The 72,089-nt window shown below is 37.3% G+C and overlaps 1 protein-coding gene across 4 annotated transcripts; it reads right to left on the reverse strand.

Moving 5' to 3' along the window:
* Positions 1 to 5,291: 5,291 nt before the first annotated feature.
* TRAPPC8 (trafficking protein particle complex subunit 8) lies at positions 5,292 to 57,585 on the reverse strand. Of its 4 annotated transcripts, XM_079301310.1 has the most exons (31): positions 57,222 to 57,585; positions 51,747 to 51,941; positions 49,014 to 49,097; positions 46,172 to 46,261; positions 44,721 to 44,895; positions 44,172 to 44,325; positions 42,968 to 43,046; positions 41,334 to 41,581; positions 39,709 to 39,824; positions 38,222 to 38,372; positions 36,805 to 36,905; positions 35,233 to 35,338; positions 33,572 to 33,703; positions 31,359 to 31,583; positions 30,241 to 30,349; positions 29,327 to 29,521; positions 28,998 to 29,128; positions 27,868 to 27,942; positions 27,048 to 27,174; positions 25,875 to 26,032; positions 24,649 to 25,091; positions 22,318 to 22,465; positions 20,965 to 21,061; positions 20,447 to 20,515; positions 20,289 to 20,329; positions 18,582 to 18,767; positions 17,982 to 18,083; positions 11,489 to 11,536; positions 10,003 to 10,148; positions 8,343 to 8,432; positions 5,292 to 6,334 (listed from the first exon to the last, which is right to left on the reverse strand). In XM_079301310.1, the coding sequence occupies exons 1-31, from the start codon at positions 57,376 to 57,378 to the stop codon at positions 6,100 to 6,102; spliced, it is 4,413 nt and encodes a 1,470-aa protein (XP_079157436.1). In that variant the 5' UTR covers positions 57,379 to 57,585; the 3' UTR covers positions 5,292 to 6,099. The 4 variants fall into 4 exon arrangements, with proteins under 4 accessions (XP_079157436.1, XP_079157434.1, XP_079157433.1 ...); XM_079301308.1 differs by lacking the exon at positions 49,014 to 49,097 and having other exon boundaries at positions 57,222 to 57,561; XM_079301307.1 differs by lacking the exon at positions 11,489 to 11,536 and having other exon boundaries at positions 57,222 to 57,555.
* Positions 57,586 to 72,089: the final 14,504 nt, after the last annotated feature.

Genomic DNA, 72,089 nt, shown 5'->3' on the forward strand with positions numbered 1-72,089 from the left:
TTCAATCAGTTCTGTCACAGCAGGAATATTTCTTGGGACAGTCTTGTCTCATAGGCCTCCCACTGCTCCTCCCAAGCAGAGCCAGAAGTGCTTTGAGCTGCCACTGCCCTTTCTTCTCTCTGGCAGCTCCCTCCAGCTGCCCATGGTGTTACAATCAGGAGGGATTTTTACGGAGGTCTCTTTGGGGAAGTTAGTTTGTTGGTCCATTTTTTAAATTTGTCTCATGACTGCAGAACTCTTGGTACAAGAGAATCATGTTTTCAAGTATTTCCCCAACATTGTGAGAGCTACCAGTGCATATTACAAAATCTGGTATTTTCAAACATCTCCTTGGTTCAAGAGCTTAGGGTTAAAACTAAAACTAAATGCACCTAATACAACCCTGCTGTATATACAGAAAGATCTTCATCCTAGGGCTTCAAAGTACCTGGGGATCATGGGGCAGCTGTTTAAGGATCATCACTAAGTTATTTCCTTCAGTAAGTAAAAATCTATAGTAAAGAATCTTGTTTACTTGCTCCTTTTTTTTTTTTTTTAAAGCAGATTCTTCATCATCCTGGAGGAAACAGGGTAAGGAACTATGCTACAATAACCAGGAGGAGAACAAAACATCTATTCTAACTTACAAAGAGGAAAATACAGAGGAATAACACTTGCAAGCATCAGCTGAATTGATTTATTCACTGCTATATTCTATGAGCAGCAATTTTTAAACCATGTTCATTTTTCCACTTCTTCAGCTACCACTAAGCAATTAGCAGAACCCATTAACCAAGTGACATTTTACAAATTAATGATTTACTCCTGTAAACTAGAAATGTGTAGTAAATAAATCTTGAGTTAAATGAGATCAGGAAACACTCAGTGTTTAATTTTTAAACCATATTGACACTTTTAAAAACAGAAGTGTTGAATAAATTGCCTTCTCTCCCAGCCTAGCTTTTACTCTGTAAGAGTCATTTTCCCATGAAATTGTTCAAGGGTTATTTTGAAAAACAGCAAACATTAAGATTTTAAGGAACTGAAGAAAAGGCAATGTGCATATGAAGAAAGACTGAAGTTCCTTCAGTGGATTTCCATTATTGCAGACATCTTTATATTTTAGTATACTCAGAAATAATCCCTTATCTCACTGGAGCAAGAGTGCAGTAAGTGAAAAACATCCAAGAGTCTTTGCTGTATTCATTGCAATTCAGCAACTCATTTGTGATACACCTGGGCTGGGTGACATGTCTGGTGCAGACAGTTCTGTGTCACAGCAGATTCTGAATTAAAAGACAATCTTTAATACTAAAAGTTCTGCCCTCTTTAATCTGACTGTGGCTGTCATTGCACCACATGAACACATTCTCCAGGCAAGTCTCACAGGCAGGGTGATGGCTTTTCAGTAAGGCAGCTGAACTTATACTTTACAGCTGAAAATAATGAAAATGTTGATTCTGTGGTTTAGTCAGAGGAGGGAAATTTTAACTTTAGATCAGTTAAGAAAGCTTTGGTAGATTACCAAGATTCTTTACATTGTGTGCTTACTGTGACCTTGGGTTTAAACAAGGAAAACTAACCTTTTTTTTTTTTTCTAATTTTCATTATTCTATTTATACACTATCCTCCTTCCCAAAGCATAGGCATTTTCCAGTCACTCTAGCACTTTGACAGAATTTTTCTGTCAACTTCATTATATTATCTTTTTATCACAACAAACATGCCCTACATGTAGGTCTCTGTGTTACACAGGGAAAGAAATTTGGTAACAGCTCAAAATTCAACCCATGCAGTGGAACCCACACTGGCCATAGGTATCATTTCTGCTGAAATTCACTATGTCAGTGAATCCAAACACAAAATTCTTCTGTTTTTATCTTGGAACCTTGTGCATTGCTCCTGGAGCAGCACATAATTGGAGTGACTGCCAAGGAACAGTTACTTTGAAACTCTCTATTCTGCTACTGGACTTGGCAAAATCCTATCAAAAAATGAAATTAAAGTGCAGCTGAGTTTATGCTTCAAGAAACAGTAAAATTTTCTAATACTAAGAACTTTATCAAAAACATTATGAAATTGTACTTATTAGCTTAGGTACCTTCCCTGAAGAGTTGTATTTCTTCCCTCTGGACATGGAAGGTACCTAAGGTATTAAGAAGGAGTCCAAAGTTATTTAGTAAACAAAACTAAAGTTTTTTTAGGGATGGAAAGCTGATGTTTCAAGGCATATGCCACTAGAACATTTGTATCTGAACAAAAACTAGTTACTGTCAAAACTGGAAATTAATTAATGCTCATTTCCTTTGTTAGCTTCAAGTCATGAATCTTGAGAGTCAGTCATAATTACCAATCACCTATGACATGAAGGATAGTAAGGAATACTATTTGGCTTTCTGTGTAAGGACTCAATGGGAGAGAAACAAATCTCCAAATCTTCTATTGACAAGTTTCTAAATGCACAACTGACCTCTCCTTACATTATTTTTCCCCCCTGCTATTTTTACATGAATCTTTGAATGATACCAAAAGGATGTTAGGAGCTGCTGAATCTGTCCTCAGACAGAGATAATAAGTTTATTTTCCCTCCTTATAATCTTTATTAAGTTATAAAATATTTTTTAAGCCTTTGTAGTGGGTACATCTTAAAGTTATTGCAATTTATCTATAACCTTCCCTGTGCATGTCTACAGTGCTTTTCCCAAAAACTATCAACATTTTTGGGCATCACAGTCAGTGTTTGATTTTGCTTTTGATTTTTTTTTACATACTCCTTATCCCATTTATCACTGTAAAAAACATAATGAGAAAGAGTAAAATTTTCAGAAGTTTTAGGGAAATCTAATATGAGAAATTCTCTTTCATTTTGGAAAAAATTTGTTATAAAAATGCAACAGAGAAACTGGTTCAGGGCCCTTTTTCTACTTAGAAAGTTAATGCTTTGTTTTGAAAACCAAAAAAGATAATTTTACTTCTTTTCCCCCTCATCTTTCATTCTACTCCTGCAAAGAGCACAGTTTTTCACACATGCTGCGTATCAGGACAATATTACTTATCTTAAACCATGAATGGACATTTGATGCAATTTGCCAGGCACTTTTCTAGTAAGAGCAATAATAAAATTACACCAACCACAAGAGTAAGTAAAAGGCCATTTTGTTTACAAGTTAAGCAATTAATACTGCTTTTGCTATGAACTTTTACATATTTATTGCTAGTTAAGTCATTATTCCATTACTCAATATTTTGACAGGATTTTAATAAATTAGTTTCAGAGACAAAGTGAGTTTCTGTCATAAGTAATTTAAGTATTAATTTAAAGTTATGATCATTTTTTCTGCTTTGAAGTATAGAAAAGTTTAGGTTACAAGATGAGGCAACAAATTCAGAAAACTCCACAGCTTTATCAGCATAACCATTCCTTAAAAAAATTTTAGAATAAAATATTGTCCTAGTTTTAGCCAAGACAATTATACAAGATTAAAAATATAAGAGGAATACTCAATTTAGAATGATTTCTACTATTTTTGAGAAAGCAGATGGGGATTGCTGTTTGAGACAAGTACAAGCAGAAGACCTTGCTATGTTATCAGCCATCTCCTACAGAATTCACAGACTCTGATTGACTCCTATCAAAACTCCTCTGAAACCCTATCACTCCAGATTTCCATTGCATAGAACAGTAATCTGTCAATGCAGCATTTCAGCAATTTTTGGCAAAGCAGCCCACAACCATCTGAATTCCCCTGGCAAAGGATGGAGCAATGCCTATCATGAAGTATGGAAGCAATGGCAGAATTCACCTCATCTCAGGAGCAGGTTTATTGGTTATTCAGCCCAAATGAAAAGCCTGCTTTTATGTCTATTAGTACTTGGAATTATTTCCCTATTTTAAGTAATATAGAACAAAGTTGTTCCCAGCTTCCCCACATTGAAACAGGGCATTTTATTTTTTCACCAAAACCTCCAGCTTAGCAAGTTTCATGGTTTTATGTTACAAAAGCAGCAAGAAAGGAAAGTTCCATAGATTCCTAGTATAAAAAAGATTGCTTGGATGTCATAGTCTTTGAGAGCTTTTTCTAACTATCTCAAAGTAAGATGTGATACTATCATCTACTGTGAGCCACAACATTGCTGTGACAGAAGCACAAGCATGACTTTGCAGAGATACTTATTCAATAGCAAGACAACATTAACTTTCTTTTCAATAGAATTGTTTTCCATCATTGCTGAGAGCCCAAAATGTGGATTTCCCATATGAGAATCCACTAAGGAGGCATGCTTAGCTCTACTTCCATGCTAGTTCCTCTCCTAAGCAATCATACTGGTTTTTAGAGCTCCCAAAGACACACTTAGAATTTCTAATGACACACCAGAAGACACCAAGAGCATGTCTCCAGCTAACCACTGCTACTGCAATTCCAAGAAAGGAAAAGCTCCACTGAAATCCAGAAAAGCAGGTTGCCAAGGACTCTCCTTCCCCAACCACCCACAGCTCTTGCTGAGTCTCAGAGACTGATGAATCACAGACTGCTCAGACGTGCAGGGGAGCGTCAGAGCTTATACATTTGGGTCTGGAGTGCTGAGAAGCTCCAGGAGCTGCTTTGCCCTGCATCATCTCATCTCACTACTCTGTCACTAAGATTCTCATTCTCACCCACTTTTTACCTGTCAGCCACTGCTCAACAGCCAGATACCACTGCAAATTGTCATTTGTACCATCTCCAGCCTCCATCAGACAAGTCCAGTTACCCTTACAGGGTCTCCTTTTCATCCAGTTTCTAAACATGATGCTCTTGATAACCCACTTTGGGCAGGCTGTCTTAAAATATACACTAACTGTGACTTAGAACATTGTGGCCTAAAGTGCACAGCTGAATAGCATCAATAATGACCTTTCCCTAAATGGGTGTGAGACAGAAAAAGCAATGATGACACAGCTTAAGGCTACAATGACAAGAATATTTCAGATTATTCTTCCAACCTGTACACCAGCAGAAAAGGACTTGAGCCCTGAGGCAACATATTCAGAGAATACTTCAGTATTCTATTGATTTAGCAACATGCTCCACAGTCCTGTTAAGTTTCTCTATGAAAGGTTACGTGCTGTGTATGGGTTCCCAGACTTTCAGGAAGTCTAAAGAGGCCTGAAGACAGTCATACAGTAGTATCAAACATGAGTAGAATTGGAAACCTAAAAAGAATAAAATGCATCAGAAGGTAGATGCACTGCCTCATATGCCTGTGATAGCAGCAGCACCTGTGGATTGCTACAGCTGTATGCAAAAGGAAACAAATAAGCCACCAGTCCATACAGTGAATATGGTGTATGCTTTATTCTATTTACAGTACATTTGTTATAAATATAATACATTTCTTGAAAATCTTGAGTAGATTTTTTAAACAGATCAGTTGTTATAGTTACATAATAAAGTAAGTGACAATTTAAATGACAATCTCATGGTTGTGAAATAGTGCATTCTGTTTTGAGATGAATGAGAAAATACTCAAACTGGTTCAAATTATTTTTCTGAACACCCTAGGTGGACTTTTATGTAAACCTTGAAAACCACCAGTTTCCATAAATAAGAAACCAAAATCTTAAAACTAAAGAACCAAGAATCAGAAATGGATTTGAGAGACCTTATTGAACTTCACAGTAAGGTTGGGATTTACCATGACTAATGGCTTCAGACAGGAAAAAGCCAATGAGACTTTCTTCCTGAACCATATCCTAATACAGCCACAAATATTAAACACACCATGCTGGAAGTTGTAACAGCAGTCAAGCTGCATTTTTGACAGGGCATTGGACATACAAGTATGTTCAGATCTGCAGTTAGAGTATTTTATGTTATGAGTATCTTAATTACCAGAGAAGAAATACATTATAAAAGGATAAATGTATTTTCAGTCCAACGTGCATTGCATCGAGAAACAAACTAACAAGTCATCTGAATATTTTGCTATTTTCTTTTCTACACGATCTTTAGTAACAAGTTAGATGTTTGAGGTGCTATTTCAAAAAAACTGCAGCAAAAATGTCAACCAGCAATGTAAGAAAAGAATCCCATTTATTTTGTCTTTTAGTGCTTTTTTTTTTTTTTTTCCAAGAAGTGGTCAGATATTATTGATAATAATCAGTGCAGGCATAGAGTTCTGCTGACTTGTTTCAAACAGAGTAACTTGGTCCACGAGCTTGGCAAATACTCTGGGGGTTCCAAGGTTATAGACACCTGTATGGACAAAGCAAGCCTTGAGCTGCAAGCTATAGACCTCCTGGCCTTTCAGCTGAAGCTTGTACTGTGTTTGCCCAAGCCATGTGAAAGATCCATGTATTTCTAGTGCTTCAGAGCTGAAAAAAAAAAAAAAGATAAAAATGTTAATTATCTGCACTTGAAGCATGTATTACCAATTTACAAGACTCCCTTCAAGTTTTCCCAAGATTTCAGAATGCACTGTGTCCCTCTCACCAGGTCCTTAAGAAGATTTATACTTTTTAAAAACTTCTTTCCAGAAGTCTGAAAGTTGCTATTCTGGCTCTCTTCGGATGAGTGCCCACTGCCATTTGTCTTTGATGCCTTAGAAGCTCCTGAGTCTTTTTGACTGCTTGCCTACAATCACTACCCTTAAATCACTGTCATCCTCAAATGCACACTGCTGTCTTTTTTCTGTGAACCCTCCATATCTTTAAGAGATTTAAAATGGCTTCCTAGCAAGATAAAGCGAGACTTTCCAAGGATTAAAAGTTCCCATCATAGCTACAGACAGGACTGCACTTAACATTTTATCAAGGTCCTAAATGCAAATTGTAAAAAAAAAAAACCAAACAAAAAACAAAGATCATGTGTCTGTCTTCTTTCCTACTGCATCCATATGCACATACACCTGTTCCCACAAATACATCCAGACTCAGAGTACCCAGGATATCCCTGGGTAAATTTAGGGATGCTTATGTCCATCCATCAGCTCACTTTAACTCCGGGTCTTACCGAATACTTTTTAATGTTCTCTGACTCACTTAGAACTCCTTACAGTGGCTCTCCCCTTAGCTCAGATGAATTATAACAAACCTTGAAAGCATTTCTTTGATTCCTAATGTACACTATACACAGGACATAAATTATACATATATGTAGAGTGAAGAAGTCAGTGCATTCTCAGCTTTATACATAACTGGCATGTAACAATAACACTAAACATAGTAACAAGATCCAAACTGTTACAGTTGAAGGAATTCCTATTTAAGGCATTCCTAAGCCTGTCCCATGAGCTGGAGTTCACCCAGACTGCATGTCACACAGGAATAGTCAACATGGACATAGAGTACTTTAGAGACATTGCACTAATACATTAGGATAAAGTGTGGGGGGGTTTTCTTTATTTTTAAGTAGTTTCAAGGCACATGAGCACATTATCCTTCCAAAGACATGTCTCACAATGTAACACAACATGAACACCTTGTGAAAAAACAGACCAGTAAATGGCTTCCTAACTAGACCTAAAAAGTAAATTACACTTAAATTTTCTGTCTTCCCATTCTGAACCTGTGTATTAGGCTCTGGGCTTTTACTATCTTATTTGGCTCCATGGACAATTGGCAAGAAGCCAGCGCTCTCCCATGACTAAGCCCCTCCCCCAATATCCTCACAATCTTTCTCCCCTCCCTGGAGGCAAACAGACCAGGCAGTATTATATCTAAGAGGGCAGAAGGGGGGCACAGGAGCTGTTACCTGCATTACTCATGAGTTGAAGTTGCCTTGTTTTTTAAAAAAGAGTGGCAGAATTACAGTGGTATAGATATCATGGCACTGAATTCTCTATCCCACAAAAAAATCTTCAGTGAAACTTTTAGAAGCAATTCATAAACACTTCCTCAAAGCTAATATTTTCCCACATACTACTACAGTTATAAGCAAAAAGGCAGCCACAAGAATCAAATTGCTAAACCTAGAGGAAATCTTAAAAATATCCAAGGTTCTACAAAATTTAACACTAAGCCAAATTGTGGGAGGAAGTAGTTGGCTTCGAATTACTCAGTATTTTAAATATGAAAACCTAACAAGTTATGTTTAATAAAGGTTGGTGAAGCTCCTATTTCACTAGTTGAAAAGTATTTATCTTTTTCTGGAAAAGACCTGCAGAGTTTTGACTATTCAAGAGTCACAATTTAAGGCGCTTCTTAGCAGAGACTGAAGACTCACAGTTAACTGTATGAGCTCTTTATCAACTTCCATTCTTTCAAGAAAGCCACTGTTGAAGATTCCCTTGTAGATATTCAATATAGTTAAAATATTACAAGACTCCCCAGCCAAGGAAGGACTCTTTTAAAAAGTATTGTTTTATTAATATTTGCACACTACCTTGTTGGTTTATGCCTCAAATCAATCATCACATCTACAACAGCCTGGGAACAATTGGAAAGTAGGAGAGTGACAGGTACCAGACAGAGGCTGCAAAGAGAAACAGTACCACATTAAAGAAAGAAGAAAATCTTATTTTACATAGTCTTAATTATACTCTTAAATAGTTAAAATTGATTATATTAACACGGAATTTATATGTAGTTGTCAATCATGCCAGAGTCAAGACAGTGTAGAGGTCAAAATATAATCACTTACACAGACTAGAACTACTTATAATAAAAGTTGCCAATTGAGGCAAACAGCATTGATTCATTTGGGCCAAATGAAGCTACCATCTCCCTTCATCCAGCTGAGAAGGGACAGAAAAAGCATAACCACCTAAGTTCACAGAAAATCTGCTTGTGTGACAAGAGACATTTCAGAATGTGATAAATGGTACAGTAAACTATTTTCTGAATTTCTGGTTGGCACACTATGACTGGATACTTTTCTTCTGCACTGCCTCCTGTAGAGGAACTGCTGGCACTGGTCCTTAAGTTATAGCCAGTGCCCAACCAGAACAGATAGCACATGTATATCTGGATTTAATGTAGGCCTTTATCCTCAATAAAACTAATACAGTTAATTGATATTCTGCTTGTTCACAATTACTATTATTGCTTCTATAAATAATGCTGCAGCAAGAAAGACTCCAAGATATCTACAGGCAAGAACACAAACTACAGCAGCTAAAGCAGCTCTATGTATTCAGCAAGTGATTTGTGCCACTGGAATTCCTTGCCATTGCCTAAAAGTTTAAATATCCTAAACTTAAATTGGAAGAAAAGAACAATTAGAGACTATAATCAATAAGAGGTTAATGTCTAACAGGGCAAATGCATGCTTTATCACTGTCATTAAAATACAGCACCTTATAGAACATTTAAATGTTACATTTTAGAAACCAATCCCTTTCTTTTGACAACTTACAGTTTGTTATAACAGTTAAATGTAACACAGTAGAGCTTTCAGATAAAACAACTCAAGCCTAAACAGGTACTTTCACATTTCAAGTACAACCCATTTAATGTTCAGAACGTAACCTAAGGGGTTTGTTCACATCATTACAACTTTGAAAGACTCATGGATTTTACAGGCTCCAACCAATTCACTCTAGCAGCATGCTTTTTGACAGAGGTTAATTCTGGTATTCTTCCAGGAGATCAGCCCCAGAGATCTGAACTGTTACCACCTTTCCTTCTGACGTAAGTCAGAACCATGTGCAGCTAATCTGGGCAAGTGAGGTGTTGTAGACATAACAGTTCCTTTGAGCTACAAGTACATCTTTCTGTCTGGCTTCTCAAAGAAATAACACTGTTTATTTGACAACAAAAATAAACACAAAGGGAGCAGATTATTTTTCTCTCAGTAAATTTGATAAATTACTTGTTAACATTAGAAGTGTGAGCTATGGTATTACAGTCTTTTTTTTTTTTTTTTGTTTTAGATGAAACTTTCATTTTATTTATAAACTTTTGAAGAAGTGAGTTTAAAAATTGAACAAGATTTCATACTTGTATACTAGACTTTAATATCATAACCCACATAGCATCTCTCAGAAGGATTTATGTCCAATGAACAATATTTATATAGTTTCTAAATGTAATGTTTCACTTACCTTTTTTGATGAAAAGAATGATTGAAAGACTCTGGATAATGAAGACTTGTCTTAATAAGATTAGAAAGCTGCTCTGGCGTTGGTCTTGCAGGCACCGGTGTGTTTTCTGGCCGAAAAAACTTTAAGAGAACTGTTTCTGGTAGTTCCTGAAACAAATTCAGAATAACATTGGAAATAGTAACATAAGGTACAAGAAATCCAGTCACAGAAGTTACAATTTTTCATTAAGAACTATAGCTCACAAGGGAAACAAGTTTGCAGCATAATGAGCTCACAAGTTTTTCCCAAGGTGGTTTGTATTTAAGCATGCTGGGTGAGGAACTGGTATGATTTATCTAACACCTCCTTTTGAGACAGATTTCACAGCTGCTTATGAAAACACTATCTACACAAGTTTCACAAAAACACGCTATTGTTGCAGTGGTTTGCTAGTGCTTGGGTTTGGCTTCTAGGGAAAAGGGACAGCATTTACACTGTTCCCTGTCCAGCACCTGTATCTAACAACAAAAAAATTCATCACCTGCCCTAGGAAGTTCAAAACACAATGTACAAGTTTCCCAGAATAGATCCGAAGTAAAGCAAACAGAAATTTACAGGAATATGTGAACACTGAGAGAAAGATTTAATAACAAGAGTATTTTTGAAATTGCCTAACAAGCACTTGCAGATATGAAAGTTACTTTTTGTCCCCAGCTGAAATCCCAAGACAAGATATAACACACTACTTGGGATTCTCCCCTAACCCTTTGGACAAAATGAGTCTCTGAAGCAGAAGAAATTAAGTGATACAGAAAGCTGCAACCAGCCTGCATTTGGTGAAGCATTTCTGTCCAACATCATTTAGTCTGGTATTTGAGCAGTATTTATTCAGGAATGGGCTGCCCTTTAGTATTTCCTTATGAACCTATTCTGCAGAAAATCCATCTTTAAAAGAAAAAAAGAATTTGCAGCAGCAAATGTGATTGCCTACTAAAAACACATGAAGTAAGATTTTTTTAAAAGCCACCAGTAAGTTAGTACAGTACAATAAAGTTAATACTTTTCATTAAAAGCTGATAGATTGTACCTTTTAAGTTGAAAAGAAACACTACAGGCAATGAAACCTGATTTAAACATCAAACTCATGGTGTTCAGAAACGTGTATGAACACCTTAGTCACTGTGCTGATAATACCATGAAGACAGCAAATGGTTTAACACGCTTGCAAGTCTTTCCTTCAAAAGGAAGAGTAGTCCTCTCACAATGTAATTTGAGAAGAAAAAAGATATTCCACAGTAACAATAAAATACATTTTAAGTGTTGAATGGTGGTGTTCCCATCCTATCCTATCTAACAATGCTAACTGACAGCATGAAACACAGCAGAGATTATAGGTTTTCATTTAAATTATTCTCTCCACTCAAATAATAGTCCAACCAATCTTCAAGGCTGCCTTCACCCACACAGCAATATCCTACAAACTGTAGATTGCCCTAGAGTCAATTACCTGTTCCAAGTCCTCCCAATCAGAATTCCCGAGTATTTTTTTAAAACCCTAAAAAAGACAAATACGAATATTTACCTCTGCAAGTAGACAAGAACATCATGAAATGCAGCAAAACATTTACAGATGAATGTGCAGAGTGCTGTTAATACTTCAAACCTTTAGTTCTAATAATACACCTCAAGTTTAGGTGCTCAAACTCTAGGCTTTTTGTGATTGTGTACCTGGACCAAAGGCTAAGATACGACATTCAGCCCATGATTCTCTTACCTAATGAATGGTTCAGGAAAGAATTAAGCACTTCCAAATGATAACCAAGATGTGCATACAGATCAGAAAGCTACCTAGAGACAGCTAATAAATGCTAAGTTTAAGGATGCATTAAACTCCCGCCCTACTCTGGAGCTTGTGAAATTGGATCAAGGCTTTAAAAAATCAAACCAAAAAGCCCATACCTACTTGGCACCTGTATCCTCCCTTCAAGAACATACACCAAGCAGTAACAGCCTTATACTTACAAACAAAGCAAAACAAAAATCAAGAATTTTGTTGCTGAACTCCTAGATTATCAGCCCAAGTGTAGTACTGCCTTTCAAAGAGGGGGAAAAATAAAACGAAATTCTGAAACCTATAATCTGCTTGCTGACCCAGTGTGGTTCTTTGCAAAGCCTACAGAAGTGTCATAAGATCCAGTAACCAGCATAAACTGCATATAAGAAAGCCACATCAATGGTTAGGATTCTCCCTCTAAAAAAAATACAAACTGATTGAGGCAGAGTTTTGACTGGAAGAGACTTCCTAAGAGACTGGAAGAAGGGTGTGTGGTTTTTGTTACTGTTCTGCATTTTCTAGCTGCATTTTAAAGCTTTTTTGGTTTTGTCTAAAAATGCACAACAGGCATTAGCATCAGAACAACAGTGGTCCCTCAGTTATGTTCCAAGAGCTACAAACTGCACATCTAGTGCTTGTAAAGTTGTTTCCAAGTTTTAGAAAGCTTCTTGTTCCCCAAAGCCATTTACAAAGGCCAGCTTCAAACAACAGCACTCAAATCTAGATACAAGACTTCTAATTCAAGTAGAATAATTTCAAAATTTTCACTTATTTGTGTTACAAGAAAGTCCCAATCATTAGAGTCTCATATTTTGCTACTTTGAAATAGCTACAAATCATCTTTAGATACACTTTTGAAATGGTGCTTTAGTCATTCACACCAGTTCCAGATCTCTCTTGGAATTATACTTAGCTAAAAGTTGAAAAAGCAAGATTCTAACAATTCAAAGCATCTTTTAATAGCTGTATCAGACAGATCTACCCATAATACATTCTTACTATCTTATCGTTTTCAAATTGAAAAGTTCTTCCTTTCTATCAGATAGACAAGTTACGGTATCATCACATACAGTCACTTTAAAAGATTTTTATACCTAATATTACATGCAACTTCAAGTTTTTAGTTTCATAAACAATATTCTTAGAGACTGGGTCAATGTGCTCTTAAGCACACCAGAAAAAGGTAAGCACTGCAATTTGATTTCCAAGTTGTATGGAAAATCAGCATATTTGCCCCATAAGCCACAAGTCACACACAGCCAAAGGGATTATTGACATGCTCAGTCAAATATGAGGGCCAGTATGCACAACACAGAAGAAAACCTAAACAGGAAGCTCTTGAAGGGAGCTAAGCATAAGTAAAAGCAGAATTATGAAAGCAGTAGAATAAGAGTGAGATCTAAGTTATTTGCTTTTCTCCCTTTTCCATTTTAGATCTGAGATTTTCCATTTTAAAACCTCAGTTTTAAGTTGCTTCCTTCAACATGTGACTCATCTATATTCATTCTAGCTCTCAACTACAATAATGACAACTACAGGAACAGTGTTTTACTGACACCAAGAATAAAACATTTGAAAACAGGTATCATCAGCTCTACCATCCATAATGGGTAAATTAAATGTTGCAGCTATTTGGAGTATTTAATTCATGACAATAATTTAAGCCAGTCCTCCCAAACTGGTAGTGTATCTGCTCCATTAATTGATACAACAGAGTGAAGTGTGTATTTCAGCTCTTGATGTTGATTTACCCTTAAAAACTTTGCTTTTTCTCTACTGAGGTGGTTTAAGAAAAGTCTTAAATCCATTCCAACAAACCCCTGTTTTATTCATGCATCTCCTCCCACATATTCTATAAAAAAAGTCCTGAACTAGCAAAATATGTCACTTCCAGTAATAGGACAAAATAGTTATTTAAACCCTACCCTCTCCTACATTTCAAGAATTCCTGCTTTCAACCAAACTGTTGCTGACTCATAAATCTGCATGCATTTTAAGGAGCTTTCTTACCAAAAATTACCCTCTCTGAAGTGAAATACTGCCAAAAAAGCCTGCATCCATCCTATACACATTTTATGGATTTTACTTTGGGCTAGTGCTGGTCTAATTCATAGGACTAAATGTGCAGCCCAGGAGAACACCATGTGAAGACCTGAAGTACACCTGGGAAGGATGGATGCTATTCCCAACATGACAATATTCAATTGACAAACCTCTAGGCTGCTTCTCACCTTCCATTGGTGTGAAGTCTTTGCAAACCAGAAGTAATTCAAATACCCTGTTACTTCCACCTCATCATATTACACTGCTCTTTTCTTTTGGAATCTTTTGGATTGAATTCATCAGATTAGAAAAACAGGAAAGAGAGCAGTAAGAAATAATATTAATCAACAGCCTTGACTGTGACTGGATGTTTAATGCATTTGTAGTTTTTTTTCCTTTCACTAATTTAAGGTAGAGAGGTCAAGAAGAGACAGAATAGCTGTATTTCAGGTGCAATCTCAGTCTGACCTTCAGTTGAAAGTACCTGATTACAAAAAGCATGTTTCAGCAGAGAAACCTATAGCACTATCACTGTTGAAAAAAACAGTTTTGATTTACAAATATTCAGCTGAACTCAGAAGCTAAGCTTTTATTATTTGGCCTGAAATGGATCTATTCAAAGCAATCAACTTTACTTACATCTTATGTGGTTTTTTTTCTTCATATATTGTTACCTGTGACTATTAACATATTTGAGGCACCTTCTGATTCAAGGCAACAAACTGCATTTAGCATTTTTCCCCTACCTTTAGCAAAATGACATTTTTTCAAAAATACCAGCAAAAGGAAGGATAAGAAGATATGTTTTATGTTTTCCATAAAATCCAGAGAGATTTTTTTGTTGTTGTTTGTTTCTATACGAAACGAATTAATGCTTTAACAAAGTCAATATTCTATAAGACTTCTTTCAGCACACTACATGTTATGACTCCAAAATTCTAGAACATAAAAGTGCAACTAGTTCATCACATCTCCTGGTAGGCCACCTGTGTCCAGTAGCCCAAGTTCACAAGTAGTGCTATTTTGTTATACAAAAAAAAAAAAAAAAAAAAAAAAAAAAAAATCTCTAGTATAAACAATAATAAAAACGCCTGTATTCAGTGACAGAAAACAGCTTTGAAGTCAGTTATTGCAGTGATTGGAATGAAAAGGGATTAATATTTTTAGTTCTATTTTGAACAAACATGGGACGAAAAGGGAGCACGTGAATGAGCATCAAAGAACTTGCATAGAATTTTACTGTTATTTACATTTTTAATATGTTGGTACATATAGAAATTTTACCCAGGAAAGCACTTTAGCCTTTCCCAAAGCCCCTCTGTAACCAAAGGTTTTATCTTGATTTCATCAAACACAGCAAGTTATGCAATACAGGAATAATTGCACCCTGTTGTCTGTCCCACATCCCTGCTGTGCATTAAATGTCCCACAAGGAACCAAGCAGAAGTAACCACCCATCAATGTGGTTCAGTCAGCAGTCTAACATCTTAGAAACATGAGGATGAATTTATGTCAGTCCACCCAACTAGCAACTGCTGGAACAACCTAAACAAAATGGTGCTGAAGAATATCAATCTCCTGTTCTTTATAGTGCTTTCCTGAAGCTTTGTTTCCCTGAACAGTAGTAGAAGCTTCTATGAATCCAAATATTTAGAAGCTGGCAAAGAGTTAATCTGAGATACATCACAATTGAAAATGTAGCAGAAGCCAACCAGCACAGAGAATTTAACCAAAATATAAAGTAAGCAATCTCATTTTGTTCATCAGAGTTATCTGATTAATTTGGCTAAGATTTGAGCCATTTCTCAGAGGACTAAAACAAATGGGGGGGTGTGCATGCAGAGAGAAATTTTATTCATGTTTCCTTAGTGTCCATTATGAGACTATTCTTGGATTGGGGATAGCTGACTGTGTCTGGCAAACACACAAAACCCACTTTGCTGGATACAACAGCATTGAGCAAAAGAAATCAAGGAAAAAGTAATTGTAAAGGAGCAACAAATAAAACTCAGCAATAAATGCAGAGTGAACTCTTGCACACTAGGTGAGATCCTGTTCAGAATGCAATAAAGTTTTTTATTCCCCAGATCAGAGCAGCCCTCTATCACTTATGAACTAGTAATCCACAAGTGCTGGTAAAAAGCATGCACCTCCATCTCCCTCTGCTGTTGAGTCCTCAGAAAACAACAAAGTTCAATACTGTCAGCACAAGGCAAATCAGGACACTCTAGCATAATGTTCATGACTTAGGAGAATAGATACAGACTTAAAAACAAAACTACATACTGAAAATATTAAATCAGAAGTAAAGCGTGGGTTTAGAATTTTCTATCACCGTTCCTCCTAAGCTTTCCACTGCCAGTGATACTTTAATGCAAAAGTAAAATAATTCAAAGATAATATACAGATTGCAACTAAGACAAATGCAATTCTTAAGATATTAAGTATGTCAATTTCTCTATTTAGCCTAATTTAATTCTATTTTAGGGATTCTTTTAATTCTGAAATGTGGACTGAATGAAGTAACCCACTGCAAAGTCTCAAATCAATTAATTTCTTACACCTCACCTCCTACCTCAGAGCAGTTTATCTGCTCTCCTCACAGTATTATGAGCCAATTTTTAAAAAATACTATGTCAGAATATGCAATATCTGAATTCTTAGAAGTCCTGAGATCATAGGTTCTTAAAATTCATGCTAACTCTGAGCTTTGGTTACAAGGACACAGAATTTACATGTTTATTAAAAAAAAACCGTAGCAACCAATTACTCTTACAGCAGATTTCAAGTGCATGACAATGCTTTTTTGCTTCCAACTAAGGTATAGAATGCTTCAAAGGAAGTGCATTCCTCATGCTCAAGGAAGTGAATACAATGTAGAATCTGTATAAAGATAGTTGTAATAAACACTGATGAGAAACAGATTTTAGACAGAGAATGATAATATGGAAGCATCTATTCCTCAAAACAATTTGAGAGTACATACAGATCCTCCTTGTTGCTGGTGGCAGGATTAATTTCTTTAGTTTGAAAGTGATTGTGATACAGACAAAGAGTTCCAGTCAACAAGAAATGCAAATTTCTACCCATACCCGATTGAGTCATTTGTTTATTTTAGGATGCAGATGTGATTCATTTCTATTTTCTCTTCCCATTCATTTGTGAGAACCGGAAACTAATGAGATCAGAAGTTCACAGTATTTTGTCTCCTAACTTTAGATGTCTACAGTGTGATCTACTGTTCTACATATATATTAAGACAGAGAAAGCAATACCTGAGGGGGCAGATGTCACTAGACTAATACAGCCTCTTGTACTGCTCAGCATAGCTAGAGCCCATGTGTGCAAATTCCATTTCATAGCACTAAGAACTAAATGGAAAAAATTTACCTAGCAATGTACTCACACTTAAAGGCTCATGAACCAAAGCCAAATGTACAGCTTCAGAGTAATTCACTATTTGCATTATAGCATGGGATTTAGAGGAAGACATTTGTCCTATGTTGTTTTCTTGACGAAATTAATACATAGTACTCTTTGCTGCAACTTTAAGAGCTCACTAAAAGCTATATATTATGTTTGCAATATTGGTAAAAACAAAGAATGGCAACAAAACAAGAAAGCACAGCAATGTGCTGCTCAGAAGAATACTAAACAAGCACAAGACTTATTTCCTCTTATTTTGCAGTATTTCTTTGTCCACATAAACTGAATTTAGTACAGATGTTTTTACAGAACCTTATCTGTTACTTCCATAGTTATCAATTCATGTACCAGAAAACAGCCACCAATTTCTTACAGATGCTGTTTTCTTTCATCAGGCAAAAGAACTATAAACTTCACCATTTTACCATTAACTTTGCTATGAAATAATCATTACCTTTCATATCATTAACAAGTTTCTAGTTTTACCTGAAACACCAAAGAACAGTTTACTTCAACAACAGCTCATCAACATACTTACCTGCATACTGCTTTTCTCATGTTTCAACTGGGCCTAGCTAGTTCAATACAGAAGACTAAGCAAACCTGGAGTTAGTCAGCTTAGTAACGTGTATCTGATGTTAAGATTCTACAAAAGATTCCACAAACAATTGTAAAGGAAAACTTCACAGTAGATTACCTGCTTCTGAGGAAATGAAAAGGCCTCCTTCCCAACTGTGTTAAGGGCAACATGATGCTGGCCCTCCAAGATAAGCTGCTTGCTGTCTTCCACAACATATGCCTACAGAACATAATACAAAGACATCTGCAGACCAGGAAGTACAGTAAGATTGATAACACAGAGTTACTGACTGCTCCCTAACTCAGGTGGAAGATGCTGTACTGATCAAAACTTAAGAGGCCAGCATGACATATTTATGCCAATTTCCACTGCTCCAAATGAGACTTTTTTCTTCAAAGTACACTGGGTCACTCCTAGAGTTCTCTAAGAACAACCATTAATAAATACCATAGTTTAAAATTTCATTATTTTCTCTTTTTAAAGAGAGCTTATAAGAACTGAGTGCATCCAGAGTAATGTAAAACCATTTAAGGACACTTATTACAGTGATAGATACTAAGACTATCTTTGCTTCTATAGTTGGTTTGATTGTTTTCAGAAAAAAAATTCATCCACAAATTTCATAGGTATATATCTGAAAGTTCAGGGTTACATTAATTATTTTCTAACTGTAACATTTCATGTCCAAATTACCACAAAGGCCACAACCATACATACCTTCCACAGTACCACAATGTTCAAATCAACTTCACTGCACTTTTGTATCAATCTGACTGTTTCATCAAATGATTGTTTCACTGCCCTTTGAGATGCATGAGCATGAGATTGCACATGAGTTCTTTTAAATTCAGAGGATAAGCTTTGGAAAAAAAAGTCTGCACAAGGACTGGCTGAACTTATTATCTACAAGAGAAAAAAAAAGAGAAAGTGTTCAGAACAGGATGTGAGCTGACAAGTTGCTCTAACAGAGCTCATCGTGGTAGAATTTCAGTTCCATTATCCTGGCTGGCTTCCCTTTGCAAAACTACAGGATGCCAAACACCTTGGTTTCCATGCTTCACCTGTTAGACATAAGCCCTATCTAAAGGGCTACTAAAGGTAATATAGAGAAAACAGAGCTGTAACTTGCTTGTTTAGAACTACAAATACCAAACTTGGAAATAGGAGCTTTGATTATTATCACAAAGCAGCCTACTATGATAGATCAAGTCTAATAGAGAGAGCTGAAGCATCCAACTAAGTCATACAAAAGTCATTTTTGCTTAATAATATTTTCCACAGCTTAGCTGGAATTATTTATCTAAGTTAGGAACATCACTTTGTTAGCAATAGTAGAGATAATAAATTGCACAGCCCATCCCCATAGATACATGGCACAAACAGAAGCACTGTGCTGTCATGTGTACCAAGCTCTTCCAACACCAAAAGCCTGGTAAGGAAGCTGAAGAGCAACAGCAATGATACTGTGTCCAGCTGGAGACAACAGGATAAGCAAGCAATTTTAGCTTTGCAACCCCGCCCTTTAAAAAAAAGCTAGTTTTTCCAAAATATGCTGTTGCAGAGCTGCTAATAATTGCACTAGCAGAATGCTGATACCCAGGGAGAAAATTCACTTTTGTAGCAACTGCACAGAAGGGAGGACACCCTCCCTATCTCCCCACTGTAATAAAATGTTCTCCAGGAAAGCTGAAGTGCTGTAGCTTAGATTTCTAGTCCTAACTTCAATTTATAAGGCTATGAAATGAAATGGCAGTAAATAGGTTTTCTTTGGCTTTAAAAGCTGAATACATACAGGAAAAAATGCATGCTCAGCATAAAATAAGCAATCTAATACTCAACTGAACTAAATCCACTATGCAGATTTCTGACTTAATGCAAATGGGCCTACTTTCCTCAGGTCTTGGAAAAGCATTTGTAGTACCAAGATCACTTATTAAAAGGATTATTCAATATCTGTATGTTTAAAAAAATTAGAAGAGCATGGTAGTCTAGAATCCTAAACTTCTAATAAAATCAGACTCCTTGAACCCACTGCAACCTTCTGCAGTAGTTTTGAAATTCTGTGACTGACATCCATTACTTTTCCACTTTTTCAAATAAGTTGTAATTAAAATTTTTAATCTGCCTTAGTAAAGGTATAATTAAGAATAAGAATCTGATATCTGCAGGCCTCTACTAGAAAACTGGAGGGCTGGGATATATTTAAAGTAACTACTCCAAAGCCAAAGAGCTGAAAAGGAAGGAAAAGCATTAGCAAAGAAAGCCAGCACTGCAATGTGATTCCAAAGTAGCTCAACTGTGGAGCTGGGATCCTAACATTCCTGACTATATGCTAGCCTAGGTTACCTTATCATCTCTTTGTCCCTTTACATGACAGGGACACCTTACACATGACAAAATACACAGTCATACCCATCCACCTACCTGCTCATTTCCAAAGACAATATCTGCAAAAGTGTAATTTTCTAAGGGATAAAAAGAGAAAGCACTGTTTTAGCATCATCAGAAGTCACAACTTCAGCATACAGTATCCAAAAAGAGTATTTTTTTAAAAAAGTTACCATATCCAGGAAAGAACCTACCTTCTGAGTTTTTGCATCTCACTGCTTTAAAACACAACTTGGCTCTCTCTCTGCTAGCCAGTTTAGTATCTGAAAGAAAAAAGTAGCAAGGTTTTTTTCTTCATCCTCAGCATAATCAGATTCCCTTAGACAAAAGTCACAAGTCTTGAATATTCACAAACAGGAAACACACACACTGATGACACTCAACAAGCACAGCTAATCAGGCATAGCAATGGCACACAATAAACCACACTTCTTGTGAGGAAAATTATCAGCCACCCAGATATGGATTTCTCTGCATCACAGAGCTAATTTACCTGTAAATTAAGCTTGTTTTTAAAATTAAATCTGAGTAAGTTATCTCCAAACATACATTTCTTGAAATATAACAAAAGAAGGGCTTTAGTATGTTGAAATGGACAAAGTTTTCGGAAACTAATTATTCTGAAATCCAAATTCAGCTCTTTGTAAGATTTTAACTGTTTTTATCAGCCAGAAGCTAGACTTGCTATTATTTTGGTGAAAAAGACACATACCTTTGTCTCCAGAGATGTTAACAGATTTTTGAAGCTTCCAGTGCTTGCTATTGCTTGAAACTTGCACTATATGAAATTCCTTAACACCCGTCTCACTCTAAGGAACAGACAAAAGTTATGTCAAAGAAAACCAATCACAACTGTGATGTGCTACATTGCACAGTTAAGTGCTCACTGCAAGGTGCCACTGTTAGAATATTAATTCAACTCATTATTCACACCACTCATAACACACAGTACTTAAAACTCAAGATGTAAGACCGACTGTAAAGCAACAGTCCCAGATCACAGCAACTTACAATTCCAGTAAACAAAGCCACACAAAGAGGAAATAAGGATCCCCCAGAAAAAGACACACAAGCTAGTATTTTAGATTAAGAAAAACTTTAAGAAAAACTAGGCTTTTTAACTCCAATGCAGAACACTGTCCACAAGGTTACTTAAGTTTCTATGATTACTTTAGGAGCATTGCTACACCATAAATCCTAGAAACTTAAAATCTGTTTTGGATTTATATATATACACACACAATAAAATACAGCTTTTGGAGTTGGTTTCGTTTCTGGCAAAGAGTGAGGCAGTAGTGGAAAAATAAGCCTCACGTTGTTAACCTGGTACATCCTTCATAAAAACATTCCTCCCTCCTTAAAGGAGTGGACAATATTCATTAAATGAAGAAAAAAAACCAGAGTGTACACACCTTTAAAAGAAAACGACAAATCAGCTCAGTGGTTCCATTACCAACTAAGTGTCTATGAATTCTACAAACAGACAATTCAGTTACCTTGCTTTGTGATAGAAAAAATGGGAGCAGCTTTACCAAAAAAATGAGTAAATTTAAATCAGCATGGTTTGAAAATCTTAGTATTTTCATCTTCTTTAGTAAGTCAACAGATCACAAGATATATCTGTATCTGGATTATATTAGCAAAAATGTCTTATAAGTTTGGTGATATATGTAAACACAAACTTCCCTCAAATCGGAGCTAAAATTTTGACTGACATTACCACTAATTTTACCGGTGTTTTCACTGAAAGATTTCAGGAGATGCAGACAGTTCTGAATGAGACAACAATGAAAGCTGCAATCAAGAACATTCATCAATTTGAAATAAATTTTCCTTAAAACACTGTGAACTATAGTCTTGCAATATGATTACCATAGGAGACTTCCAGAGAGTTAGGATATAACTTCACATTAATATTCTTTTCAACAGTATTTGAATGATCAAATATGCAAGGTTTGTTTTGTTTTGTTTTTTTTTTGCAAAATTACTGTAGAAAATCTTGAGTCTTGGTTCATATTTGCTGAGCTTCAGGACAGTATTATTATGAATACAAATAAGAACTTACAGTATTGATATTTTCTACATCCACAAAGAGCAACATGTTGTCCCCTCTGCCTTCTTCATCCCCAAGTGCATTACTTCTGCAGACAGTAGCCCGAACGTGCAGAGACCGGCTGGTACAAATAACTGCAGTGTGCCTTAATACTCTATGACTAGGAAAGGGAGGAGAGGGGGTGGGAAAAACAAACAAACAAACAAACAAAACAAAACAAAAAAACATTTTGAACAACCAGGACTGCCCAGAACATGACATCAAGAAATTTAGTTTTTAACTTTGTCAGCATTAAGGCTAGGTGCTCTTTAAATGTTTCAGAGTGGCAGAGTGAAAGCAAACTGACATGTCTTGGCACACGGATATCATTAAACTATTTAATGCTACCAACTGCTGTGGAAAAGAACTTCTGAGTAAATAAGCCAGAGAAAAACCACTATTCAAGTCACATCTCTTGCCATAAATATTACTAAAAAGCACTTAGAATACTACTGCATTCAATAAATTCTCCTGAAAAGAGAATTTAAAAGCCAAGAGGACCAAACCGCTGCTACCCTGCCTTTTTCCAGACATTCTCAACCTCCAGGACTGCAGACCCTTTATGAAAGTTATCCTCCTGCCTTTCTAAAGATGAGTAACAATTCCTTTCTTAGACACCATCAAAATACATGAGCTTTTCCTAGTAGAAGCTTTCAGCTACCATAACTTCCACTTGGAAACATTTTAGAAGCATGTAAACGTTGGATAAGTACTACCTATTAAATAAGTTGAAACAACATGTGACTTAGTTTTGGGAGAGAAAAATCAGTGGCTTCCTAAATTCTGCTTCACCATGTCACAATTACAGAAGAAACTTCAGAGTTTTGCAGTTAATATTCAGATACACAGGTACCTGTACAGCTTTCAAGTGGCATAAATTATATCATTTTTTGAACACTTAAAAGGTATGCTCAGCCTACTAAGAGCACTGTTAAACCAGAGCAGTTAGTTGCCTTCAGTCCCCCTCAAAACTTCAGTACATTAAGGAACAAGTACATTACTCCAACAATCCTCCTCCATCTCTCAAACACCGCTATTTCTGAATACTATGAGTTGCAAGGGGACAAATTCCCTATTCCTACAGACTAGCTTAGAGCCAAATGAAATGCTAACTTTGGTATTTCAGAAGCTACAGAAAAATCTAAACCACGGATGCATTTGCATGACTTCAGTTTTGAGAATATGCTGCTGATCCACTCTCTCAACCATCTCAAATTACTCTGCTTTAGTTTACACTGCAAACTAGTCTCACAGCACATGAACTTTGTTTCTCTCTCAGAACTAGAGAGACAAGCTTCTGCCACAAGAAGACATTCAGTTCATCCTACCAGAGCCTATCTGAAGTAACTCTAGTACAGACACCAAGTGTGAAGATTTAGGCTGGCATAGTTAATTTTCTTCACAGTATCTGGTAGTGGCTTAGTGCTAGAAAATTGCTGTGATTCAGGAATGCTGTGCTATTGCTGAGGAAGGCTTGCACAGGATCAAGGCCTTTTCTGCCTCTCACCCCACCCCACCAGCAAGCAGGCTGGGGTTGCACAAAAGGGTGGGAGGGGACATACTGGTATGGCTGACCTGCAACTGACCAACAGGATATTCCACACCATATGGTGTCATGCTCAGCAATAAAACTAGGGAGAAGGAGAAAGCAGGGTCTGACATGTCTTCCCAAGTAATCACTCCACATGATGGAGCCCTCCTTTTCTGAAAGTCTGCCTGCCCACAGGAAGTGGTGAATGAATTTCTTGGGGTTGTTTTAGCTTGTGGTGCCAAACTTGACAGTGGACTCTCTCAAGATGGTCCAGAAAGAAATTATGCAGCAGCATGCAAGTCAAACTTGATTTCTGACCCCTCCAAGGAGAACATCTTTCACACAATACAATTACTAGCCAAATTCTAACAAATAACAAAATCATTCATTTCAAGGTAGACAAGATTTTGTTTTATAAAATGCAAAAACAAATTAGGTTATGATTTTTCACCTTATGCCTAAGAAAGATGTGATTCCAGAGGGACTAAATAAGAACAAAGCTTGTTTTAAGAGAATTCCATTAACATTCCTATTAAATTATTTTAATAATTTAGTATTTATTGCTCAAATAAAAGCACTGTAGGCTATACAATTTCCTATGGAAATTATATCATCTAGTAGAAAAAATATAGCTTAGAATAGCAGATAACAGGCCATTTTTACATCATCTCAGCAACTGAGAGAAATTCAGTAATATTTGCTTTTACCATTACAATCACAGAATCTAATGCGTCTAATAAGTACGACAGAAAAGGTAGATTAGAAAAACTTACCACATTTTTGAGTGCTTTTTAATACTTTCATAGTAAAACAAGAAGTTAATTTCATGAACACCTTCTTCATCTGGTCCCCGTAACCACATTGGCAGCTGCACTGAAGCCCCAGGAAGAAGAACAGCATCAGGAAGTGGAACCTGTATTACTTCAGGTGAACCTCCTGTGCCAACCCCAAAGTCTGCAGAAGAAGCTGAAGACAGCAGTGCTGCTCGCACAGAGGTAGGATCTGTCACAACAGTCTTGTAAGCACTACAGTTCTCAGAGGCTGAAGGACTTAGTGGCGTCAGAGCAGCAGTATTTCCACCAAAAGTGAAAAATTCTGGATGCTTGGACACGACCTTCAGTGCAGTAAGAGGACACTTGCTTACGTTCACAAACTCTACATATGCTTTTCTGATTTCTCCACAGAGAAGTCCTGTAGGAAAATTTATAAAGAACACCTGTATGGGAGAGAAAAAGAAAAAATAAAAACCTAAACACTGAGCCAAGCCATGAAAACACTCACTAACACAAAATACATTGCTGCCTAGAGCTTCCTGAGGGGAAGTGAAGAGGGAGGTGCAGATCTCTTCACCCTGAAATCCAGTGACCTGACATGTGGGAATAGCTGTACCAGGGGAGGTTTAGAATGGACATTAAGATGCATTTCTGTATGGAGAGGGTGGTCAAACAGTGGAACAGGCTTCCTAGAGAGGGGGTCAATGCCCCAAGCCTGTCACTACTCAAGAGGCATTTGGACAAAGCCAGTAACACACTAACTTGGTCAGGCAGCTGGACTGCGTGATCACTGTAGCTCTAACTCATCTATCCCACTATAGGGACTTGTTCATTAACCAGTTAGCCAGACCACCTTAATAACCCTAGAAGAGAAAAGCACTGTGTTTTAATTAACCAGCTGGAATAACTGTTCTAGATGAATAGCAAGCCAACAGAAAAAAGCTTCTTTGCTTGCTCCCTACTTATCCTAGAATCTGGCTACCAAAGTTGTTGCCAACTAAAATTTTAAGTGAATATAGCAATTTCAGAAGGATACTAATTTTGAGGCCTCAAGTTTAAATTGGAAAAATCCACACAAGTTTGTCATTGATAGATCACAAATTACCATTAACATAAACAAATTAACAAAATTACCATTCGCATTAACAAATTAAAGCTGCCATTATTAGAATTACATATATAAACTGCTCTTTGCTCAAAGCTGCCAATAGGAAGTAGTCACATACCTCCAACAAAGGCATTTCTTCTGTAATAATGGGATCTAAACGTCGATCAGGTCCATATTTAATTGATGTTTTTTCCTCTTTTGTGTTATTAAGTCGAGGTCCTTGGATTTCTAAATCTTGTCGTCCTCTTACAGATAACCCATTGGAAACAAACTTGCCTGAAAAAAAATTTAAAACTTTTCTTTAGCTGGATTTTTTTAATTATTTCCTGACTTTATCTCTAAGAAATGACCCAAAGCTCCCAATTCAATCTCAAAAGTAATTTTAATTTTTGTTACTGGGCCGATGCTGTGGTCATGGATTAAGCAGCATCACCAACAAAGAACTATTCAAAGCTTACAGTCACCTAACACATAGCTAGTTCAAGTTCCAACAGCCAGTTATCCATTGTTGTGGACTTACTCCGCCCTTCAACAGTTTGACTACAACTGGAAAGGAAGTAGTGCATAAAGTTGATGCATTTATTTACTTTCCCAATTGCTGCCAGGCTGGAAAGTCACTTAGAGGATTATTTCCTTTAAAAACAGCCACCGCTCTCCAAATGTTTTTTATTCAAAAGGTTTCCAGCCTCCAAACAAGCTTCTACTTCTTTCAGACACTTTCACACATTTTAATCTCCATTTCATCTAACAACTAAATTCTCCATATGAGAGAATTCCAGATAAATTATTCAATAAAACCGAGCAAGTAGCATGCAATTAATTGTCCATTTATAGATTAATGTAAAGGAAAGAACTCAAGATACTAAAAAAATCTGTATCAGCCAAATTTAAATTTCTGAATCTATAAAAAGAACTTCAGTGCAACATTCAGACAAAAGTTGAAAGTTAACAAAGCAAAAAGATGCCAAAGAAAAAATGAATCGCAAGAAAGTCAATGAAAGTTGGTATAGATTCAACATGACATAGATGGAATATTTACATTTTGGTTTTTTACTGGTTTCAAAATTTTAACAGATTTAAAAGCAGCAATAAAGTATGGATGTGGCATCCTTTATCAGGTGATTCCTACAAGAGCCAAGTTGCTCTTTTCCCATTTCAGCTGTTTCTCATATTTCTACATCCCTACCTAATGGAAGGCCTTGTATCATGGTAGTCAAAAACAAAATCTACTGTGCAGAAGCTATGTCTCCTCCTTCCAGAAACACACGATTTTAGGTAATAATACACTTACCTGTCTGTAATCCAATAGAAGGATCTATCCCATCTAATGACACAGCACCTTGAACACTGCCAAGATTATAAACGACTCCCAGAATATGTAGCTCCCCTGTTTGATGGGGAAAGAGCTTTAGTCTTGCCTGTGGAGATACGTTAAATTTTTGTTGTTGTTGCTACTAGAAAGAAGTATTATTACAGTTAAATGTCCAATTGCTAAACACATTCACAGCTACATTTACTTTATAGCTGTGTCAGTTATAACTGCAACAGTAAATACAGATCATTTATTAGATTGAAAATTTCATATACACAGAATTTACCAAACCAGTTCACAGCTGAGAAATGCTCATTACATTAGGAAAAATTCCTTAATGTTAACTTTTACTGTGATTAAGAGGGCCAGAATCACAGAATGATTGAAGCTGGAATGGACTTCTGAAGGTCATTATGCCCAACTTGCCTGCTCAAGCAAGGCCATCTAGAGCCAGCTGCCCAGGACAACATCCAAAGGACTCTTAAGATCTCCAAACATGGATAGCCCACACTCTCTCAGGGCAGCCTGTGCCAAATGCTCAAGCACTATCACATTTACAAAATAACTAAGTGTTATAAATGAAGTTATAAATGTTTCCTGATGCTCAGGAGGAGCCTCTCATGCCCAGTGTTTCTGGCCCTGTCACATTACACAAAGTGATAAGATATTTGAGGTACTGGAATTTCTGATTCAGTCATGTGCTCTGTCAGTTTAACATTAAGTTCAGATCATAAGTCTAAAACGCACACTAAAGTTCAACACTGAGAATATTATTTTTAAAACAAAGTATAGTACTTACCACTTTTGTCTCCTCACTATTAATTAAAAATTCTGCTATTGCTTCAGTTCCTACCATATCTTCATCACACGTACCCTGAAAAGAAAAAACAGCTCTTTAGATACTATTACTCCTAGGCAGAGAAAGTGCCATAAATAATATTTCTAAAACCCTGCCTAAAGTGTTTAAGGGAAAAAAATCATACAAATTTCCAAACAGTTTGGAAAAGCAAGTGCTGCAAGCACAGCTTCTTGACATTTAGGAATTTAAAAAGCAACTTGAGAGCTCAGTAAATATTTATTTAAGAGAAATTTAAGATTTAGCACTATAAACTGGAACCATTCCCAGTCTGTTTCAATGATATTCACAGAAGTATTTATTACACTATTAAAGCAGCAGTTCAGATCAAAAGGGAAAGTGCAGGGTAAGTCTTGAGACTTCAATTATGTGGAACCAGGTTTCTCTGGTAAATACTTACAGTACCTTTAGAGATCACTGTGTTCCCAGTATTTTGGCCAGGAAAACAAATTATTTAGGAATTTACTGCACTATTCAGTATTATTATATTAAAACCTTTAAAACCTAGATGTGACAACAGTCCATCAGAGATTTTGGCAGCATTAGTTGAAGTATTAAGTCAGACAGTAGCACAACAGCTCATCTAAAATATTCAAAACATTAATTTTGAATAAATTTCCAATTCTCTTCTCATCAAGATACTAAGATGTTCCTATGTTATACTAGCAGTTTTTCAGAACACATATTTCACTATATACAGCAGCTCAAATAAGAAAAGGATATTTGATAATTTGCAGTCAAGGCTAGTGTGACTTAAAATAGATGGCAGTGCATATACAATGCAATCTTGGAAGTATGTTATTTTGCATTCAGCTTTGCAATACACTTTTTTGCTTACTTGGCTGCTTTGTGCCCTACAGATCTAGGAAAATCTATATAATATAAAAATTATTTCAGTAGCTACTATTTTTCTTGACTTTTTTCTTAGTTTACACTTAAATCTTCATGTTTATGAACACAAAAACGTTATGAACATTAATGTTATGAATGGTTTCATACTACAGAATTTTGACTACTCGATACATACTCCATACCTGCAGCTTTGAGTTGGGAAAGGATGAAGCTTTCCTCACCTGCTCTTTTGCTTCTCCATCATGCTTTGCACTGAAGTCTTTGGGCTGAAACTTCCACAGCAATGAAAGGTCAGTCAAAAGAAGTGGAACTTTCAGAGGGTTTCGGAAGGACACTTCTACAGTTATTGGTTCTATCAAAAAAGTGCAAGAAAATAATAACAATGGGCTTTCCCCACCACAATCTGAAGGCTCACCTATCTTAAGAGCATTCACATACAAACAACTTGCACAAGAACATTGGATCAAATCTCAAAATAAGACAGGAAATATTAATACAAATTTATCTAATTCAGTTTATAATTTCTGAAGTGTAAAAAGCTTAACTTTACCTTCTATCACAGCAAGTGGAAATTTGGAGTTATCTGAGTAGCGATTTAAACAGAACTGCGTTGGTTGAAAGTTTGAAGGTATTGTTCCTTTATTTATCACAGACACAATCTGCTCCTCGAGCTCCTTCCACTGTTGTGATGATTCTGAGTCATACTCCTGATCCAGGCTTACATGTGTAGCTGCCTGCTTTTCACCTGGGAGGAGAAAGGAAGTCTTAGAAGGTGAAAACAGCAACATGCAACAGCTTCATCAGAGGGCTCCACTGGCAGTTTGGTAACTATTCTTAAAATACTTTAACTTCTAGGACACTACTGTTCTTATGCTACAATTCACTTAAAAAGTGAATTGCAAGACATTTTGAAAAACACACATGGAAGACAACACTGAGAATAATTTGGGCATAGTTCAATTTGGATACCATGGCAAACCAAGATTTTAGCATGCTACATGGTATACTATGGCTACAGATCATTTTTACATTATAATAGACTACAAGCCCATAGTACAGCCCTGGTTTCTATAAGAAATTCCACTTAGTTTTCTTTACATTCAGGAACAAGAGTACTTTAAATATTTCATCCTAGAGGAAGTTAACTGTAAAGCTAACTTGTACCATTGCCACTAGTGTCCAGTATTTGCTACAATAATAATCCCTTCCATTAAGTTCATTATAGACTTGAAAAACAGTGATAATCAGCACAACCACATACACAGATTTCACATTCACACAGGGAATCTGGAAACATCCAGCAAGTAGATATTATGCTCAAGCTTTTCTTTTGAAATATTTTAAAGTTACCCAATCACTTTAGTTTTACATAATGATAGACTTCTTTTAAACAGCACCAACTCTTGCATGTGTTTTGGTTCCTTAAAAAAGGGATTTGAAACTGTTTACTTAAAATTTTCTAACCTTCTGCTGGTCGTCGATCATGGCCAAAGAAAACACGAGTTGCTGAGCTATTAATATATGGTAAAGGAAGCTGTGGTAAGGGACCATCAGGTGACAGCTGGGTTGCATTCTGGTGCAAAGGAGCAAGAAAACAGAGTGTCATGTACATTACCAATGGTTGAATGATAAAGAAGTCAAGTTAAAAACACTCAATGTTTGAACAGGGAGTATTTTTAAGATGCAATAAATAATTTCAGTTAACTGCTTGACATAGGTGTTTTTTTTTTTAAAGGAGTTTAAAGTTTGTGAAATCTTTAGGGGAGAGGGAGAATAATTATTTTAACCTTGAAATACGTGGCTATATTGCCATTACAAGCTTTATTTGATGCAAAGCTAGACTGTTTAACTCAGAATATGATAAACGACATTCACTATCACACCACCATTAAACAAAACCCTCATGAAGCTGAGCTGTGGACTCAAACACCAGCCTTTGAGTAAGGTCTGCCATAACTTAAACACCACAGAAATTCTGTTCATAAACTTTAGAACAGTATCTACATGGCTGCATAATGTATGGCAGTATCATCTCTAAACACTCTTACAATCCAGAATCACACACGAACTTAAACACAACACAGTGAGTCACTTGATCCATCAAATTTTACCCTTATTAAAGAATGAAATTCACTAGATGGATGATGACAAAGCTACCTAGCCTTTATTAAACACGCATTATCAAAAGTCCCCAAAATCATTATAAATTGATGATAAACAGAACAGATCTATTTCTTTTAAAAATTTATCACAACCACAATTCAGGCATGATCCTCAAAAAGAAGACTTTACTGTAATAAAAACACATACATTACTTAATAATAACCCATACTTATACCCATTTAAGAAAGTACTACACACAAGAGATGCAGCATATGTGGATTTTTTGAAGTCTGAAGTAAAATATTGAACACATCAACTAGATTAAAAACAAAAAACAAAACCAAAAAAAACCACCAAACCCAACCCCGGAACAAAGCAAATAGAATAGAAAATCATTTAATGACTTAATAGAAAATTGATGGTAATAAAATTACTTATTACTCAAGAACTCAAGAAACAGAGACAAGGAAGTCATTTACCTTATAGACATAAAGATATTCTCTTAAAAAAGCTCCTTGCTGAGCTGGAGGTTGTTTACTGTCATTGATCAAAATATGCCTGAAGGCAGACACAGCATTGTCCAGCTGGCGAAGCGTAAAGGACTGACGACCAATGGTGAAGTTAATGTGGTCTTCTGCAAGAGACCAGCCTTTCCCTTTGTAAACCTGCATGGCTTGACAGTAGCAACGTAAGGCATGTTTCTTCTGCAAGAAAAAAGGCAATCTCTCAAATAATCCCATTATTCACTGGCTTTAATTATAGCATTACAAAGACTGAATACTAAATCAGAAAAGTAGTTTTTCCCACATCCCCGCCACTATGTGAAGTGCAACGTTTCAGAACTGTGCCTCATAGAATCTGGTCAATACTAATTTAAGCACAGAAATGTACAGTACAAAGCCTGGCCTCCAGATTAAGTTCACTAGTGTTTAAAGACTATAGTAACAGGCAGTAAGCTAAAAAAGCAAATAACAAGAAAAGACTACTTTTAGAAAGGTGTTTGAAGTTCCTTTAGGACTGACTGCTAAAGTATACAGAGCTCTACTGCCAAGCCTCAGGACATAAACAGGATTTAACACATTTCATTCCACCCAAACTGAACTTTCAGTGCCATAGTTTCAGCCAACATGTTATTCAGTATACACACCTGGGAAAAAAAAATCCATGCCAAGAAAACCAACAAAACACAGCCCTACAGTACACACAAGAGAAGTTACCAATCATCATAACAGCCACTGGGAGACAGATGGCCTGATCCCAGTCAGATCCATAGTTCCTTTCCTGTACATATATCAGGACCCAGGCATTCAATCCCAAGTCTAGATATTGAACAGCTCTATAGACATTCACTGTACAGCTAAGTTTCAGCTTCTAAAAAATGGCAACAGTATTCCCTTCCTTACAGCAGTAATGGGGAAAAAAATCTAATATATGTTCACATAGGTAAGGTGATGACAGCAGAGTACAAGCAATAAATCCATAATGTCAACACCTACCACCAACTTTAAAATATGGTATTATGGTCTGCAGCTAAACAGCCTGGCTGATTTCTCTTCAGCAGCATTTTCTATTTTCATACCTCTAAGGATGTGAAAAAAAAACATAGCTACATTTCCTGTAACACCAAAAAACATATTTCTTGAAAAATAGAATCCCTACAAATATTAGACACAAACAACAAAGAGCTGTTACACAAAGTCAAAACTACACACAATTACATTCACTTTCCCACACAAAAGAACAAGATACAAAAGAATGAATATACAAAGAACTGATCAACAGCTTCCTGCCATTATTATTCTGTCATAACAACAGACAGGAAAACTACACCACAAAGAAAACCAAGGAGGGGGAGTTCTTCTACTATTCCTCACATCATAGAAGCCAATAATGCAAAAAAACTTTTTTAGTCCTTACCAGGACAGTGAGGCTGAGACTGAGTAGGGCAGGAGAGAACCCCCAGCCAAGACCACAGGGCTTTGTTCCAAACAGAATTTTGACACCTTGGTTCTCCTGTATTATTGTCTTGCAATAACAACCTCAGCAGGAATCAAGCACAAGTTATCTTTACAGAATGTATCCTCACTACTAATGCAGAAACAAAGCACAAAAGTTCTAACCAAAATCGTTTATCTACCACAGAGCTGCCTGCAAAGGAATATGAATAGGAGTAAAAACAATCTGATCTGTATTGGTTTAACTGCCACTGAAGTCTAACAGCCACAGAGATTCTTTGGCTTGTTGTGCAGTAACTGTCCACACAGCTGCACCTCCAATAAAGAACATGTATTTAAGGCACCAGGAAAAACAAATACCTAAATTATGCTACTATTCTAATAAACTGAGTTTAACAAATAATTATCTCCTGAAGTTCACTTATCTCAAGAGTAAAAACATTCCTTTGCTCAAAAAAGCCTTGAAAATTACTGTGTGTAAAAGGAGACGCAGAAATAAACACACACATGACTTAAGTTTCAAGTCAGTGATCTTCAGCACTACTTCAAAAACAGAAGTAAAAGGCTAGCACGATCAATCCAGAAGTCATTTTCAAAAGATTACAGAACAGAATACTGCAGACTAACACAGAAGTGCCAGAAGCCAAGCATCTTTTACCAGACTAATGATACACTTAATGTATTTTCCCAAGTATCTAATATTGGGCATATTTTCCATGTGGAAAGATAATACTTACCTGGCCTGCTTTACTAAATCTGTGGCCAGCCAGTATCATATGAAATGCAAACTTTCTAACCATGGGACTTTTCATGTTTATAAAACAATGGGCTGCCTGCTCCAACAGCAGTGCACTGCGAAGATCTGAATCCTGTTTAAAAAGAAAAAAGAAGAATTAGCCCGAGTTGAATAAAACCACAAAGGTAACAGTGGCCTTGTTTTAATGCTAAAAGGGACAGTCAGTTGTAAGAGTTCTGTGAAGTTGAACATTCTTCTAAATGCAAACATTACATACATATGTGAGCACATAAAAATAAGACTAAAATTATTTTTCAATAGTGTTCAACACCATCATGTTCTTATTTCTTCTGGGGAAGAATACATGAACCTATTTCAGCATGAGTAACAGAAATATTTTCTGCTTTTTCAGTTACTCAGGCTGCAGTTTCAAACACCATAACCTCTGAAGCACTCTCCTACCTTTTCCCCTCCCTCCCCTGCAAATATCAAGGCTGGAACCAAAAAACAAGACCTCTACCAGGATGACTGAAAAATACCGGGAGCAATGAAACTTGGTGAATTTTTAATCACACGAACCTTTTAGCCTATTGATTTCTTAATGTACAATTTCTTACTATTATACCCTTTTCCCGCCATGACACAGGTATATTACTTTAACCAATCAGAACAGAATTTACTTCATTTTACCACAGCTGAACTCCATGCTATCAGTCATGTTGAAGAATATATCTTGACTACAAATATACTCTGAGACATCAACATAGTATCCTGTGAAGATTTTCCTTGCCACTACTAAAATGCTCCACAGGCATATGTGCAATTTAAAACTGTAAAATGACCATGCAGATCTAATAGTATTTAAATTACCTGCTTAAATATCTTAGGCTGCTCTTGTGAATATTGGTAGTAGGCTTAAGTTGAAAGGACAAGAATGAAGCTGCAGAGACACTAAAACAGATCTAAACTACAGAACTAAACAGATCTACTCCATGCTTAATCTGTCCCCGGAAAATCTCAGAAGCATCACATTTGGTGCAACTGGCCATGAAGTCAGAGCTACCAGTCAGACTTCCCTCCAAACTTTAAAGATGCTACACTATTACTGGAATTACATTATTCTTCACTCCTTTTCAAGCAAAAAAGTTCTTGGGTAAGAAGCAGATTCCAAGCTTAATTTCTGGCAATTAATATCACAGAAGTGTAGGATTTCACTTACACAGTAAGGTTCTAATGATACATAACAGCTGAATTACAGTAATGCCTTAGTTGCTTAAACTATAGAGAACTTGTAATTATATATGGGATAGCATCCATTATGGCTCTGGCAAGCTGTGCTTACTCCTTTAACATGTGAGTTTGTAAGCTACACCATCCGAGAACTAAGCAGATGTCAAAGAAAATTAGTTACAAAGCCAAAGGTAACATATTTAGCATGGTTAAGGAAGTCAAGCAAGTCATTTGACTAGAAAAAGAATAACTGTACTAGTTTCTTCACTTACAGCGCAAACAGTTTTCTTCACTTCATGCTCTATACCTGTTCATTTGCTACCTTTGGCTAGAAAATACTGTAGGACAAGAATCAGAAGGTAACCTAGAAGTGTTTGAGCAAGAAAAAAAAATAGTGAGAGAGCAGAAACAGAAAAAACTACTAAGTTTTACCTCACTGGTTAAACGAATCAGAAGAGCAGCTGCCTCTGAATATTTGCTTTGACTTTTTAAGATTTCAGCACTAAGCAGTACACAGCGTTCAGCCAGAACCATGTTCCTAAAGTAAAAACATACATGTATTAATAAATGCTTATCAAAATAAACCTCATTAAACTTTATCTCAAATCTTACTGATTTTCTTACTATACACAGCATCAGACCGAGGTTCTGTTGCTTATTCTTCAAGCAAGATATGTGAAAGCTCACTCCCCATGAAACAACCACATACAGACTGACATATTAAATGTCCAATCCTACCATATCAGGAGCTTTATAAAAGTCAAAGCTGGAGAGAACTTTTGAGAACAGTATTGTATTTGCAAAAATATCAATTCAAACGATCTGATAAACAAGAAGTCCAACAGTTAGAAGGAGGTTGCACTGGGAAGCTGTACTTGAGTACCAGGTGCCCACCAAGCTGCTCTGTCACAGCCCCTGCTCAGCAATGCAGGGGAAGATCATCAGACTAAAAACCTCATGTGCAGAGAAAAGCAACAGGGAGATCATTCACCAATTGGTCACGGGCAAAACAGACTTGTTTTGGGGAAGACTGAATTAATTTATTGGCAATTAATAACTGAATAGCACAGTGATACATAAAAGCAGAAATAAAACACTTTCTGACAAATCCTCCTTCCCAGGTTCAAGTTCACTCCCAACTCCTCTACTCCTCCTCTCCACAAGCAGAGCAGAAGAGCAGGGAAAAGGAGTTGTGGTCACTTCATAACATTTCTCTTCTGCTGCTACCTCTTCCACTCCTTTTCCCCTGTTCCCCTGCATCCCACAGATGCATTTCTTCAAGAACTGCTCCAGCATGTGTCCTTCTTGCAGTGTACAGTCCTTCAGGAACTGACTGTTTCAGTGTGGCGTCCCCACAGGTCACAGCTCCTGACAGCAAACTACTGTGGCATAGAACTCTACAGGCTAGGGCCACCTTCAGGGTACATCCACCTGCTCTGGCATTGGGACAGGCTGCAGGGTAGATCCCTGCTTTTCCATGCACCTCTATGGCCTGCACAGGAAAATCTGTTTCAGCATTATCTTCACCACAGCCTGCAGGGAAGCCCTGCCTTCTCCTGACCTTGGTATCAGCACGGCTGTTTCTCTCATTTTCTCACTCCTTTCTCACAGCCACTGCACAGCTGTTTTTACCCTTTCTTAAACAAGTTGGCACAGAGGTAACAGCAGCACTGCCAGCTTGGGCAGCAGCAGGTCCATTTTGGAGCTGAGTGAAAACTGATTCTGCCACAGTCAGCTCCTGCTCTCCTCTCATAGAAATCTTCCTTGCAGCCACCCCACTACCTAAAAATCTACCATGTGAATTCAATACACAAATTCAACAAGCACTCTGTTAAGAACAGCCCAATCTCCTTTCATGCTATCCTAGGCATGTTATTTTATCTTACTACTCAAAAAGTTACCATCACTCTGTGATCTTCTGGCACTATTACTGTGCAGAGTAAGAAAGTTAAGCCACCAGATTTTTCAACTTTCACTGGATCAATACAAAAGCAAACAACATACTTGCAGATATCTCGATAGGTCTGAATTGCTGTCTCCATATAATGAGCAGGATATGGTCTAGGAGCTCCAGGCTGAAGAAAAGCTGATACCGCTGCCATTTCCTACAACAGAAATTCAGTACTGTCACTGTAGTTTTTTCAACAAATCATTAACCTCAAAAGACTGAGGAACATGTTTCAATAGCTACTAGATTTAAGATCTTCATCCAATCAGTTACTGGCATATAAAAGTATCCAATACACTGTAACTGATAAAAGTTTAAAACAGCCTATCTATGACACTGCTTATAATTAGCCAGAGAGTTACACACAGAAGTGTTTGCAGTTGAAAGTACCCCCAACATTGTGCAGAAGCATTGATTCAGTACAGTTTTACAAATCCAAAAGAATTTCTTATTATCAGGAAGATTGTTCAAAGTAGCACTACCATGTATTTAAAGATGAGGAACTGTTTGAGTTTCGCTTAAATTATTTATCAGTTTCCAAGGAAAATCTAGTAAATATGCAGTCTGCAATTTTACTTCTTTTCTCATGGGTTGAAAATATGATAGCACAGATTTTCTGCAGAAAGTAAACACTAAGACTAGTAGGCTGCAATAAATTCATAATTAAGACAGCTTGCATTCATTCAGAAATTAAGATTTCTTAATATTGTTCTGCTTATCCAGATTATCCAAGTGCAGAGCACCTGTCTGACCTGTAAAAACAGACATTTATGTAAAAGTTTTAATCAAGATGCAAAGGTGTACAATAATGTTTCCATAGCTCTATGAAGCAGAGCTTCAAATTTTAGGAATAACCAGACTGAAGTTCACAATACATATCTTCTAAATATTGATAAAATTATTCATTTTCCCCCAGTACTCCCATTTATCCTGCTGAAAATTATTTTAATTATAAATACTTTCACTCTTAGGAGGAAATTATGAATATAATTTGAACAAAATTATGAAACACAGTGTTTCACAGTAGCAACATAATCTAAGTATAGCCATTAAGTTTTAATTTGCCCAAAACCAGGTACAATATCATTTTTATAGTGATAGTGTCTTGAATTTCTAGCAAATAATTATTTTGCCTAAGTCTAGAAGAGATACTATAAAGCTATTTTACATCTGGCTTTGAGTTATCAGTTTAAAGATCCATCTTTCTGGAGGTTGCATTCTAGGTTTTCTCCTTCCAGATGTTAAAAATTAACTCTCCAGTTTTTATTCATACCTTTATTCCCCCTTTATATAACAGCAGTAAACAGATTTTACAACACATCAGAGTTTCCTAAAAATATGCAGCAGATTTGGGAGACCCTTACAAATTTGGGAGTGGAGGAGAAAGATTGCCTTTTTTTACCTTCAGACAAATATTAGATAGAGATCATTAGAAAAAGTTCACAGAATGTTCATGTCATGTTAAGTACCAACCAGTGCTCCAGCTGCATAAAGCATTGCCTGATCATTTAAGAAGTCTTTCTTTGCTGTATGGTAACAGCTATATGCAAGTTCATAGTGTTGCACCAAAAAGCACAAGTCTGCCATTTTCCGGATTTGAAGCTCTGGTGCTTCTGGTAGATACCTATAAATATAAATATTTAAATTCATAGTCATTCTCTTTCATCTTAATATCTATTCACAAAGTAGTAACAAAACCACATTGTTTCAGCCTTGCCAAAAATTGCTAAGAAAAGTGAATCTGCTTCCTTTCTGCCACATGTAACTTAGTTTCACATCCTACTTTCTGAGTAGCAAGATTTACTGTTCCAGTAATATTCAAAGCACACACTCCCCTCTTAGCCAAGGAATACTGAATGGAGCTTATAACTACCTCTGAAACTGTTCAGTCAGATTAACCATTAGAGCTAAGCAGAGCTGTATGAGAAGGAAAAAAAAAAAATAAGACTTTGACTGCTCACTTGGCTGTAAGTTGTTATTTCTCTACATTTCTCTTGAAAGAAATAAGTCCATTAAAAAACTATGCTTAATGCCAAAAACACTCTGCAAGTTACTGTCCACTGCAAGCATCAATCTAATTTAGAGTTAATACAAATTATATAAGATTCACTTCAGTAATAATAAAATGCATTTTCACAAACACTTGTACTTCAAATGCTGTAGGAAGTGAACTACACTTACAAGTTCAAAACAAAAAGCTGGGATTAGCAACATTTTGATTACAAATCCTAAACTTGGACAAAATCCAAAGACACAATGTAGATATTTGAAGCTGCATGCGCACATCATTAACCTTGATTAGACAATGATCAAAATCATTTAGACTTCTATGGTAAAGACAGTTGGAGAGTAATTTATGTGTGAGAGTAATAATGTGTCTATACATCCTAATTCACAAAGGGAAGTTACCAAAGCATACAGAATTAATATTTTGGTAACACTTAAAACCTGGTTTTAGTGTATACTATGACAGAGGTGTACAAGTATGAAATTCCCATTAGTTTAGCTCTTGAACACATTGCAAAAGCAAGATACTCGATACCGTGCTGAAAAAAATTGCATAGTTACAGAAGCAAAAATACCTATACATGGGGTCTGGCTGTAATAACAGGTGAAAAGCTTGTGCAAATTTTTTTTAAAAATCCCTCATTGCAAACCACAGCTTATTTTTATTACTATTACTCTTAAAAAATGTATTCATATTAACTTTGAAAGCTTCATTGTAAACAGAGCAGGCAAATGACTCTCCAAACAGCCTATTTTATCTCCTTCTTTAAGTTCTGCTATTCCTTTTGTTGTACATATTCAGGCACAGTAGTTTTCATGATTTTCCTAACTGAAGTAATGTTGGTTTAGTTCACTTTGCAGAACACCATCAAACAAAGACATGCTTTTCCTCCCACCCCTAAAAATGGCACATTTGCAGTTTAGACCTAAAAATAAGGACTGAGATTACTTACAGCAAACCAGAAGTATTCTTGAGTTCATTTATACTTTTCTCTGGAACCTTGCTGCCACTAAACCATTTTTTAGTAGCAGAAATTAGCGATCGGCTCAAGCCTTTCCTGGATATTAACTGGAGAAAGATACTGAGTTAGAGCACTACATTGCAAGAGATGTAAGTTAAACTAATATAAAAAGCCAAGTTTCATTATGGCTTCATAATTTGATTTTAATTCCTTAAAACAGAAATAAATAAAAGGAGTAAAATAACTAAGAACATACTTCCTTAGAATTAACCTCTGACATGGAGACAGAAGTCCATGAATTTATTTTAATATAATCATAATTCATACATTTATTATACCTCATCTGAGGGTCACTATTTTTTCTGTAAACAGGAGAAGCATCCATCTTAAGAACTTGAACATTGGATACATCTGTTTGAAAACTAAATTCTAAATAATGAGAATATCTGATTTGGGTAGTAACCCAACCTAAAAACTAAGTACTAAGTATATACTACAAGAAAGAGTTTTCTCTCTGTCATCCACATAAAGCATTATCACACCACAAACATCAATTTCCAGTGTCAAAGGTACGAGGCAAGCAAGGTTACACAACTTTACTCTTTTAGATAATTTCCACTTAGAAGGAGACTTCTGCAGGGAATTACCACTCCTATCCTATAATGCAAACCATTTCTTACCAGGACTAGGAATATATCACTGCATTCCTGTTTGCTACAATTTAAGTAACCATTTCTTTTGAATGTTTCTCCATACAACTTACTAAATGTAAACACAGTCAGCACATACAAACTCACAAAAGTCAATTCAGGGAGCGAGCATTCCTAACAGGACATGATCCTTAGTATGAAAAGCCCTCATACTAAAAACTATAACTTGAATAGAGACTCACATCAAAATAAAATCAGAGCTCAGACAACAGACTGATATTCGATATTTACAGTAACTTGACTGTACTGATCTAAGTAGATCCATCTCTGCAGCTGTTTAAGCACATGTAAGAGTGATAAAGGTCTCACTGCAATGCAAATAACTTAATGCATGACCTTGACTGAACATAGACACAGTATTAATCCTACTTCCAAAAAATTCTAATTTGAGAGAAGGATATTCAGCTGCAAAAACTGCTAAATCAAGAGAATTACATAATGCAGGGACACCCTGAATTTCTTCCCTGTCAAATAGCAACTGAAGGCTACAGCTTTCTTTGCAGATGATCATTGATTAAAGAAATTTCTTAAATTCTGTGTATTCTGATGTTGAAACACAAAGTCCATTTTGTTCCTCATGCCAGAATCATCCAAGAGCACAGAACATTAAGATTCAACAGATTTCCCTGTAAACAGTTCACATAGGCTTTCACCAAGAAGCCACCTTGCATTGGAGCTATTGACACAAATTAGTTCTTGTTTTTTTTAAAAGATCAATTGAGGAATAATGAGAAAATTTCAGTTATTTCTCTTGAATTTTAATCTACTTACAGTTTTCAGTGAGACTGCTGAATCATTAGATGCAGAAAGGAAGTAATACCACCAACACAGACTTCTGGATAACTGGATTTATACCCAACCATTTTTCCTTATTACAGCACAAAGTGTTTTTAAGGGTAAACTGACCTGATCGTTGAGCTGTCGAATTGTTTTCTCTATGTGTGGCAGAAGTCCCCGGAATGTGAATTCCTGTATGAACTGTCTAATTCGATCGTGATCTGTGAGAGTTAAACAAGCACCATGAGGTGTCCCAGAATTTGATTTCTTCGAGTCTTGCAGTGATGTAGAAGCCTTCATGTAATCAGTGCTATCCAAAGTGCCACTGGGATGATCCAGTTGAAGGGGGTGAGTCTTAAAGTTATTTGACAAGCCATCTGTTGAAAGATTGAAATAAAAGCTCCAGTAAGCAGAAAGTTACTTAAATATTTTGGGTTTTAAAGGTCATTTTTACTAACCTCCTTCAAAGCTTTCCTTACTCAGAACTCTGGAAAGCAAAGCTATTCACCAACTGTTCTGTACTACAAATCAATGCTGAGCAGGCAGCAGTAGAGTACTGAGTATGGCATCATTCCTGGATTTCTCAGAAAGTTCAGAGAATCTCAAGAATTACAACGTGGCTAAATATGTATATTTTAGTTCTCAACTACAGTGCAAAAAAATCTTCCAGTATGCTGACTAATATTAACAGCATTGAAGGAAAACTATGGAAACATGAAAATCATAATAAAGCATTCATGAAGGTTGGAAATGCAGCAATTACTACCTTGACTCCACTGGGTCCACTCTTTATTTTTCTGTTTATGTTTTAAGGTTAAAAAATAAACCAAAACAACAAAACAAATATAATCTTCTATGTCCTTCAAAGCAATCATGATGTAAAATAATTTCCTCCAAAGTCCTCTTTGTTCACTGAGAAGGGCTGCTGACCACTACTGCATTTAGCTCTCTGAAATAGAATGAGACTCTATTTCACTCTAAGACTTAAGCAGTTCTCTTATTTATAAGAAAATCAGCTTGCCCTATCTGGCACTGAGCAAAGAGGAGGCGTCAAAGCAAATCCTTAATGGGTTTTACTAATGAAATATAAAGTTGAGTTTGTCAAATTCAATTGGCACCTCCCAGACTACATCTGAGCTGCAAGACCTTAGAAATATGGCAACTGTAAGCTCTCCTAAACATGCCTTTAAGGTGAAGTATGAAGGATCTGGGTCGAGGCAGGCCAGGTAATACAGGGTACTTTATTTCTATTTGATGATGCCTCTCATCTCAATCCTACACAGCTATCTTAATTGTTTTTTAAGAGTGCAATAATTTGCACTCGTTTCATTTACTATCCTCTCCCATCCACAAGCTGAGTTCCAAGGCAAGTGCTTCCAAACTAAGCACTTCCGTGACATTTACAGATTTAATACCAAAACCAAGGATAAAAAAACCTCCAAAACCTCAGCTCCCAAGTTAAAGTTAAACACATAAACCAAAACTTTCATTATTATGAAAATTTACCATTTAATCCTATGTTATTTTCACTAATTGCAAGAGTTCACAGACAAAATGTTTGAATTTATAAAATATGAGCCAAATATATCATTATCCATCTCATCAAGGAGATGCCACCAATCCAGTAGGTCAGTACCACAGCATTTTTCTTTGAATTCACAGCATTTAGAGTAAGTTCAAATCATCTGATTAATTAGTGTCCAAGATAAGAGACAGTGTGTAAGTATTATAACATCAAGGTTTCCATAAAGTTACAAAAATACCTTTAATTTCAGTGTCTGTGCCATCTGATATCAAGTGATCAGTATTCTTGTTTGAAACAGTATAATCTTCATAGGAATCCTGCCAGGAAAGGGGGAAAAAAAGTCAGAACTTTACTCAAGCACATGAAAAAATCCTTAAACAGTAGCTGTCAATTTTAGTAAGTTAACTGAATTACTACAGCAGCATGTTTGTTCATACGTATTAACTTCTCTAAGTAGTTTCTAAGGCTTTAAGAAACTCTTAAAGATGAAAGTTATATTCACAAATGAAGCAAGTACCTTACAATTTGCTCAATTAGCTTCCCTGACAACCAAAGCAACTCCAACTCTTACACAGCAATGCCTACAGCAGCAAAATATATTCCTTAATGCAATTCCTGAATAAGCTCACACACACAATGATCTATATTGCACAGTTGACATACGACAGAAAAAAGAAAAATATCAGATTAGTTTATGGTGGACTATAACTCACTGTCCTCTTAGCTTATAGAATATGGAATGTTTTGACTTTTCTGTAGCAGCTGATGCCAAGAATGGCTACTTAGAACAGAGGCTAGACAGCTACATTTGGTAAAGAAATATGATTCCAGAAACCTTTTAATCATAAGGAGTTATAACTGCAAGTCAGTCAAAAACAAACTTAAAAAAGAGTATTTTTGGTTCCAAAGCCAAAAATACACATATTTATGGCAAACTCAAAACACACTATCAGTTGCAATCTTAGAAGATGACAGACCAGACTAGACCACAAGAAAAGTTATCACAAAAACCACACATACTCCCACAAAACACTACATCCACACTATTTTGTGAAGTACGGAAGACCCAGGAAAGAAAATGTAAGAGGATGAATAAAAATTAAGATTACTGTGAACTGCTACTATGAACAGGACACTTCTGAGACTACTTCCTCTCACAGCTCTTAAGGCACAAGTCTATTATTTCTGTGCTCCTGTCAGTCTATTTTAGACAGCCCAGTATTCCAGTGCTCTTTACTGCGAACTTAAGTAGCATAGAGGACAGCTCCTCCTGAGGACTCATCTCATGCCCTCACAAAAAGTCATTGCTGTGTGAGAAGTGTCTTGACTGCCTATTAGCTCATTCTGTAGAAACACATACATAACACCAAGGCGAAACTTAATGCAACTAAAATGGACTAATATAAAGCACTGTAGAAACTGTTTTTAGAATACTATAATACCTGGTTTTGGATAGTGTTTTTCTGAAGGTACTGACTCCAAGGATCTGGTATCTGTTCGTCTGCTCCTCTATTAGACACCCGAGAATTTATTTTCAGCAAATAGCAGCCCTGAGTTCCATATCTCTGTTTCATCTCTTCATAAATGGAGTCAGCTCTGAAACAGTAAAATAACATTTATCTTATGTTGATATCAAACTAACTTTAGAGCATGCACTGCAACAAGCTATTTTAGACTATTATCCATAGCGCTTAAAAGGAAAATTCTCCTATTTTTAAAACAATCCATTATGTAAGAGTAAAACTGAGAATCTTTGAGAATTAGTACAGAAAGCTAGCAAAGAAAGCATCTACCCCAAAAGCTGGGACTGATTTATTTCATGTTACACAAACACGAGAAGATCTAAAAACAATACTTTCAAACATCTGCCATGATAATAGCATACTGGCTAACGGATCCTGTTGCATGACTAATCTCAAGAGAATTTATCAACACAAACATTTTTTTGTAAAAGAGCTCATCTGTAAGCTCACTGAAGGCAGATGACCCACCTCTGTTCCTCTCCTGTGCTTACATCATGCAGTAACACATAATATTTGAGCGTGTTTGGTATAAACCATTTGGGATATGAGTATTCATTGCTGTGCTGAATCCGGTGTTGCTCTTGGGACAGCTTCAGGAACTGCTCAACAGGGTCAGGTTCACTAGAAGAAACTACCAGCATACCTGGAATCATTAAGGACATATACCCAAAGAACAGGGACCACCACTGATCACAGCATAAAATAGCAAGTGTATAAAATAGAATAGATGAATACATGGAAAACATGCTACCAGAAAAGTATGTGCAATTAGAATTTGGCCTTAGTCACAATAAAAAACAATCAGTTACCTAACATCTGTAAAATAGGATGCAACAGGAGTTAGATTCACTGTCAGAATTGGAGCAAAGTTTAACATGCTATGGGATAGCTCATTTAAGATTTTAGATAGAGACCAGATGTTGACATAGCATAAATGCAGCTGAAATTCACCCCCAGTGTATTTTAGCCTTCATCTTCTGAAGAGAGTTTTATGTTATCACTTGAACAGTGACGACCAGCATTCATAAATACAGCAACATCACCTGAGCAAAAAGCAGAAGTGTTCAGATTTTTACCTCAATGCAACAACACAATCATTAATAAGGAACATTCTACTCTGCTACATATACTCTTCAAATCAAAAGACATTAATTCAGAGATGCCAGAAAGAAAAGTCATACTTTAAATATTATTAAAATTCAGAAATCAGAACCAGTATTTTGCAAAGTTAATTCTGCACAACTGTGGCCATTAACATACCTTTCCACTACACTGAAATTACAATGTTTAGTACAGAATTAGGAACAGTGTCATAAAACCTGCAGCATATTTACTGTAATGCTAAATACCAGCTACATCATGAAATAGTGATTATTTTAAATTTCCCTGTAGACAAGCAAATTGGGCTCAAGCTTCGGTAAAAAAAAAAAAAAAAGAAATGAAAGCATTCAGGCATCGTTCCAGTCTTTCCAGACTTTTTGTCCAACATAGCTCAAAGTTCACCAAATTTCCAAAACATAGTCTCCCCAACCTCCACCACTCCATCTGCTTACAAAAATCTATTTAAAAGTAGCAGATGCATCTCAAACACACATTCTTCTGTTGTAGATAAAGGACAGTCAATAGATACTTAAAGAGCTACAGCAGAGCATGTCTTCGGATGATGAAGTTTCGTTTATAGGTATTGGCTTTGAGCTCAATTTGACACAGAGTGTGTGGAGAAGGGGGAAAAAACCGCTATACAAACACCACAAAAAATTCAGGCCAAACAGTCACAAAGAAAACCCTGACACCCTTATGAATCTGTGTAGTCAGACATGCTGGGAAAATGTAAAGGCTTCAAATCATAATTTCAGTGTCTCCTATGTTACATTTTGTAATAGTCTTCCCTGGAGCAGTCTATAACATTCAAAGGATACATGCAACATAGTGGTTTAAGAATTCGTGATCAGATGCAGGCATGGACTGAAGAAAGCACTCTCTGTAAGACTCAAACCAAGGAGTAGTAGCTGAAATACACAATAAAACAGGACAAATTAAATATTCAGTGAAAGTTGTTTACTCGTTAATGAAAAAGAGGTATGAAAGAATACACCTGAAAGTGAAGCCTGCAAACACTGACAAGGTTTGCATGGCAGAGGAAAAGAAGGGGGAACAGTCCAAGGAGAAAGTATTTTAGATGCTAAGTAGGAGAAACAGTAACACTTGAAGCAAATCCTGTGAAACTGAATAGCACCTTAAACACCACATTCCTCACCACTGTAGGCTCACCTGCATTCAGTCCTTGTTAAACAGACTACTCTTTACCACTCCTTTAAACATCCATACTCCTGGCAAAGAAAGAAATAAATTCTTCCAACAGTCATTAAATTTCTGGGCTAGGGATGTGAGAATTGTCCAAGAAACAAAATTAATTTTTGAGTATGTAGAGGAGCTAAGGATTACCAAAACCCTATGCTGCCTGTTCTCTACAAGTGTTGACTTGGATTGACAGCAGTCCCCCTCCCATGTCTTGTTATAATAAACATTTCAGCTGGCAAAGACCCAAGAAGATAAAACCTCAGATCAGAGTTGTGCCATTAATTCCTAGTAATTTTAACCAGTCATGTTTAATGCCCTTTTACAACAGGGATTTCATTTTCCTAAGAGTAACAAATCAAAGGAAATCAAGGAGTCTGGGACATAAAAAAAAAAAAAAGTGAACCTAATATTGTCCATTTCTTTCCACTCCAGCTATGGGTCAAACAATGAAATACTATTTCTTCTTTTAAGCCTGTTCTTTGCCATCTTAGTTCTCCAACTTCTTTCCCTGAAAGGGAAAATGGACTCCAGAGCAAAATCAATCCACTTTCAATAACCTGATTTCACACTGATGTAACTAGAATCCGTTGCCATCTCACCTGCAAACTAGAAAACAGTAACTAGTAGAGAAAAATTAAGAAAATCCAGAAGTATTTTTCTATATGATCCTAAAAAAATTCACATTGCTAAACTTCAGTAAATAAAAATAAAACAAAAGTAAATAAAAATTTCTAATGCTTTCTAAAACTCTCAGGCACCCCCTCATAAAAGCCAAGCCAAACCACCACCTTGATTTCTTAAGCCACCTTCAGGAAACAGGTTCATTTTTATGTTGGAATTATCTTGTAGGGCATTCAATTTTGTTTAATGCCAAATTGTCAAGCCATCTAAGATTGGCTTCAGACACACAGAAGTCAGATATACCCACACTTGATTTCACTCTAGCAGTCAGTACATGTCACGTAATAAAAAAAGCCTAGTAAGAGACAAGCTTCCAGCTTTGGATTACAGCCTTTCTAGAAACTGTTGAGTACTCATCTAGATATAAAAAGCCCTTGGCTTTACTGAGTCCTACATGCTAACATGCCAACTATTTAAATTAAGGAAAACACAGCTTGTTATTATTAAAAAACAAGCCATAAGAAAGTGACTCATACACATTTTTCACAAGTATAACAAGCCTTGGAGTAACTTGGATTCAAAGTAAACACTGTTAAACAACCTAAGGCAAAATTGTCAACCACACTGTACTTTCCTGCACAGTTTTCAAATTTTCACTTCTGTTTTACAGCTGAATCACAGCAAAAGAAAAAACTAACACATTTTTTTTTAAATCTGACAGCTACAAACAGAGAAGTACTACTTTGTTTTGTGGATTGGTTCTTCTACCCTCTTTTTTCATTAGGCCTATTAAAAACCTTGGAAGCGGCCTCAAAGGCAACTGGCTTCCCCCTACACAACATTAAAAGGATACACCTGAGTATTTTACAGGGCTGTAATCCCTTATCGTAAATACTTGATAAATACACACCATATTCAAAACAAAAGCAGTATTTGAAAAAAATTCTTATCATAACATGCTAAAACAGTGCAAACCAACACTGTCATTTAGGTACACAGACCTATGTGTTTTAAATTTTTCCAGTAAAATGTTTTCAGTATGCTGGAACAGAACTGAAGTTTTGGCAAACTTGTTAACATGTTCAGAACTTACTATGAAAAAAAAAAAAAAAGAATATTTGTACATAACAGCTTAAGAACGGACAGTCTACTAGGCATTTAGCAGGATCTGAACAGATACTACTGAAAAAATAGCTATTAATAACCAAAGGCATAAACTATATTAATATATAAAACTGAGAAACATCAAAACCTGTCTCTCATAGACCACGATGCAGAGCCTTGAGAGGTCAGTAACCAACGTGGTTTGGTAGATAAATCAACAGTAAGTCTTAAACTACATAAAAATGTATTAGAAAGCTTTTTCTTTTTTTTAAGGGTCATATTCCAGAAAGAATGTCAATATAGCAGAGACATATGTGCTCTAAGTATAGTCAGCACTTGAGTTCAAACTTAAAAACTGTTACTATCCCCTAAGAAAGAAATTCTTTGGAGAAGTAGAAAGTACATTTGAAATACAGCATAGTGACAGTATACAGTTCCATAGGATCAAACAATCCAGTGTTTTTGACAGTATCAGGTAATTTTTCACCACCACCCTTATTGATTGTATGGAAAGACCAAATGATTTTGATTAACAAGAGTAGAAATGTGATTAAAAGAAAAATTAAAACAACCACCACCAACGATTTTTCAGTTAGGGGGAAAAAATGGAGGAACACACATCTACGTCCAGGAAAGTGCTGAACAGTTGTAGCAGATGATAAGGAAAGGTGGATGGGTCACATGGAAAGGAGTATAGGGCAAATTTGGCAAATCAGCACCAACCACAAAAAATACCTGAATAAAACGTGGATGTGTTCAGTTCCATCAGTGTCTCTTTCCAATTACTGTACCAAGGAACACTAGCTTTAACTGAGCGATCTGATAGAAAAAACATGATATTATTATACTAAAAAGGGTCAGATGCAAACACACTCTTGGCTTTTACAGTCTGGTAGTGTGAAGTAGAAAAATATCTATACCATGCAGGCCCATGAGGGGCATTGAAGAGATCTGACTCCAGCTAACCTTAACCATGAACATTTCAGGCATCTCAACATTTGACAGTGCACTTTAATGAAAAAAATTAATAATTTCTAGTACAGCCCCAACTCCAGGCACAAATAAAAAGGGAAATTCTATCAAGTAGCAAAGACTGAAGTTGTATCTAGATGTTATTTCTATTTTACTAGCTGGAATATACTCTAAATCTAAGGCACTAACTTGTGAGATCTCCTAGCCTGTAGAACTAGTGAAAAGTAGCTGAATACATTAGCTGCTTAAAGTGATTGTCCCAACATTCTCTTTCATCTCAATCATACCCCCCCAATGCCTCATGCCAGCATTTCTATCATGCAGCTCTGCATAAACATAGCCAGGGAACTGATCTAGTCGAAAAAATGTTTTTCTTCTCTCAAATAATTTAATTCCCTAGTGAAATCATTTTTCTTCACTTTCTACACATGCACCAGTACATGGGAGAAGCAAGCATGGCTGAACATAAGCAACTTTTCAGCAACCAAATGAGTCTCTCAACACTAGATTATGGAACTATAAGAATATTAAACAAAACTATAACAATGAAGGATTACAAACAATTAAATCAATACAACACAGCAGCTCCAAAACTTTTCTCAAAAAAAACAGTGCCAGAAACAGTCATACCTCAGCTTCTTAAAGAATGTTTATCTTTCTTCAGAACATACTGCACTTGATCATCATAAAAATTAAGGAAATATCTTTTAATATCATTATCCTAGAAAACTAATTCACTCCCAAAACAGCACAAATTAAAGAACTGATGGGAGCATTTCCCATTTAATTGCCAAATGATTATGTTCTGCTGTCAAGAATGAATGCATTCCTTAGTTTGAATAAAATACTCTAAGAAAGTTAAAAAGAAAAAAAACCCAAAAAAACTAAATGTCTTAGTAAATACTCATATTCATCTAAGCATAAAGGAACCCTACTTGGTGCTTCCTCATATTCTCTTACACTGTAATGGGATACAAGTTCCTCCATTGAGAGCACTGTCAGTGTTTTGTGCTAAACCCCTCAAACGAGGTTCCACTGAATGACAAAGTTACTACAAGAATTTCTCCTTCCATGTGATTTTAAACAGCTTATACACCTCTCCTCCTGTCAAATAAGCACATAGCTGGTCTGAATGGAAATGGGAACCTAATCACTGAGAGACAAAAGATGGTCAAACATGATGATTTGTACATCCATGCAAGGCTCCAGCAGCAAATGTGGAAAACAGAGAGAGATCTGTTTCTATAACCACAAAGCATTTCTTAGTATAGCCACTATTTTTCTTCCCTTCTTTCAATACCTCACTTTTAAACTAAGGTCTTTAAAAACCATGGAAAAGTCTCCTCATTGAAGTAATTCTGCTTTCTTAGGGTCTTTCCATCTCTAGAATTGAAACAAACTTTCCATCTGAAAAAAAAACTTCATAACAAAATGGCAATTCACCAATGCGACCTATATACAAGGGCATAGAAATTGAAAAAGATGTGTGATTTTCAACACATCTCAAAAACAAGAGGTTTCCAGGTTCAAGCCTTTTGCTTTATAACCAACATGGGACATCAAGCTGAAGACATACTTCATAAATTAGGTATCAAAGAGGTAAGAATTATGCCATTTTTCCATCACCAGCATAAAAAATATATTTACTACAGCAACTTCAGTTACTAATCCTCACAAAGTTTTATCAGTCTATTGCTATAGCAGAGCCAAACTCTTCACTGCAGGCTGAACTTTAAACACAATAAATTATGCATGTTTAAATAGGGCAGTGCATACATGCTTTGAACTAAGTACATGCTCAGAGGCTTTAATGGATTAGGATCTTAATTGGGAGGAGCTTAATCTTCTCAGCTCCTAAGATCAGGTCTCATTTAGCATTTTTTACAATGCCTCATCCCTCAGAGATCTGAGAAAAAAAAAACATTTTTAGAATACTCTAGTCATTTTGGCAGTGAAATATGAAGCCCAAGCTCCACAGAAGAAAATCTAAAGACGAAGCCCAAGCTCCACAGAAGAAAATCTAAAGACAAGTAGTCAAAGGAGTCACACACCTTTCCTCATAGTCGTTTTTTCCTTAAACTTTTTATGACCTTATCATAAAAAAAAAAGCCATGATAACTAACTTTAAGATAAAGCTGTACATTAGTACCAACACTGTAAGTTCTGATATTTATTCTGCCAAGTGCAACAAGTCAGTGTGTGAGTTTTGTAACAAGAAAATTACACAAAGTATTGTAACAGCTACATTAAAATAATGATTTAACACAAGTTGAGAAGAACTACATCATTAGGAAAATTAAATTTGAAGTTCAACCACTCTTTCAGCATCATATAAAGCCAAAACTATTCAATAAATACAAAGTTTCAATAAAAGCAATGTCTCAAAACTGATAAACTCTGAATAATTTTAGCATATGCCATGAAGTTGAAATGAAGGCTAGAAACCTCTCATCTAATTCCAGTTTACATTATAAAAAATACAGTATCATTACATACCACTGATGTTGAGATCATAATCTCCAGCTGTGATCACATTGGCTACCAGTCCTTCAGCAGGCTGACTGACAGACACAACATCATGCAAAAGTTTCCGAATGGCACCGGGCTGAGGTGGGTGAGTAATGATGTTGTTGACAGCGATCTTCAAATTTTTAATGATGTGAAGCTGATTATTAGGATCTCTCATGTGAGCTAGAAAGGAAAAAGAAGAGGATTTGCTGAGTATAGCAAACAGTCAAAATAGTTGTCATAAATTAGTCTTTTTCCAACACCGTTTTTGTTTGAAATTGCTCCACTAAACTTCCCCATCATCAGTTTTAGATCACAGTCCGTAATGCTTGACTACCAAAAAAGGAGGGGGGAAGGTGGTAACAAGAAATTACTTGATGTTCAACATTAGGCTCATCTAGGCAGACTGCCTAAAGAACAGCATAGGATCTTAGCTGGTAAGAATATCCATTCCACCTAACATGGTTTGTACACATCCTACCCTGATGAACTCCCTTCCTTGTGCAAGGTATAAACTTTCACGGAAAAGCCACAGATACCATGTATGGATTTCACACAACACATTATGTTTCAAGACATCACCAGTTTCCAAGAAACCCTCCACACACTAATAGAAAGCATTTAAGAAACCTGACAGTGACAACATAGTATTTATTAATCCACAAGTAACATATCCTAAAAGACAACCTGAGAGAGTTGGGGTTGCTCATCCTGGAGAGTGGAGGAGACCTTAGAGCAGCTTTCCAGTACCTAAAGGGGGCTTTCAAGAGAGGTGGAGAGGTGCAAGGGCATGTAGTGACAGGACAAAGGGGGAATGGTTTACAACTGAAAGAGGGCAGATTTAGATCTGCTTTAGATATTGAGAAGAAATTCTTTACTGTGAGGATGGTGAGGCAGTGGAACAGGTTGCCCAAAAAACCTGTGGATGCCCCAACACTGGAACAGTCCAAGGTTTGGCTGGATGGGGATGTGAGCAACCTGATCTAATGGAAAGTGACCCTAACCATGGAAGGATAAAGTTTGAACTAGATGTTCTTGAAGGTCCCCTTAAACCTAAACCATTATATGATTTTTAACACTTTAGTTTCCTTCCTATGAAGAATTGTGAAAAATGCTCCCTAAAGTCATCTGTTTTAAAAAACTATTCACAACATTTTCAACACTCATTACAATTCCAGGCCTGCTGTGATTTTTCATATAAATTCACCCTACTTCAATGCACAACCAGCAGCAAGCAAGCCAGACTGAGTGCAGGCAGGACACACTGCCTATGGCTGCCTAAGCCACCTGGTGCTACCATGTGCCACACAGCACAGCCCTTGACTCCTCTGCACGTTATTTTTACAAATTCCTGTATAGCATATAAAAGAAAGCACAAAGGAAAATTCTTGTTGATTTCTTCATCTTTCAACTAACTACATTCACACTGTAAAGATCTGAAACTGAGTATTTGATCTGTTCCAGCCTGGAAAGCAGTCCACACCTTTTCCACAAACCTGTTCAGAGGCAGCAAGTACACAGCTGAAGTCAGATCATACTAGATGTGTTTACAATCCATCTTAAGTGTACAAACAGATTTGAATGTCAGTCAAATCTTGACCGGTGTAGTTCTACCTTCCTCAATCACATAGTCACTTCCAAGCTTTACCCGGCACTGAAGCTCATCGGGAAACACAGTAAAGCAGGTCAAAAAACTCATCTTGTGAAAAAACAACCTAAAAACGTGCAAGCCTTTTAGCTATAAGTTTCAGCTTGAACTTGTACACCATATGGCTGTATCAACACCAGAAAGGGTAATTGTGATGGCTAAACTTTACTTAGTTCACCCTTTCTATCAGAAAGCTTAAGAAGTTGTTTTGGATGGGGCTTCTTTCATTTGTCACACTGGTAAATTATCAACCCCGCTGCCATGCAATTACTGAAATTATCAAATGTAAAGGAAGTGGCAGGAACAAACAACTAGGAAACTAGTTTGCCTTCACCAGCATAGCTATAACACTACAACTCATCCTTGCTGTCTGCCCTAAAACATAAAAGCCATAATAATGAAGAGCAATCACATTTCCATACAGAAAACACATTACATCTCTGGCGTACCTTTAATGTTAAGGACTAAAATAACAAATGTACTTGGAATCCCAAAAAGTGCTTGTCTTAATACAAAAAAATATGTCTAGTGTTATACATTTCCTTCAAATGTTTATAAGATCATTTCAAAAAGTACTCAGCTAAAAGTGGCAGCAGTAGCATGTATTAGAACAGAATCTTTCTCATCAGAAGTTGAAAACAATCCGATGCTAAGATACACATGAACAAGGAATTCCTAACATCACAATAATCTCAAACAAGCACAGTGTTTCCATTATACTTCCTTACATCTTGCACATACTTACAGCTTAGAATCAGATAAAGTTATCAAAAGCTCTCCTTTTTCTTGTTAAGGTCAAACAACTTGGTTTAAGAGTAACCAATGCTATCTTAAAGCGATACTTGCTAATTGACACGTATATTATAATTCTTCCTCCCACAAAAACAGTATTAGTTCATAGAGTATTTCTAAAGATTCTTAAAAATAGGATCCTATTTTAAAGAAAACCTACCTATATACACAACAGATGCCTACCAATATATACAATGCATACACTTGTTAAATCAGGCATCAGTTGTTACTAACAAACAAAACAGTTAAGAAAGACAACCACTTTGAGAATAAACATAAAGGTAGAAAATCCTCAGTATACTTTTAGTTACCCTTATTAAAGGAAATCAAAAGTTTGGGGAAGGTTGTGGTTTTGCTTTTCTCTAAAGTCAAGACTTAGGGGACAGTAAATCTGTCCTTTTACTTTTTTAAACTTTCTCCTTCACTAACAGGAAGTGACTTAGAGAAGTTAAGAGGCTAAAAATTACAGGACAGAGCACCCTGAATCTGCGCTCAGGACACTCTACCATCGCAGTTTGCAGAGTATTGCAAGGGTATTTTTGACTACACCAACATTAGAAGACATTGATAGGCCAAAGCTGATGAGTAAATTAAATACTGATTTGTGCAAAGGGTAGTCCCGCTGCATCTACATTACATACCTTTGTGGGGCTCTACTTGAAATTAGATAGAATCTGGCCTGCTTGGATTGAGCAACCTCAGCAGTGTGTGGTTTTACACTACCTGAAGAATCACACTGTGTTCTGGTACTTTACATCTGTTAGCACACGAAGGATGACTGAATCACACAGTAGAGAGCTCAGCTTAGTTCCTGTTTATCAGAATTGTTTTGCACTATATCAGCAGATTAACTTTGTAACTGCACTGCTTCTCTAAGCAATAAGCCTGATAAACACACAGCTTTCAGCTGGTTCACAAGCCATGCGATTCCTAACTTCAGACAAAAATATGTATTGCAACAGGACTTCAAAATGCAGTAAAAATCCATGACTGAGCTTTCCAAGTTATAGATGAATTCAAGGAGCAATGCCTACACTTTAAACTTTCGCATAAGGCACAGCTTATTTCTAAAGGGATGAAATACTAATCAATCCAAATTTATGTTACAAATTCAGTGAAATAGTCACTAAGTAAAGAGAGATGGATTAATTTTAAAGAGCACTTCACACACCCTTAATAAAAACTGTGCTTAGAAAGGAAGACACCAAAACAATTACAGAATCACAGAACTGTTACAGTTGGAAGGGACCACTGGAGATCATCTACTCCAACCTCCCTGTTAAGGCAGGATCACCTCGATCACGCCAGGATCCAGGTAACAGGAACTGTCCGGGTGGGTTTGGAATGCCTCCAGAGAGGGAAACTCCACCATCTCCCCAGGCAGCCTGTTCCAGTGCTCTGTCACCCACAATGCTTTTCCTCATGCTGAAGCAGAACTTCTTGTATTTTAGCTTATGGTCACTGCTCCTCACAGAATCCCAGAATTGTCATCACCACAATATCATAATCATACATAATATGAGAATAATAATAACCATAAGCAGTAAAACACACAGCATCTCATACACACACATTCTGTACTGCTATGAGATCATTTAATCATATCTTTTTTCCTCTCTATCCTTACCCTCAAACATTCTGCTTCTAACACAAGAACTTACAGTCAGCATGCAATAACATTTTTTCCAGGGAGCAGGAAGAGGAAGTCACTCTTGGAGTGAGGCTTGTGGCCTGCTGGATCAGAATACACACACAGTAGTGCTGCAACAAAATCCACTGTACCAAGTTTCACTCCGGGAACACTGAGGATAATTCAGGTTTGCGAATTCCTTATCTGTCACAATAATTGGACCAAAATAGTCAGTTGCAACAATTAATTAACCTTCCAAGTGAATGCTTCATTTTGAATATTCTGCCTGGTTTTGTCTGCTAGATGCGTTTTGAGAGCCTTTCACTAAAAGAAACTTCAGAATTCTAAAGATGGGAGCATCTGTGTTTATTATTTTTATCTCTGCGGCATTCTCACACAGTTCATGAGCACTGTAAAACAAAATGAAAACCACTATAAACAAGTAACAGTTGATAAGTTACTAAGACTCACCTGAAAGTAAAGGGAAATTTTTATCACTAAGTAGCTTCTAAGCTGTTGCCATTTTTAAAGTAAGCAATGCAAAAATCTAACTAGAATGACAGTACAAGCCTCATTTTCTTGCACTCTTTTCTCAGCACATGACATGCAGAGGCTGCAGTCTGAGCTACGTGTCTGTCAGAAAACAAATCTGACAAATGTCATCACTATTCTTACAAGTAATTTTCTGCAAATAGCTGTCCTGCACACTACTGTGATGAGCAGCTGCTTGAAAAGCATAGCTTACCTAAATTGAAAACAAATTCTGGATAGTAAGTTAAAGCACGACAGCTAAAAAATTCTATTGCTTCTCTTAAGCGGTCAGTTTTCAATTTTCCTGCTGCTTCACGTGGTCACTTTACCGATGACACACAGGCAGCTCGATTCCCACTTCTTTGCACAGGTCTTGCAGAAACCAACTAAAAAGCATATCGGATAAAGCTACAGGAGAAAGAAAGTAAAGCTCGGCTATTGACATTACGATTAATGTTTCTGAAAGACTGACCGTACTTTCAACGCCTGGCTACCATAAGTGTGAAATCAGCAGAGTGTACAGCAAGAGCCGGGTACGAGTACTAGGCAGCTAACAGCAAAGTGGTTCTAATGGCAGACAAAAATCCGTCTGCAAGAGCTGAATTTACAGACACCTTCCTCTTCAGCCGTGCGATGTCTCCAGGAGAAGCCAAACTTCCCAAGCTCCGCAGACCGACTGAAATTAAGCTGACTTAACAGCTGTCACCTGCGACAAGCCCGGCACACGCGCGTCTCCGCCAGGCGTGCCCCGGCCGCAGGTGACGCCCCCCGGGCGCCGGGCGGGACCCCCGCGGCCGCGGGCGGAAGGGAGCGGCGCCTCCCCCGCCCCGTGTAAACAACGCGCTCCGCTCCCGGCACCGACCTTCCGAGGTGAGGCGGCAGAAGGGCCTGACCAGCTCGGCGAAGCTGAGGTTGTTCCTGCGGGTAAGCCGCTCCGCCTCCTCGCTGCACAGCGCGGCCACCAAGGGCACGAACGAGTCCTGGATGAACTCCTGCACCGACTGCACGCACTGGGCCATGGCCGCCGCCGCCGCCGCTCGGGTCCGCCCGAGACGGCCCCGCCGTCTTTCTCCGCAGTTCCTCGGATTATTCTCTCCCTCCTTCCCTGGCCGGCGCCTGTCCGCGGCTCCCACCCGGCCCCCGCTCAGCACCCGCCAAGCGCCGCCATGTTGCGCCTCCGCCGAGCCTCTCGGGGAGCGCCCGCTCCCGGCGGCCCCCGCGCCCGCTCATGTGATTGGCCGAAGGGGCGGTGCCGGGCCGGGGGAGGCGACGGTGGCCGGCGGGGGGGGGGGAGGGTTGGGTGGTGTGCACCCCTCCCCGGAGCGGGCAGTTGGTGCGGTCCGGAGGGCGGGACTGGGGATGCTCCTGGCGCCGGGAACAGCGTTGGGCCGGCGGACGGGAAAAGAAAACATTGCTGTGGGATTTATTTAAAACAAACAAACAAACAGCTCAAAAATGACAACAAGAGCGCAAGAATGGCCCGAAAACAAGAAAAATAGGGGGTAAAGCGCCCTGAAACAACAAAAAAAGCGCGCCAAAATCACCGCGAAACAAATCAAAACAAGAAAACTGGAAAAAAAAAAAACCCCAACAATAAAGGGCCAAAATGACCCCCAAACAAAACTCAAAATCAAGAACAAAAATACAAAACAAACAAAAAAAGAAGCCCCAAAGGAACAACCATAAAAACATAAAAATAATCCCAAAACAAAGCAAAAATACGCAAAACAGCGACAAAAAAGCACCAGAATTGCATCACACACACACCCCCAAAAAAGGGGGGGGGGGAATGAAAACCACAAAAAAGGGGGAAAAGCCCACCAAAATAACCAAAAAACCCCACACCCAAATAGAACTAAACATATAGAGCCCTTGAATGGTTAGCCATAAGCTAAAACACAAGTTCCACACGAGGAAGAACTTCTTTCCAGCTTCTTTCCAGCGAGGGTGGCAGAGCGCTGGAGCAGGTGCCCAGGGGAAGTTGTGGAGTTTCCCTCTCTGGAAACATTCACCCACCTGGACACTGTCCCGTGTCACCTGCTCCAGGTAACCCTGCACTGCCAGAAGGGTTGGATTAGATTATCTCCCTTCGCCTTTCCAACCCTAACAATTCTCTTGTAAAGTAGAGTTGCTGGGGTGTTCTCTGGCAGATCTATCAGTGCCCAGTTGCATGCAAGGCATTCAAACTGGGCAAAATAGCTTCATTTTTAAAGCTTTACCCATTAAAGCATGATATGAAACAAAATCCTTTTGCACAGCATGTTGGGCAATTATTCTGGGGGATTCCCTGGCACCAGGAAGCTGGTTTGGGCTGGCATTTGGCCCCAAAACTTCCCCCAAAAGAAAGCAGCTCTGTCAGGTTTATTGGAAAAAAAAAAAAAAATTCCTACAACAACAACAATAATAAAAGCAGAAAAAATACCTCAAAAAACCCAAATAAAACCACCGAAAAAAACACACAAAAACTTCCAGAATGGTTAACTGATGTACAGGAGGACCCACTCGAACATGAGGAAGAACTTCTATACTGTGTGGGTGAATCTGGTGTGATTTTCTAGAGAGGTTTGCAGTCTCCCTCACTGAAGATATTCAAGAACTGTCTGGATGCAATCCTGTGCCATGTGCTGTAGGATGAGCCTGCTTGAGCACAGAGCTTGGACCAGATGACCACTGTGGTCTCTTCCAACCTGACCCATTCTGTGATTGAGTTAAAAATTAAGGAGTCGTTTGAGTGTTCTCTGGCAGACCTGTTACTGCTCAGTTGTGTGTATGAAATTCAAATGGGGCAAAAATAGCTTTTTTTTTTTTTTTTTAGGATTTGCATGTAAATGATTATCATCCAAAGTCTTTTTGTATTTGTCACCTGAGTAAGGAAGTCAGTGTTTATCCATGATGAAATAAGTAATTTTGAACATGTTATGTAGAAAAAAGGAGTAATGTAGTCGGACTGACTTTTAACACCCTACCAGGGACAGTCCTTGGGACAGGGCTTGTAAACATCACAAAAAAGCCCATCCTCTGTGAATGATAAAGTTTTTAATGTAGACAGTACTAAAATAAAATCTAATACTCCATCCAAGTTGCTGTTGTTCAGGATTGAGTCCTGGGAATGTTATATAAAAGCTTCTAAATATTGCAGGAAAAGGTTGTTTTGCTTTGATAATTATTAGAACAAGAGGAAGGCAAATTTCCACAATATTTATGGCTCAGCCACATTTGGAAATTCCCCAGAGTTGTTCCAAAATCATGTTTTCACAGATACTTAGCACCTCCACAGGGATGCTTTGGGAGCATGGTGCTTCTCTCCCATTCCTCTTGATCCATTGCTCCTGAACACTACCTGAGTTATATCCAGTAGAGTGAAGTGGATCAGAAACCCTGATCCTGTGCACACATGACTTGAAATTAAAAATTATTTTTAAATTCTGACCATCATCATGTCCTTCTGGAAGATATTCAATTTTTTATTTAAATTTCTGGCAGAGATTCAAATTTCATACAGCTATTATCAATCTTCAGTAGCCACTACAGACTGACAAATCAATCATTTTAATTGTAATTGTGTTGGAGAGATTTTTTATTATAGCAGCTCTAAACTTATATTTGTGTGCTCAGAATTTATTCTCTGTGAATGCAAACACGTTGTACACATTTTCTTTTTACCCAGTATTAAAAATTTTGTGCTTGGAATGTGTCTCTCTTTGGATGATCTCTCCCAGTAGGACACTGTCTCCAGGACCAGTTTTGTCTCGCTGGTTTCATGCTGCTCTGCCATCTCATGGACTGCTCTCCTAAGACAAGGTAACAGAATCACAGAATCAATTAGGTTGGAAATAACCTCTGAAATCATCACATCCAGCCTTTGACAGAACACCACCTTGTCAACTAAACCACAGCACCAAGTGCCATGTCCAGTCATTTCTTGAACTCCTCCAGGCATGGTGACTTTTGATGCAGCCTCAGACGTGCCTGGAGTACTGAGGAGGGATGAAACACCCATCTTCAATGAACACAGCAGCTCAGGGTGTTGTATCCCAGATCTGTTACTGAAAAATGGGGCAATCAATTAGGATTCAAATACCTTTATTAACAAGGCAGAAGATTCATTGGAAGGAAAAATCATTGCTAATGACTTGTAGCACCCTAAGTCTGGCAATGTGTGCATAACATTTTGCTTTCAGATTGTGACAATGTACAAATAGGAGAGGCAGTGGACAGAAGTACAAAGGGATATCTGGAAAGCATAAAAAGTACAAAAGTCAAAGTACATCTGAATTATTTAACTGAAAATACTGGTTATTACAGAGAAAGCAGTGGATCAAAGGAAATGGTATCTGAACAGAAGTCGGAGAGTATAGGATGGAAAGGGACAGGGGAGCCCTAGTCAGGGAATAGAAGAGAACAAATAGTAAGGAAGTGTCATGAATAGCTGGGAGCATAAACATCACTGAGACACAAAAATATATCCACTGCTTCAATTGTAAGAATAACTAGAACATGACTGTAAAATTTGGAGCTGAAACTGCTTTGTCTCTCCCCTTTGCTGTTTCTTTGCTGCTGCCAGTTGTGCTTTTGTACTCCTTTGGGCTGGAAGCTTCCTGAACTTGTAAGTTTTGCAATTCTCTTATGCAGATAACCAAGCTAGATCTTTCTGCTGAACTGAGCTGCTGCTGAGGAAGTTCACTTGAAAGGGTTTTTCCATCTGTTAATAAAATATTTGTATTACTATGTAGGTTTAAAACAGAGGAAAAAGAATATAAAATTGCAAGAGCTGCAATCTCAAGTTGAATCCAATTCATTTGCAGTCATTTAAATATGAGATGTAGTTATTTCCCTGTGGTAGTTACAGGCTAAACTATGTCCTTGAAAGTTTACAACATGGACTCCCAGCTCCTTGCAAATTTCAACTGTACATTTCAGTTTATGCTCAGTTCAAATTTCTGAGTTACAGAATAAATGTTTTTCACAGCACTCCTCTGTAGCATAACTTGAAATTAAATTTTTAAGATTTAGCTAAAATCACACAAGGAGCTATCTGTTGGAGGGGTGGAGGTAGTTAGTTGAGGGTTTTTGTAATAATCTGCAGCAATACAAATAATTTCAAGTTTGGTACCAACATAGATTTAACAGCCAGTTAGCTATTGTGTGGTAACTCCTCAAGGTTAATTTGGGACCCTGATTTCTCAACTTCTGGATTTGCTTATGACCTTCACAAATCTGAAGATGGTGATCATCTGTGTCAGCAGTCACTGGTATGGAAGATGAATTGCTGCTAGAGTGAAGCTCTGGTCTCTGCAGTCTGCCATGCCATTAGTTGCCCTCTAAGTCTCTGCCTTCCACAGATCAGGAAAAGCTCCTGAAATGCCCTTCTGCATCTTGCAAGACAAACGAAAAACAACACATGCACAGAGGAAAGAGTAACTTCTACACTGAATCAACACAGCTTGTCTTTTCCCAAAAGACAAGGGAGAAAACCCAGTTCTGAAGGAAGATTTTAGACATCAAGGCAGTAAGAACTGTTCCAGGGGCCTCAAGTGTGTACCAAGGCCAGGGTGCCTGGGACATGGTCCAGGTAATGCTCTGACAGAGTCTGCTGGCTGAAGCAGAAGGTCAGATCTGAAGTGCAAGGATTAATGGGAAAGGTTTGTCCAGCCAGGCTTCAAGGTGGTATCAGAGGTCAATCTCCAGCTCTCTTGAATCAATGGTACCCTCTCCCTGACTACTCGGGATCCCAGTGCCCTTGATGGGCATGGAATGGGAATGAGTGCAGTTCTCCTTCCAGGCATGATACTACAGATCTTCCAGTGAACAGCTCCTGGTATTTAGGGAGGGCTGGGAGTGGCTCCTGATGATCCTGCTCTGGCTGGGAATTCCAAAATAATCATTCTGTATAATCTCTCTTTTGTTCCCCAGAACCAGCCGTCTACCACCCCCCTGAGCAGTCTTTTCTTTGCTGGTAACAAAAGAGAGAGACAAGTAGAAAAACAGAATAAATTAAGTAAAACAAGTGGATCGAAACTCAGCTGCACAGTCCTTGGATCCATTCACCACAAAACTTTGAAAACCTATAAATATTGACATTCTCCTTGTAAGAAAAAGTGAAGTTCTCACACTTTCTCACACACTCTCATACTTCCTTTTGTCCTAATTATCTCAGAGATTTCTACCTAAAGTCTGCCACCCTTGCTGCTCATTTCTTTTAAACTATAGTCAGATAATCTTCCTTATTCTGGGGGTCCCTTTGTCAGGGGAAATTCCTGGGGTTGCTGCCCAGCCACTTGCTGAAACTGAGTCACTAAACTAGTTGAAGAACAAACCAGTTCTTCACTTGCAGGCAACATTTGTGCTAATTTCTCCAAAGCAGTTCCATTTTTGCAGTCCTAGTGACATGCAAAAGCCCTACATGTAATGTGTCCCTTTAACAAGGTGTCTACTGCAGTTATTTATGATTTAGTATGTGTGTGTAATCTGCAGCTTTGATTTGTGGGTGATCCAAAGCAAGCAGGTGCATTTTAGTGGGTGGGAGGCAAGCACTGGTTACAGTATGCATACACACAAATAACCGAAGGAATGAATTAAAACTGATTAATTAAATCTGGTTCCTCAGATTCCACTCTGCTTTCACTGATCGTAGCTAATAGAGTGATGTTAAATTTAAGCAATATAAAGGGAAAAAAACATCACTGGAGCAATAATTAGAGAAATGATAGCTGGGAATGTGGAAATGCAGGTGAATATGTGATTTCATGAATATACTACATCTGTTCACCTGAGGTGAATCCATATATATATATATATATATTTATTTTTTTTTAAGTCAAATGGCAATGTGCTTTATGTAGAGGAATTTTCCAATACCCCTTTACCTCTTAATACTACATTTTTTCCCATCTTTTCTCCTTAAAACAGCGTGGTGGCACATTATTGTTACATCCAACCAGATTTCCTCTTCTATGTTCAAAGTATTTTAGTAATTACTCTTGGGGACAGAAGATGAAAATGAACCAACAGTAAATTCTCAGTGAGAAATCAGTATTTTCCTGGTTCACAAAGAGTGTTTTTTTCTCAGGTTTTTTGATACATAAGTACAATGCTACTTAGTGCAAAGTCATAAAATAATAATAAAATGCTGTGAGATGATAACATCAGTTTTCCATTGTTCACCACACATTACCCCAGGGAATAAATTCACTTTGAGATTTCCTGTCTTTCCTACAATTAGAATCACCTCTCTGTCCTTCTACAAACATACTTCTTTTAGTACATTAAAGAGACCAACAAATAAAAAAGTCTAAACAGACTTTTCCTTGTAATTTAAAGAAAGTTTGTTTTTGAATCAGCAGTTCAGATTTTCACTGCAAAATGTATTTCAATGCATTGGAAGCAATAGGTAGGCATAGAAGGGTCATTTTGAGCTTGATAGAGTTATCAGTTGCAATAGTCAAGTAGATGTGACAGGAGAAGGGGGATTGAACAGACAGAAATTTTTAGAACTGTCTTTATTGTAGGCTTAAAGGTGTGAGAAGTAGTGTTTCCAAACAAATAATTTGTTATTTGGGTTCTAGCTAATGGAATTTCTATATTCCTAGAAAGTGCCTTGTTTAGAATCTCTATCACTGCAAATTATTATTTTTGGCAAAAAAAAAGTCATTGAAGAGGAAAAGCAAATGAGAAATGCTACTCAAGAGTTTTGGTTTGGTTTTTTTGTTTGGTTTTGTTTTCTTTGGGGGGGTGTGTGGTTTTTTCTCATGGCATTATCAAAAATGCTCTTGGGAAACATTCTAGTTACATGTCCTTTTTATTCTCTATGCCTAGAAAGTGTAGGGAAATATGGAATTGTCCAAATAGCCTGTAAAATCAAGGTTTGCTCATTTTAATATATGTTTATACCATAGTGCTGCTGAATAAGATCAGCATTAAAAAATTAAATACTATTTGTCTTGGGAGTCATCATATGTAGTTTAGTTTATGATATTTTTCAACATCTTAATTTCTGCATTATAATTTGAAGCACAAAGGAATTAATTCTGATCTTAATTATATCTGGAGCCACTGGATTCAGTGTGCAAGACATGATTGCTCCTGTATTTTTTGTAGAGATACAGACCTCATCTTAGGGACAGATAGGGTCAAAGTGAATAAAAAAATCAGAACACTCCATTCCAGAAACTTCCAGGCAGCATAATGCAATCACATGAGAGAACCATCCTCCCTACTAAGAACTAGAATTGAATGCATAATTTTATTTTTGCTGTTTGGGAAGGAAAGGAAATGGAGGAAGGAAAGGAGTGTGATATATTCAGCATGACAATACTGGTTCCCCAATTAGAAAGCGCTGAGCAGAGGATATAATAACTTTTTCTTCTGTGTCTTGTGTCCTGTGCCAGACACAGCAAATCCAAACTTTCCAACCACTTCTAAACAGCCTGCTTACATTTTTGCATTTAGTAATTCTGTTTAATCAGAAATGTACTTCACATTCCTGACTTTTTCTACCCCCAAAATGCCAGTTGGTAGCAGATTTCAAAATTTCAACTCTTGTTCCAGTTTAAGGGGAAAAAATTGATTGAGGTAATTTCTTAAAGAACAGAAATTAACTGTTAGTTCTATATCTACTATACTTCATCAAAGTCATCCTATGCTCCTGAGCTGAGGCTGGCAAAGAGGTGTAATGCCACTAATCTGAGTGTGATCGCCATGGCTGTGCCCTTGTAAGGCAATTTTAAGTTTTTGTGACAGCTTGCTTCCCCTTTCCCTCCTATTCATGATTCCCCAGGGCCTCTTTTCACTCTGGTTCACTTTCCAAAAACCCAGCCTGGTGGATCAATCAAACTGTCTGGATTCCTCAGCTAGCCACCAGCTCAGGCTTGCTGGTTCCTTCCCAGGAGAAGTTTCTTCAGAGGTAATTGCAGGGTAGGTACAGAGAAAAATTGAACATTCATACAAGCATGCATTCTTGCATGGACAAAAATAATTTATTCATTGCAAATAATTCCTTCTTGAAATTGATCAGGAAGTGATCAATTGTGAATGATCAGTGAGTGCTACTGGTCAGGCAATACCACATGGTAAAACAAGACAAATCTAGAAAGCTAAGCCAGCAGACATGAGTTACTAACTTGCTAAGAAACATGTGTGGGGGAAAAAACACACAAATGAAGAAAGCTGGACTTTGGAAGGATGATACTGCAAGGAAAAAGCATTGGATTCAAATCTCAGATGAGAAAGACAGCAATGCTCTGGTGGTGGGTGAAGGACAGGCAGGAGGGAAGGTCCTCATCACTGCAGTGGGGTGGTCAATGAATCCGTGTGGAAGCCACAGCTATAGATAGGATCAGAGCTTGAGGCAAATACAAGGAATGGGGAAATCAAAATACCAAAGAAAGTTTCAAAAGTTTTCCTATATGTTGATACCAAAAAGTAAATTTTGGGCAAGGTATTGCCACTTTGCCATGAAAGAAGTGATTTCATAAATTAACAAAAGGATTTTAAAGATTCCCTTTAAAAGCCATTAAACATACCAGTAGTTACTCAGTTTATCTCTTCAGCCATCTTTTCTTATTCACAAGCTTTTTCCCTGGAGGAATTATAGTCTCTCAAGGTACAAGCAGAAGCTAGAAATTACACCATGATTTTTTTAAACCAGCTTCATGTCAACATATGCTTTCACCAGGCACCATGTGACTACTTCAATTGACCTTATCCAATTACTTTATTTTATGACTCACTCTAACAAAGGTTAAGACACTAACCTTTTAAAAAGTTACACCAAATAATAAAATTGTCAGAGATTACTTTCTCATATTATAGTGTCATTAAAATCAGGTAAATAGATGAAGGGTCATGATGTAAATAAGCTCACTGAAATTAAAATTCACATTTCTAGGCAACAACCATGGTGCCTGGCATATGTGCATGCTGTAATGTCTCCTTTTTGGGAGTAGGAAATCTCTGCCTCTTTCTGACTTATATAAATGACAGGAAACTCATGAGGAAATCCTCTACAATCTTAGCATTTTCAACTAGGACAAGGGAACAAAGAGGAAAGGCGACTTGGTGTGCTCTTTTCAGGTCGATCAACAAACATCCCTTGTTGTGCTTCAACATGTATTCTGAACTGTAAAACCATGGCTTCTGTGTGGGTGGGAAAATGCCCTGTGGTTTAACAGCAGTGTTTATTATATGCATGCTCAGGTTATGCCAGCAGAGCATATCCCAGATCCTCTGCTTGGGAAACGTTGTCCTGTTTCTCATCCCCTTCGATTTTCCCCTTGTCCTTGTGCGGATTATCTGTGGGCACAGGTTACCTGATGTATGCTATGCCTTGGATAAGAAAAAATATTGGTCAAGTTTCACTAGCAGAGCTTCTTTCAAGTTGCACTAGCAGAGTTTCTTTCACTTACTCTGCATTTAAGAGCAGTGAATCCAGCACAATAAATATCCTATTTTTCACTTTATACTGTTGTTTTTTCCATCAGAAGTCATTTGGCTTTGTTGATAGCAGAGCTACTAGGGAAATGCAAGCTGCTTCTCCATCCTGCTGCCAGGTTGTGTTCAGCCACTAGTTAATCCTCCAGAAGTACAGCACACATTGTTTTCCCTACATATATGAGATTGCACTTGACATTTTAGGATCTGCTTTCTCTGAATGGGTCCAATTCACCCTAGAATGCAGATTGTGCTGTGCAATCTACATTGCCATTGTGATTTATCCCTTCATCTCTGCTTCCAGCATCTGCAAATACAGTCACGTGGTGGTTGTATATATGTTTCCACAATGTCCATAAAAATATTACCTATGGTAAGGTCAGGTATGTATGTTTCTGATGCTGCTTTGTAAGATCTGCCATACAGCATTTCTTGTTTCCCAGCATTCTCATTTATACTATATAATGTTCATTTTTATTAATTTGAAGGCCATGAAAGACTAAGTTAAATATCCTATAGAAGTGTATCACATCAACACAGTTTCAAAACCCAATTATAATTGAAGTTCATCAAGTACAATCTGAATTGAGCTTGCCAAGTTCTGTTTCTAAAACCAAATTATTGAGCATCAATATACTTCTATTGATGGTACTTCATCTTTTACATTTTGTATCTGATGGGGCCAAACATGTCTGAGTCCAGCATTGGAGGACTTCCATTGCATGCCCAGAATTATTAATGATTATTAACAGCAAGACAAAAAGCTCTTCAGCCAGTTCATCTGGGGTTATTGCATGAAAGTTGTCTCTTCCTTCCTTTTTAGAATATTTGATTCTTTTTAGAATTTTTATTAATGCAGTTTAAAACTTACATTTCCATTTTGGCCTAGCAAATTATCCACTACCCTGATCAGATGTAAATACATCCTTTTGCTCCTTACCACATCCTGTAATTAACATTAGCACCCTCCTATCAATTTAGCACCAAATCTTACCTGCAGTTTTACCTTCCATTGGTTGTACTTTACATTTCCTTCTGTTGTCCTTCCTTTCACAAGGCTTGAATTTTCTTTGGATTTGAGTGGTAATTTTATTGACATATTTATGTTTCCTATCTACTTCTAACTATTGTCTTTCCTTCCTTTTCCAGAAAAGGTTTTAAATAAAATATTAATACTTAAAATACTGGTTAACACCATATAATGAAGTCTTCTGATACACACTCTAGTTTTCATTAATATTGTTAATTTTCTCATCTAAAACATTCTGAGTTTTCCTTATTTCTTAACTAATTTTTTTGTAGGAAACTTAAAATCGGGCATATGTAGAATTTATTTCGATGTGTGCATCATCAGTAAATGCAAACACTTCTGTAGATTCCTACTCAGCTGTAAATGTGTACATGGAACAAAGCTTGGCTGAGCCTGTTCTCCCTGTGACCTCATTTGATGTAATTGGTTGTGAGCACTGTGTCTTCAGGCCACCACAATCTTCCAGCCTGGTGCTCATTCCAGCCCTTCCCACCACAATCAGGTTTCCATGTGTGCCATTTACTGGGTCCTGGAAAAACATCATCAGTAATCCCTGAAATCTCTAACACAGTTGTACTACTATCTTCACGAAACTTCCATTCTTCATGTCAACAATGACAATGCCACGTCTGTTTTCACGAATTATTGACAGGCACTTAAGGGCTTATTTGCTGGGTATTTTAGTGTTGGTTTGTTGGTCTGTTTTTCTTTTTTCAAATAAAGCTCTTTACTTTTAACCTTCCTGATTTAATGCTCTCCATATATTATTTATTCTTACATTAAGTCAGATTTCAAATGCATGTGTGATTTACCAGAAGAAAACCCCTACAGATTTAGTCCCTGATTGATTTTTTTAAATAATCTTTGCACTTAATTATCTTAGAGTGGCTAATGACCTTTTATCACATCAGATTATTAATGCAGCCATATGCAAAGAAATTGAATTTGGGTGTAATTCAGATCTAAATCTTAACCAAGTGACATCAAATGTAATGCACTAATAGACAAAATTAAGAGTCCAGACAGTGACATGGTATTACTATTTCCTCATGATTTATTGGATACTAAAGGAAACCAGTAGCTGTCAGAGGAAATTATTGATGTGATTCCAATTGACAGGATTTCACATACTTTGTTGCAGTTTCTATGACAATGCATGCTGCTATCCTGAGATGACATACAATTCTTAGATCTGTTTTTATTATTCATCAGGGGGGTAGTATAGGAGTAAATAACAAGCATAGGAAATATTCCTATCCTTCTGCTGTCATTACATGTTTGATTTATCAAGTTAATAACACAACTGTAAAGGCTGTTTATATGAGATAACAATCACTGCAGAGTTTAGGCCTAGAAAATGCTGATAACTTCTCCAAAACCAAATCTGTGATGGAAATTTCCAAGAAAATCATTTTGACAGGAGATTACTAGTTTTACTGCAGGCCAGATGCAAACTGAAAGATAACTGAATGTGTTGATGCTTTCATCTTGGAGGTGCCAAGTCTACTGCATTTCCCATTTTATTTCTTACTCAAAAGTGGGTCATACTTGACTTTGCTTCTGTAAAAATATCAAGCTGTGGAAAATATATTGGATACTGGAAATATATTCATAAATTGCCAAATATTATCTTTTATGATTCTATATAAAATTTTTCTCAATAATAAAGAAAAAATAATATTCTGTCATGATAAAAAAGACACTGCCCAAAAGATAATGCAACCTATTGCAACGGTGTTTAATAGGGCAGATACAATTTTAGCCAAATAAGATCCTAGACAGATCTCAAAACACTTACATGCATTACTGAATGTATCATATATTTTCTGGTATCTGCAGAAATAAGTAGAACACTACCTTTGTTCTTTGAGTGTTCACATGCCTGAGGACACCTAGAAGGAATCTGCTTTTGTTTTCCTTCATCACAGGTAAAACCAACCCAACAGTTGCTTTGGTAGATTGCTTTGACAGCTGCATTAAGGTCATGTTTGTACATGTTCAGTTCCTTCCATGATTTTCATTTGGCTTCAGCTCTCATTTCCACTGTGGGCAGAGAAGCTTCATGCACAGGGATGAGAGAATATGACAAGAAAAATCACAGCTTTGTTTGCACACTCAGCACTCCTTGAGCACCTTAACTTCCATTAAAATTAACTTACATTGGTGTTAGACAACACAAAGATATGTCTCATATCTTCTGTTGCCCTATCTTGTCATTTGCCACAGACATCTTCATCACAGCTATCATCAGAGTACTGGGTAAAGAAATAACAGGCTGAAAACAGAAAAAAATAAGAATCCTTCATAACATTTACAAATACAGCAAAATAAATTTCTCTGAGATATCTGTTGTCATTGTTTGTAACATTTAGCCATTAATTCTTGCCCTATTTTCTTTCACAGAGGTAGCTGACAGTCTGTCATGCTGGCACAAGGAATGTGGGCCACAGCTGCCCACATGTGAGAAAACTCCATCTCCAGTGCTAATGGGAATGTGTTTTTAACAGTAATCAATGACTGAATCATCAGCTTTGAGATAACCTACCTCTGCCTAGCACTATTTTAAATGCCTTGTCAGTTACATCTGTGCTTGACAGTCCCTCCCTTTCCAAGCCTGGCACTTGGCACATGGCAGGCAGAAGTGTCACTTAAACCAGAGTTCAGGAATAATTCCAGGGGGAGAAAAATGAGAAAAAAGGATGAAAGGCTTCCTTGCTTGTTTCTGAGCTCCTCTGTTTCCAGATCACTCGCTGGCCTCAGAAGCTTAGTCAGCTTTGCAGTGCTCCTTCTCAACAGTGATCCAGCTAAGCAGTTGCCCCTTTTCCGCTATTCATGGGGCAGAGCTTGTTTTCACTATTTATGCCAGGTCACAGATTATGGAAAATTAGGTGCTCCTGAGCTGAGACACACAAATATATGCATGCACGTCTAAAAGTGCAACTGTTTAGAGCAGCCTCAGTATCTCCTACACAAACTAATGTATTAGCTTTTGTTGGATTTGGGAAGCGTTAGGCAGCCTCTCGCTAAGGACTCATGATAATTATTCAGAGACTAGGCAGCAAGGCAAAAATCTGTAGGGCTTTAGCAGTGTTCAGAGTCAATATCCTGAGATACTTAGGTTTTATTTAATCTATCTCCACTGTGTTAAGTTTTATTTGTTTATTTGTTTTACGTATTTAGTGCGGCTTGAGCAAACAAAGTGAAAAATTGGGTTAAGGGTGGAAGGGTTTTTGTGGTTGAACTTGAAATTTTTGCAAATTGTTTTTATAGTCAAGTGAAGAAATCACTGGCTGACAGCAAAAGACCGTTTGCATATAATGCACGAGTGCAGCTGTTCTTCCCCAGTCCTTCTATCCTTTATATCAACTCTTTTTCCTGCTATTGACAGTTTTAGAGGGAGGGTGAACAAACTGGCAAAGGGTAATCTGATTTTATATTCTGTTACATTAAGAGGGGAAAGCTCTCAGACAGAATTTGTGAACCTTGTACAGGGTTATTTATAGAAGATTCATCTGTTCCTCAGGGAAACAAAGAAACCTTTTCAACCCTGTCTAAAGTACAGGAATGATCTAAGTTAAAACCTGCCTGAGGGCAAACAGTGTGTAACAATTCAGAGTTTATCCTTGGACAGGGAGCATGTTGGGTCTCTGCTCTACCCTATTTGCACTTTGTGCAATCATTTATACTTCTGTGAAATAACTGCAAAATACCACGTTTTGTCTGACTTAGGCTTTGATTGCATTTTATATGGCTCCGTGGAGCTATAGATGATGGTGGCTTCCAGAGAAGAAATTACATCTGAAATCCTCCTATAGATCGATCACAAGCATGTTAGAAATGCTGTTGCAAAGTGCTCTGACAAGCTTGGCAGGTTGTTTCACAGTGGTTTGAGTTTTGCTTCAGTATCCAACCCCACTCTCTGCCCGAGCTGCCTTCTACATAGCAGAGCTGGTGGGAGCAGTGTGGATCCCTGCCTTAGCAGTTCTGCTGCAAAGATCAGCATTTTAGAAACTGGGAAAACAGGTGGATTCGCTCTAAAATGGCCAACTGAGCAGTATCTGAGGAAAAGTCTGTGATACACTGAAAATTGCAGTCTGGTACAACTGCTTCTTCTAGCTCCTCCAAAGCCAGAGGGGCTTCAGTGAGTCAGTCAGTGTGCACCCTTTCTTTTGTCCTTCCATGCAGCCCTAGGCTGTTATATTGAGCTTCAGATCCCTATCTCGACATGACAAAAGCAGTAAGGAAGTGTAAAGGAAGGCCTTTTCCTCTCCC

The sequence above is a fragment of the Erithacus rubecula genome, assembly GCF_903797595.1.
Source record: "Erithacus rubecula genome assembly, chromosome: 3".
Lineage (NCBI taxonomy): Eukaryota > Metazoa > Chordata > Aves > Passeriformes > Muscicapidae > Erithacus > Erithacus rubecula.

Excerpts from the sequence above, each read along its gene's own strand:
- TRAPPC8 (XM_079301310.1), bottom strand. The coding sequence starts at position 57,378 with ATGGCCCAGTGCGTGCAGTCGGTGCAGGAGTTCATCCAGGACTCGTTC. Across the intron at positions 39,825-41,333 it reads TTCGACAGCTCAACGATCAG|TTAATATCCAGGAAAGGCTT; the intron begins GTCAGTTTACCC and ends ATCTTTCTCCAG. Across the intron at positions 25,092-25,874 it reads AAGAAATGCCTTTGTTGGAG|GTGTTCTTTATAAATTTTCC; the intron begins GTATGTGACTAC and ends TCTCCCATACAG.